The sequence below is a fragment of the Chenopodium quinoa genome, unplaced genomic scaffold (assembly GCF_001683475.1).
Source record: "Chenopodium quinoa cultivar QQ74 unplaced genomic scaffold, ASM168347v1, whole genome shotgun sequence".
NCBI lineage: Eukaryota > Viridiplantae > Streptophyta > Magnoliopsida > Caryophyllales > Amaranthaceae > Chenopodium > Chenopodium quinoa.
The window spans coordinates 16,687-88,775 of NW_018744452.1; the positions used below are offsets into that span (position 1 = coordinate 16,687).

The following is a 72,089-nucleotide window of genomic DNA, read 5'->3' on the forward strand; positions in this document are numbered from 1 at the left end:
CATCCAATTCAATAAGTAAACCTCGGGTGAACTAATAAAAATTATCCTATATTTCCTCATCTCACCATAATTGTGCTCATAAAAGTCACACGTTAAATAATGGGACAACAAAAAGAAATAACTAAAATCTATCATACTTAATGGAACGGGAGTAGGTGAAATCTCTATTTAATCAACCAAATCATAAAAGACTATCTTATTTGATCAAGAAAAGAAAAACACACCAGAGTCCAATATTAAAATAAAATAAAATAAATATAAAAAATAAACACCCTACCAACTCTATGGTCTCTCAGGAAGACCCAGGAGCATTCTATTTCAATGAATACTATTAAAGTATAAAAGCAAAGAGGAAAAAACAAAAGGACAACATGATTAAGCCAGTATGCTGCTACCAGTACATTAAAAATTATAATGTCCTACTAAACACTCTAGTAAGAATGATATAATTAAATACGAGTAAACATCAGCCCTTGCAAATGATCAAAATCCAGGAATTACTCTTACCTGGTGCACAATTCCAGAACCAGGTGGAACAACAAGCATGTTACGGAAAGCAGTTGATCCCCATTTTAAGAAACCAAACCTCTCTCCATTCCTCTTAAACTCAAGTTCCATATTTGCCTGGACTGCGTTTGCAGACCTTGCTACATCAACTTGAACTGAATGATCAATGACAAGATCCACAGGAACCTGCCATGCATAATAAGGAGACTAAAGTTAAGATTACAAGTATATGGTTCTTAAGAAAATGAAATGCGTACAAAGAAAGCAAAAATATTAGTTCAAAGCACGGAACATGGTAACACTCTTCCCTTTTGGCCATTTCTTTGTTGGGTTAGAGACATAATTAAAAAACAAGACTGCTATGATAAAACACAGTGAATGGCTTATAGTAGTATATTATACTGGGTCACAGCCACTGAAGTACTGAACTATAATTTTCAGGTTCATCATAAATACAGAAAAGGAAACGGACCAATGGGTTGATCTTGTTAGGGTCACTGTTAAGGTTCTTCATGGCATCCCTCATAGCAGCCAAATCAACCACAGCTGGCACTCCTGTGAAATCCTAGAAACAAAAACAAAGCTTAATGTATTTGTATATTGGTCACAAGTCTTCATACATACACCAATACAATACCCAGGCTTAGTAACGAAGTAAAAAACCTGTAAAAGGACACGCGCAGGCTTAAAGGGGATTTCAACTAGCTTAGGTGCTGAGTTTTCCCAGTCAATGATTTTCTCAACATCATCCTTTTTTACTTGAAAGCCATCACAGTTGCGAATGGCTGACTCCAAGAGGATCCGAATGGAGAAAGGTAACTTTTCTGCGATATAAAACAACCAAGTCAAAAGAAAATTGTTAATTTAACCAAGTAAGCATTTAGTCAAAGTCATAGACTATACCAACAGAGTTCTAATAACCAAACTTACCAACTCTAGGATCATTAAGACCTGGAAGACTGTAATACTTTCCAAATTCACCACCACCCGATTTGGGTAGACTGGTGAAGATTCCCTTGTAAGGATGCTCAGAAGCTGAAGAATTGTAGAATCAAAAGATTAGAAGGTTATTATTATCAGTACTGTTTAAAGGTTATTCAGTTCAATTTATTTCATTGCTTATATTGCATAACCTTTAATGGTTACTCCGTATTTAGTTTCATTCAGTACTTTTGATTTGAAAAAAATATCAAAATCTTGAAAATCCACAAATTCATTGCAGCAATTCAACAAGTTGATTCCCACATCATATGGTGAGTCAATAATTTAATCAAAATTGAAGTCCAGATACTAAAACGCTGTGAAACCCGCAATTTAAAAGCTACACTCGGTTGTATATTGGGATTAAAAACAACATTGTCTTGGTTATTCAAAAATGACTTTCTTTATAAACAAGTCAAAGATTTGCTATACTTTATGGTTAGAGATTCTTGTTTATTTAGGAATAATACTCCATAGCATAGAAGGCACAAACATTATTCTAAAAGCACATAACTTTTTTTTTTTTTTGACAATAAAAGCACATAACTTTATTATACAAGCAATTTGTGATAAATAAAAGCACTACAATCGGAACTTAATAATAGCATAAAAGGCACAAACATCATTATAAAAGCATGTAACACTATAATATATACATTTTCAAAAAAAAATAAATAAATAAATAAATAAAATAAAATCACTTTATAACATCATTGTCATTGCATCCGATTGCATCTAAATCTACGTACAACCGGGTGTATCATCTACCAATAGGCAAAACCAAAAGGTTTTTGAATCTTTTGATCATTCTTAAAGAGCATATTTCCATCAACATCAACTGATATTATATTATCGATGAATAAAAAGTCAATTACTTCAAATATAAACAATCCATAATTTGTAAAAAATCAATCTTACTTGTTTTTTAATCAACCCATATTATCAATAAATTAAGCTCAATCCATTAAAAATACGAGAAATAAACAACCCACGATTAATTTAATTCAATCTTACTTGTTTTCAGATTAAACCACAAACATTAAGTTAATAATTATAATATAAATAATCCAACAATCACAACATCGATTTAAATTTCCACAAAAATCACATTTAATAATTAAAAATTATACCCATAGTTGCGATCCTTCGTTGGAATCGTTCAATAGGAGTAGAAGAAGATCGCCAGTGAATCTAGCGGGAAGTAGATCGGAGACTCAATGAGAATCGGTAATCGGAAACTGGGTAAGATTAGGAGAAGAGGAGAGAGAAAGAGAATGAAAATGATGAAGCAAAATGAGCAGGTGTTATTCTTAGCAATGGGAAAATGAAAGACGTCTCTGTATCATATCATGACTTAAGTGATTCAATTCCACCTACTACCACTGCATTTATTTTTGAATTTCAACCTTAAATTGTGTATATCCCTTTTTTTTCTTTTCTTTTTTTTGGTGTTAAATGCAATAAACTGTGGCGTATATATCCATATATCGTTTTACTCCTTCGTGTTTTAATAAGTGTTACAGTTTGACCGACACATAGTTTTGTGCAATTTAATTAACTTAAATAAAATAAGAGGTAAATGGGATTGTTGGAGTATTAAAAAATTATAAAAGAAAGATAGTGGGGTTAATAGTTTATTGAAAAGTAATACTCCCTTCATTTTTAAGTACTTGCTATATTTCTCCATCTGCGGAGTTTTAGGAGAAATTGGAGAAACTAATAAAATATGGAGGTAGTGGTGTTAGTGGAAAAATAAAAAATTGTAAAAAAAAAAACAAAAAATAGTGGAGAAATTAGAGAAGAGAGAATATGAAATTAATAAAATATGATATTTGTTGGGTCCACTAGGTGAGAGAAATTAGTTAAATATTATAAAAACTTTCCAAATAAGGAAATGGAACAAGTATTTAAAAATAGTCGAAAAAGAAAAGTGGAGCACGTATTTAAAAACGGAGGGAGTACATGTGAGAGGAAAGATAGAACATAAAAAGTAGTAGTGGTTTTAGGTGGGGACCATGAGAAGAGAGAGATAATATATTTAAATGTAGTTTTTTGCCAATAAAGGAAGTGTAACACTTATTAAAACACGGTCAAATTTAGTAAGTGTAACATGTATTAAAAAACAGAGGGAGTATTACTTATATTTTAAAATATTCCGTTTTTTTTTGTCTCATTTTGACGAACTAGACCTCAACCTTCATGTTTTCTTTTTGTCCCATTTACGGGTGAAGTACTTAAAAGTAAGGGGGGGAGGATATAGGTTCCTCACCTCCAAATTCCACGGTTGGGAGGATTCAACCCAATGTGAATTCCTCACCAACTATATCAAGCCTTGCTCGGTGAGTTGATAAATCACATTTATATAGAGTTTATAGGCACAATTATGCTAGTTTTATAGTTGCTTTTTGAGTCTTTTATCGCTTTTTAGGCCGCAATTGCATAATTTGTCCTTTTTGTGCTCTATTGCGCTTCGTTTGTGTTTTTCTTAATGTTTCAGGTAGTTTCTATAACTATTTGGACGCTTTCAAAGTGGTTTTGGAAAAATCGAACAATGAAAGGATGAAAAGTCGATGGATTGAGGTTGTTCAATGAAGTATATATGTTTGTGCAATATTATTTTGAGATTTATATGCATGAGGAATGAATATAGCATCCATAAGGGTTGCTATGCACTTTTTGGAAATTAATTTAAGCTAGAAACGAAGGAAAACGATGGTCTACAAAGTGGAAAAACAGACCTTTGGTCACTCTTTTGATCATAACTTGAGTTTTACAGATCGGAATGAATCAATTCAAATTGCATTAGAAACTAGACTTGAAGATATTTCCATTTATAGGTCGCACGCCCCTATACAATTCCTAGATCTCAAGATACAAGCCTTTGAAGTTGACCTTGCGAAGCTGCCAATCCATCGCCCAGCCATCGGGCGATGGACGTGCTGTGCGATCGGCCGTGAGCTGCTGGTTGGGGCGATGGAAAACCAGCGGCCACTGGTCGAACTCCCCCTTGTGCAGCTCGTCCAACCATCGGCCACCCATCGCCCGATGGGTGGTGCGCGCATTTGATGATCGAGGAGTCCTATGTGGACTACAACTCTTAAATTCGACCAATCATTAAATTTCTTTTGTTATTTTTATTTTCCTATTTTATTTAGGTTTAGGATAATATAAATACTCAAGGGATATTATTTTTCCCCTATGCCTTTTATATCTTTTATTATTTTACGTTCTTTTAGTTTTCTCTCGAATCCTAGTTTCTCATGGCATTTCCATGGATTCTTCCATGGATGATTCTTGGGTTTATTATTTCAATTCATTGAGGTATTTTATTCTATTTTAATTATGTTTTATTCCTTAGATCTAGTTTTAATTATTTCTTCCACGTTTGAGTAGTTTATTTCTAGGGTTTGGGAATCCATGATTATATGACGAATCTTCATTGGTATTTTTAATATTTTGATTATTCATTTCTCTAATTGATAGTTTTTTATTGTTAATCTTGCAACTTGATCAATTGTTTGATTATTGTTAATAAGAGTTTGAATCGAAAGATCTTACTTTTAGAGACTTGCCTACAATTAGCAATTCTGATTATGTTAGCGACCGAACTACATATGTTGAATTGAGAGCGTTAAGACCTGACCGTAGGCTTAACAATTGCTCTAGATAATTGATTGATTGGATTGTTATTGATATTTGATAGATTTAGAACTATAAACATGGTGAACCATAACCCTAGGTCTTTTTATTAATTATTTTGTCCTTTTTTTAATTCAGAATATATTTTTATCCTAATTTCGTGACGTAGTTTAGTTTCTCCATACCTTAGAAGTTAGATTGAATAACCATCTCTCTGTGGATTCGACCCTACTTACCCTACTATATTGTTAGTTGGTTTTGTTAGGAATTTATTTTTGACAAGTGTACGACAACCTATCATGAGTATAACTTAAGCCTTGCTTGGTGAATTCCATCTTTATTTATTATAAGGTTGCAATTTTGAAACTTAGGGTCTGTTCTCTTCAGATTATTTTCAGTTCAGTTCTTAATTTCCTTTTCTCGTAAAATATTCAATTCAGTCAATTAGAAAAGGCTCTTAGGGTGCATTCTTTACTTAAATTTATTTAAACTAGCTAGCTTAGTTGATTAAAATCTTCAATGGTGATACTTAAGATCAAATCTCGTTTATATCATTACCGTAAATAGAATATATCCTTACTCGATCATCCAACCTAATATACTCAATCCGAAACCCAAACTCTATCCAAAATCACTTCACTTGATTTTGATTTGATTCAACTTAAACCACACTACAAGAAAATTGTCTTTTCGTAGCGATTATTTTGTAGCGATTGTACATTCGCTACAATATGCAAGTATATTTGTGAAATAATTAAGGAAATCGTATCATTTTACAATCGCCGTGGTTTTCCCATATAAAATCGATACGGAAAACTAATAATACATATCCACACTATTTTTTCACATTTATAAAATTATGAGAAATCGTATCATTTACAATCGCCACTAAATCCCAAAAATCGATACAAAAAACCTTTTCTACACTAGATATATAAATATTGTTTGATAAAGAATACATAAAATATATCATAGTTTATTGGTGAAACATTAAATATAAGAGTTTGAGTTGCATGTTTCGAATCTTGTAAAGATCATATGTATGATTTTTTTTGAAGAAAATGAGTTCAACATTTATAGCGATTATAATTGCTACAATAATCACCACGATTGAATGTAGTTTTTCGTATCGATTATTGAGGCCAACTCCAGCGATATTGAAAACCACTACTAAAGGCTAAGGCAACGGGGGATAAAGTATCGAATGACTATTCGTTGGGAAAGCTTTTTGTTGCAATTACAATCGATACTAAAAGTTAAAATAATCGCTACGAAAAAGACAATTTTTCTTGTAGTATCAACTTGATACAATAATAGTATTTCTAATGATTATTTTCTTAAATAAACACACTACGTATTAGTAATAGAAACGAAAATGACTTGATCCAATCCAAACCCAAAGTTAAGTCGAACGAGTCTTACCCAAAAATTGTCCAACTCGAAACCGATTCGAACAATTGAAGTTGGCAAATTTCACAAAAACATTTATTTCCCAAGATCAATTTCTTTTTTCTTTTATTGCATTTTCCCCAAATTGGTTCACAAACCCATGCAGCTAGGGGTGTTCAAAAATACCCGACCCGAGCGACCCGACCCGACGACCCGGTAAATTTCTGGCGGGTATTTTTTTATTTTTTTTTTCAAAATTTTCCAAGTCGGGTACCCGACCCAGTAAAAAAGATTTGTGACGGGTCGGGTCATGGGCCGTCGTATGTGCTAATCGGGTACCCGTTGACCCACTATTTTTTTTTATTTAAAATATATATGTACTGCTAGTAAAACCCTACGCTTTTATGTTCCCACTTCCCCTTTAGCAGCCGCCACACGCACTCTTTCCTCTCTCCGTCCTCCATCCCTTTCATCCCTCTCTCTGTCCTCCAATGCTTTCATAGTTTCATCCGCCCTCTCTCTCTCTCTCTCTCTCTCTCTCTCTCTCTCTCTCTCCTTCATCTTACTCACAGTCTCACATGGTCTTCAGCCACCGCGCGAGAGAATAATACCCTTCATCAACCCAGAAAATTGAAGCAACACAAGATCTCCTGCCGTCCACCGCAACGACAACCAGAAGTACAAGATCTACTGTTGTAAACAACATGATGGGTCCAAGTTCATTCAAATTTGATTTTGAAAGATGTTAATTTATAATTGTTAATGGTGTTTGCCCAAGTATGATAAAGTTTGCAACTTTGCAATTTCTTTAATCTTTTGGATTATAGGCTTGTATGATGTTTAATTTGTTGTAGTTTTTTTTTTAAATATAATTGATTATAAGTTTGTTCAGTATAACGACTATTTATAGTTTATACTATGATAAAGTTTATAAAACTCACTCACTCACATGAAAGTGATGAATGAAACTATCAAATCAAGTTTTTTTTACAGAAAGAATTGGTGGATTAATAATTTCGGGTACCCTATGACCCGACCCGGGAATTTTGGGTACCCGAAATCGGGTACCCAAAATTCCCGGGTCGGGGCATGGGCCGACTTACAAACTACTCGAAGATCCGGGTACCCGCTTTTTCGGGTACCCAAAAACCCGGGTACCCGGATCTGAACACCCCTACATGCAGCTTTATAAACATAGACAAATTTGCTTTCAAAAAAAAAGTATTAAACTTTCTCTTAAACATTTACAAGCAATATAACTGTGCTAATATAAAATATAAATCTGTTGAGAAGATAGGCCAACTCAGCCTGTTCCTTCTCATCACTTTCATCATACTCATCGACTCCAAAACGTGATACACTTGACTTCAAGCAACCTGTCCAAGTGCAAGTGAGTATTGCAGGCTCGCAATTGTCTAATGGCACTGTCACAAATGCGAGCAGTGAGGTATAAGTGCTTGTTCAATCACTAGTGGACCAGCAGCTAGAGCCAAGAAAGTAGCTTGTTCAATCACTGCTGGACCAGCAGAAAGAGCCAAGAAAGCAGAACCAACTTGTAGGGAATATTTCAAGCATTACCCCTAACTTGAACCTCACTGTGATCATACATTAAAGTATGGTGGCGTCCAAAGGGAAGGAAGATAGAGCAAAAGAATTGTCAACAAGTTTTAGGAACTTGTAAACCGTTCACGAGGTGAAGGTTACACCCCTTAACGATCCAGGAGATCGTTAACTCCAATAGGTCTGGAACCATGACTGGTGTTCGGGGATGAAGGTACAAATCCAACCTAAAAGAGTTTGAACCTGCCCTAAAATAGGCCTCTACTTTATTCTTATCGTATTCATGTGCGCTTTCTGATTAACATACAATCAATAGGATTAACTCTAAACCTGTTTAATCTATGTTGGTTGAATATTAATGCACAAATAAAACTATTATTGACGATCACTTGAATGATAATCAAATTAACCCTAAACAAGATTATTAATTATCTTATTAAGCGTGATTATTACAAGTACCAATTCCTTTTAAACATGAATAAAAGGTGTGATTAAGCAATAAAATAATATAGCATCAAGCAACATAATCATCATCATAATAATAAATATCATAATAATCACTACTACAAAAAAGGCCAAAGAGACCAGTTGAAAAAGGCCAAAGAGACTGCTTGACTAGAGGCGGTCTCTAGCTCAGTGGTCTCTTTGGCTAAGAGACTGCTTGACTAGAGGCGGTCTCTAGAATGAGAAAACTAAGACCGCCTATTGAAGATAGGCAGTCTCTTTTTTGTGAAAAACTGAGACCGCCTGTGGAAGATAAGCAGTCTCTTTTTTAAGAAATTTGAGACCGGTTTTTTAACTTAACAGGTCTCTCCAATCTCATTTAAAATAAAAAAAAAATATTGCTTATTTGATACGAATTTTAAAATTATAAATTTATAATCACAATTCATCAATACAACTCATTTAATTTTTTTACATTATTAAATATAGAGTACAAAATAATTCTTGAATGTCATATACCTCAGAGATTACAAACATGATACAAATATACAGTAATTGAAAATCCAATACATAAAAAAAAAATAAAAAAACAAAACGTTGTAAATGATAACTTCCAGTTCCAAAGATCTTCTAGATGATAACTTTAAGAAATCTTTTACCTGTAACCACAAACATACACAAAGTAAAATCGGACAAAAACTAGTATCTAATAAAATAAATCAGAAAAATTAAACCAGCATAATTAAAAAAAAAAAACATTGTTTTCAAAAAAAAAAATCAAAACAAAGATTAATACGGAAACTTAACCAAAAAAGTAAAAAAAAAAATAATAAAAAAAAAAACATATGAAACAAAACAAAGATCTAAAAATTGAAAAGAAAAATTCATAACTGATGAAATACAGGATGTAAACCAAAAATTTGGTTAAATGGCGATTAAACACACAAAAAGAAAAAATAAAAATAAAATTTCATATAAATAATTTTAACCAATTTCAAAAACGAGCTAAAGAGTGAATTGACAGGATAAACTAAAAAGATAAATTTTAAAGACGAAATTTTTTTTCTAGAACTAAAATCTGAAGAACTTAAAAATGATATTGAAAATAAAAATAAAATAAATTCATCAACATATCACATCTGGTTAATATAAAAGAAGAACGAAACGAACAATAACATATATAAAAAAAATAAACGAAAAATCAACTAAACTAGATCTAATACTACAGAAGATCTAAGGGGGAAAATGTTTAAAAAAAACGTAAAAGAAAAAGGGAATAAAGCTAATACATCCATTGAAAAACCCCCAAAACGAAACCGAAAAACACATCATGTTCAAATCTCATAAATTTCATAAAAAATGGCGAAAATTGGTTTTGAAACAAAAACATTAACATGCAAAATAAACAAACTATAATCAATTACCATGGCTAAACGAAAAATCGGACAAAAAAAAAAGCAAAGTTTAAAAGAAATTCAGATTTTTAATTAAGAAAAAATGATAAAAATGAACATCAGATGACTAGAACACAAAGATCTACTCAAATAAAATCATAGATAACTAGAAAGAAAATGAAGGGGAAAAAACCCCTATTTTTTGCGCCACATATAAGAGCAAAATAAAAAAAAATAAAATTGAAAAGGGGGATTGAAGAATTCTCACCGTTGAGAATCGAAGAGCTTAATTTCCATAATTTTGCTCTCTTTCTTTTCTTCGTTAATGGCTGCTCGAATTGAACAGTTGCTAGCTATTTGGCTTGAAGGAAGGAAATAGTTAGGGTTTGAAGGAGGAGAGAGAAAGAGATGAGAGAAGAAGAGAAAGGAAATGAGCGGCGGTAACTATAAGGGAATGAAGAGGTGAGAGAAGTTAAAGAGAAAAGTGAGTGGGGACGTGCGTGGAATTGAACCTCAAAAACCAAGAGACCGGTTTTTAATGTTAACAGGTCTATCTATCAAAAACAAGAGACCGGTTTTCGCAAAAGGCGGTCTCTGGTTTATTTTTGATAAATAATTTTTTCTCAGAAAAAACACAAGAGACCCGTTGTCTTAAATAACCGGTCTCTCGATTAAATTTACCACTCCAACCAATAAAGTTAGAGACCAGTTATTAATAATAAATGGTCTCTTGGATCAAAGAGACCGCTTATGTAGATGACAGGTCTTATATATTGGGTCTCTTTGGCCAATTTTGTAGTAGTGAATCATAATAATAACCATAATCATGTTAAAGCATAATAATAACAAGATCGTAGGCATGATACTAACAAGATTAATAACAACCCCTATCATATCACTAAACAATAAAGATCAAAGTTTTAACCCTAACATGATACTATCATGAATATTAGGAAAGAAAATAGGAAGCATCACAATTGTCATATTTGATATTAGAAATTATAGTTGTTACCCTAAACATGATACTAGGAAGATTAAAACGCCCTAACATGACACTAGGAATCAAAATAACAACCTAGACATGATTTCTATATCATAATATCAATAAATCAATTAAAGCACTTACTTGGATGCCTCGTATCTCTTTCTAATAACAAAATACACGCGTTAGTAACTTCAAGGAAAATAAAAATCAAACAATTAAATTAAATAATTGAAAGAGAAATTTGGGACCAAACCCTCAGAAATTAAAACCTTTCACGTATAGGGCGAAGGCAACTTCGAACAATGCTAGGTGTTTCTAGATCTTATGAATGCGGAATTTTGTATGCAAAAGGGTTGGTTTAGAAAAGAGTGAGAGAATAAGCTTTAGCTTATAGAGAAAAGAGAATTAGAAAACTAGAGAGTTGATCCTTCAAAACGGAGATTTTTGGAGGGTATTTATAGAGAAAATCAGCCGGACGGATAGAAAAACAAATCAGAGTTTCAACGAGAATAAAACACGATTAGCGCCAGACGCTGGACATTAGCGTCATGCGCTGAAGGTTAGCGCCAGACGCTAGACATTAGCGCCAGCTGAAGGTTAGCGCCAAGCCTTAGCGCCAGGCGCTAATTCTTGTCGTCAGGCGCTAATAATCAGTTTCACGCGTTTTCTTAATTTTGATAAAATTTAGCCGTACAGAAAGGCAAAATCGTATTTTCCTTAAAAACACTCTTTTATTCTGATTAAAACTCTAAAAGTCAACCAAAGTCAATTTATCAATGCTAATTGAATTAGGAAGAAAAGAAAACTAAAATCAATTCTAATTGCATTAGGAATGATAAATCAATATTAGGCCCTCCTCTAGTTCATTGGGCCGAACATAAGTATCAAACCGGGCCCAGTTTAGTAATTTGGCCATAACTTCCTCATTATTCATCGGAATTGGGCTTATAGTATATCGTTGGAAAGCTCTTTTCAATCCCCATCCAACTACACTATTATTGGACCCTTTCCATGGACCAAACCAAATTGGATTGGCTGTTTTCTTAAAATAGGCTTTCAAAAATAGAGAGAAAGAAAAGAATTAAAAATTATCCGCAACACTAGACTTTCCACACTTTCACTTCATTTGATTATGATTCAACGTGAAAGGTACTCATCACCGGGTTTAGTTTTGGGGAGACACAAATGGGTGTCTACACAACTCAAACGAGGTCAGATATCTGAATCAGAACCTGTATTTCCATCAAGTCAAAATTAGTATCAGTATGCAGTAGCACAGAAGCAAAAACATACTCTAATGATACTTGTAACATAGGATCAAAGTGTGATCTCCTCTTTTGCATTCTGCAATTCAATAACAAGTTTTTGGTTGAACATCTGTAGCAAAAAAATACAATCAAAATGGCATTTAGAAAGCAGCATAAAGCAGCAAGATCAGTCACCAAAAATCTCCACAGGAACAACAACCATTACTAAAATGGTGAAATCGGTTCAAGTCCCTGACTATGATCTCCTTCTTTGAAATAACTGACGCAAACCTCATAAAATTATGACAATCACCGCAAAATCTCAAGTTCTCAAGATCCTGATAGGTGCGCCAAGGGGCTGACTGATGACCCCAAAAGTGAATGCAAGCTTTTCACTATGATGTCTCAGCAACATCTCTTTGGTGCTATCATCCACATCATGATGGTCATGCACCATCTCAACTTTATAACCCAACTTCTCCATATCCTCCATCAATTTGTCCAACTTTAAATAAATCTCAGTAATTCGAGGATGTTCTCGTTCTCCAAACATAAAACTATGGACCTTATTACCTTTAATCTCGATCCAACTTTTACCTCTATCCTTAACAGCTTCACTCTCCTTCAGTAGCTGCCGCAATTTAGCAAATTTTTCCCAATTCTTGTTTGCTGCATATATGTTAGAAAGCAGTACATGATTCCCAACATTAGTGGGTTCAAGTTCAAACAAATGCTTAGCTGTGATCTCAACCAGCTCAAGATTTTTGAAATTTCTACAAGATGCTAATAGGGAACCCCACATAGATGCAGTGGCTTTAGATGGCTGTAGACACCCATTTGTGTCTCCCCAAAACCAAACCCAGTGATGAGTACCTTTCGCGTCGAATCATAATCGAATGAAACGAAAGTGTGGAAAGGTCTAGTGTTGCGGAAAGTTTTATTTCTTTTCTCTTCTTCCTGTTTTTGAAAACTTTATTTTAAAGAAAGCAGCCAATCCAGTTGGGTTGGTCCATGATATGGGTCCAATAGTGGTGTAGTTGGATGGGGCTTGCAAAGACCTTTCCAACGATATATTATAAGCCCAATTCCGATTAATATTGAGGAAGTTATGGCCAATTTACTAAACTGGGCCCGGTTTGAGCTTTATGTACGGCCCAATGATCTAGGGGAGGGCCTAATATGATTTATCATTCCTAATGCAATTAGGAACGGTTTTAGTCTTCTAGAACATTCTAGAAGGTTCTTTTCATTCCTAATTTAATTAGGACTTTTTAGAGTTTTTAATTGGATCAAATAGCATTTTCGACTGAAATTATATTATTTTATCTTCCCGTACAGAAAATTTATCAGATTTTCGAAAACGCGTTGAAATCCAATTTGGCGTCCAACCCCAGGCCTTGGCGCCTGGAACCAGGATTGGCGCCAAACGCCAGCATTGGCGCCTGGCGCTAGCCACTGGTCCTGGCGCAAATGAGCCAGGGCTGGCGCCAAGGTTAGTTTTCGATTTTCAGGCTCTGTTTTGATAAAATTATCTTTTTTGGCTGATTTTCTCTATAAATATCGTATTAAAAACTCCGGTTTCATACACCAAGATTCATCAATTACCAACTATCTTCATCATTCATCATCTACATCTATCGTTCACCAATTCTCTTTATTCTTAAGTTTTCATCAACTCTCTTCATTCATCTCTTTCAATAATCCTTTTCATTCATCTCTTCATTCATCAACTTTCATCAACATTAATTCTTTCTTCTTTTCTTACTTTGCTTTTTCATACAAAATTCCGCATTCATTAGATCTAGAAACACCTAGCTATATTCGAAGTTGCCTTCGCCCTAGACGTGAAAGGTTTTAATTTCTGAGGGTTTGGTCCCAAATCTCTATTTCAATTATTTGATTTAATTGCTTTGATTATTATTTTCCTTGAAGTTACTAACGTGTGTATTTTGTTATTAGAAAGAGGTACGAGGCATCCAAGTAAGTGCTTTAATTGATTAATTGATATTATGATGTAGATATCATGCTTAGATTGTTATTTTAATTCCTAGTATCATGTGTAGGGTAAATTTAATATCAAGTATGATTACAAGCACGATGCTTCCTATATTCTTCCTAATATTTATGATTGTTAGTATCATGTTAGGGCTAAAGCTTTGATTTTTATTGCTTAGTGACATGCTAGGGTTTGTTATTAATCTTGTTAGTATCATGCTTAGGATCTTGCTATGCTTTAACATGATTATGATTATGATTGATATTATTATTATTAATGATGTTGATTATTTATTATGTTGCTTGATACATTATTTATTCTTTGTTGCTTGATCACCTTTATTGCATGTTTAAAGGGAATTTGGTACTTGTAATCACGCTTAATAAGATAATTAATAATCTTGTTTAGGATTAATTGTGATTATAATTCAAGTGATCGCCAATAATAATTTGTTTGTGCATTAAATTCAACCAACATAGATTAAACAGGTTTAGGGTTAATCCTATTGATTGTATGTTAATCAGAAAGCGCACATGAATACGAGCAGAATAAAGTAGAGGCCTATTATTAGGGCAGGTTCAATCTCTTTTAGGTTGGATTTGTACCTTCATCCCCGAACCCTTATTTGGTTCATGACCTTATGGAGTTGACGATCTCTTGGATCGTTAAGGGGTGTAACCTTCACCTCGTGATGGTTTACAAGTTCCTTAAAAACTTGTTGGCGACTCTTTTGCTCTATCTTCTTCCCTTTTGGACGCCACCGTACTTTAGTGTATGATCACAGTGGGGTTCAAGCTAGTGGGATTTTAAAGGCTTGAAACTATTCCCTACAGTTTTTGGCGACTCCATTGGGGAGGATTTCTATTTTAATTCCTGAATTTGTTTCGGCAATGATTTAGAATGAGTGGATGAGACTCGAAAAGTTCTAAGTGTTTCATGTGCGTAATTTTGATTAACATTGTGGCATATGCATAAAAAGGTTCTCATTGGAAAGACCATCCGTAATGAGTCAAAAACATAGGATTTTTACACGTAGGAAATTTGAGAAATGTCTTTCACAACTAGGACTGAAATAACACCACGCGAAACTGGATGATTTTATTGAGCACAGAAAGCTGCTGAGGCATGTGGGAAGTAGCGTCAGGGGCCAGAGCTTGGCGCCAAACTTTTAGCCGTAGCGCCAGACGCTAGTATTGGCGCCAGGCGCTACAGTTAAAAGTTGGCGCCAGTCTCTGTTTGCTGGCGCCAATTTCCCCCAATACCGAGCCAGAAATATGCGTTCTAATTTCGACCGGTTTTTCGTATTGTTTGCTCGATCCTGCTTCCTGATTGAATTTTTTCTCACTTTTCTGAAACCCATATGTGTTCTACATATGGACATAACCCTCTGGGAATTCATGCTCTATCTACCCGATTGAACGCTCCTGGCAATAAAGGGTACATCTGAGAGGTTGAATTCACCAAACCATGGAAGTGAGTTTTTTCTAAAAACTCGCGGTGTTCTATCCACACGCGTTAACCTTTCACGGTTAGGCTTCTACGCGGTGCATCTGGACAATTAACCATGGACCCTATTTGACTAAACTATATCTCGAACTTTAGAGAACTAGAGTCATGGTTAGGTTGCGAACTCATTGCATCATATTGTGCCTACTTGACTAATTGTGCATTATTTGTTGTGCATATATATCTTATGCTCCTCTTAACCGTTTGTTGATTTGTGTTGAGATTATAATTGATGACTTAAAGAACTTTGCCTAATTAATTAATTAATTAATTCGAGTCAATAAAGTTTTTTATTCTTTTAATCGGAATTGACCTAGTACGACTTTAGGCATACCCCAATTGACTAATAATATCGTAAACAGTCCCAGACCGAGGCTCCAATATTGGTGCCAAAATCTGAGTTGTAGCGCCATTGTATGGTGTGTAGCGCCAGACATTTACTAAAAAGTCTGGCGCCAACCACCATATTGTGACGCCAGTCCTGTCGCTTGGCTGACAGTTCGGATTATTTGTCGAGTCATCACCTAATGTCTAATTAATCAGTTTCCTGTTTAATTCGGTTAATTTTGCTGGCAATAATGCTTAATTGAATCAATATCCGAGTTTAGGCACTAAGTCTCATGGTCTTACACAAGAGTCCAAGCATGTCACTTACACTCAATACACACACCAATACACATGTCTTGACCATGATTAAGGGAGTCTTGTGTGCGCGCGTCATTTTTCGTCATTTTTTTTAGGGGGGTAAGTCGGATATTAATCCTCCAATAAATAATAATACTTAAGTTCCCTAAACACATGTACATTATTGCTCCCTAAAAATATGCATACTTTTTTACATACCCTCTTTCTTTTTTTAAAAAAAATAAAAACCATAAAGTCAAATTGATTCGAGTCAAGTAATTAAAACGCAAACTGGCTTAATTTACAGCGCGTGGTCAAGAAAGGAAGGATGATTAATCAAAGATAACCTCTTCGTACAAGTCCAACTTTTCGACAAACCTATAGCTCGCAAGAGGAAAGCAAGAGTTATAATGGCAACTCAGGAAGAAGTTAACAATCTCAAGAACCAATTGGCTACTGTAACTGAGACACTAAAGCTTCTCACACTTAAGATCGAGGATCCCGCAAAGCAACAACAAATGGACCTCATGCAAGAAAGCCTAAGCAAGTTGTCCAGCGACTACAAGTTTCAAGAACTCACATCCCAAGGGGTCTCGATGGATAAGGATCTTCTTCCGCAGAAGTTCAGTGCCAACGACATCCCAAAGTTTAGGGCAATCGACAACCCCTACTTCCATCTAAGAGCATTTGAAACAATAATGAGTATCAAGGGTATCGATAAGAAGGTCTTCCCTTCTCTGTTCTCGCTATCTCTCGAGACCGTTTGCCAACAATGGTTCTCTTGAAAAAGAAAAGACCTCTACCTAGGAATCCATAGCAAACGCTTTCGTTGATAGGTACAAGTGCAACGTTCAAGTCGAAACCGACCATAGAGAACTTGAAATCCTCAAACAGAAGGAGAATGAAGGCTTCACATCTTTCTTTAACAAGTGGAGAGAAACCTCAGCTAAAATGATTGAGGTACCAAGTGAAAAAGAGTCCGTGAGATTGTTCATTAAAAACCTCCAAGAAAAATATTCAAAACATCTTAAATATCAAAATAACCTTCATACCTTTAAGGCTGTTTATGATATTGGGATTAATATCGAAGATGACTTGGCTAAATCTAAAGTTGCCAACAATAACTCCAACAGTGGCTGGAAAGGAAAGAAGAACGACAATCCTTCTTCCAAAACCGCCCACTCAAATAATGTTAGCACCTTTAATCTAGGAGAAGTCCTCGCCATGAAAAATCAAGGACAAAAGAAACCCTTTATGAGAAACTTCACTCCTATTGGCATGAGTTATGACACCGCATTTGATCGGCTAAATGCAAAAGGTCTTATAACTCCCATTGGACCATTTGGAGATCCACCAGTCGAGAAGAGGTCGCCTAATTGGAACCCCAATGCACATTGCAAATATCATCAAGGTAGGGGCCATTCTACTGAAAGCTGTTGGAAGCTTAAGGAAGCTATTCAAGACCTAATTGACAGTAACAAGCTGCCGTTGCCCCCTGCCAGTAAGAAACCGAGTATTGACAATGCACCTCTAGCTCACACATTGGCTATCTCCGATGAAGAAAGCGAAGTTGACCCCTCATCTCTCATTAAGCCTGTCAAAGCAACCAACGTCGAAGAGGAAGAAGAAGAGACCTTTTTCGATGTCGAAGATAACCTTCCAGAACCAGCAAATGAGGTAGAGATACGAGTACTCACGCTGTATCTGAGGGAGACATCGCAATTGTTACATGAAACTCTCAAAATTTTGAATGAACTTCACAAGGAATACGATGAAGAACCCAAGAGAGAATTCACACTAGTAAAAATGACTTATGAGGCAAAACACTTTCCCTTACAAGTCACCAAAAGACCCAAGAAGAGCAATAAAGTTTATACTCCAATTGGGATCCCGTATGCACAAATGTTTAAAATGCTCTCCGAGAGTGGCAAGGTCAAACCTCTCGAACCGAAACCATTTGAATCATTAAAAAGGACAGATAGATATTACTGTCAATACCATCAGTCAGGAGGACACACCCTAGAAAACTGCTTCAAGTTCAAGGATTTGGTGCAGAAAATGATTGATAGAAAGGAATTAGTCCAAGTTCAACAAGAAGAGGATATAAACGTTAATGGAGTATGGGACAGTGATGAAGAAGATGTCTATCTAAAAGACATATTAGGGCCTTCATCTTCTGTATCATACACCACGGACGACATTTGGGCTGAAGAAGATTCATCAATAGACGTCCTCACAAGATCCGGGAGAATACAACCTCCCGTTTCAACACAACCCATGCCTACTGTACAACAAGTTCCCATACCTATCATCTAAGACAATGACATTGTTAAACAATTCAAGAAGACAAAAGTTGAGATGAATGTATGGAAGCTTTTAGCAACATCTCGAGAACATAGGTTGGTTGTGATGAATGACTTGGATAAAATCGGGATAGATTCTGACACCACTTCTGAGGGAATAGCTAACTTCCTCACGAGTGACCTCCCTAGTCCGATTATTCTAATCACCTTCTCTGATAAAGACTTACCCCCGGAAGGTGACAAACACTACAAGGCGTTATACCTCACGGTAGTCTGCAAAAGGATGAATGTTCCCATGACTCTTGTAGACAATGGATCGGCTATTAATGTCTGTCCACTTAGGACTACAAGGATGCTTGGCATAAGAGATGAGGATTTAACTCCGTCCACACAAGGAATAAGAGCTTACGATAATACTCGACGTCAAGCTCTTGGCAAAATAACCCTAAATGTGACGGCAGGAGCAATAGAACATGCTACTACTTTTCAAGTGGTAGACATCAAAGCCTCATTCAATCTGTTGTTAGGACGCCCTTGGCTCCATGACCTAAAGGCCGTCCCTTCATCTCTCCACCAACAAGTGAAAGCCGTAGTTGGAGGAATCCCCATCACTATTGATGCTTCGCCAATGAGGATCAAATCAATAGAGAATCCAATCATCAACGTGGAGCATGACGAAGATGATGAAGACCTATGGGGCTTTAATGAAGAAGTCTCCTTAATCCAAGAGGATGAAAGGACATCTCTTTGCCACGACCCCCATTCCAACATGATTATCAACACTATACTGAAGAAACAAGGACACTTCCCTGGGATGACATTAGGAAAGAAGAAGGGGATATCAAAATCGATAGAGTCACCTGGCCTCCCTAAACTAGATACTTTCGGACTTGGTTTCGAACCGACTCGGAAAGATCTCAAGCAAGCCCAGGACAAATTGAAAGCACGTAGGGACGCTCGCATTCAAAAGAAAGCAATTCCAATGGATCAGTACCCTCTTACGCTTAATGGAAAATTTATAAAAGAAGGAGAGAACTATCCATGCCATGAATTTCCCGAACCATATGTTGTAAATGGCATACGACAACCAAGATTCGAGATTTTCTTGGATTGCTACTTCATTGACGAAATCTCAGCTCCCGTCCATAAGGAGAAAGCACCTCCATGCTTTGACTTTAACGTCATGGGATTACTGTTTGGGCGAGAAAAGAATGAGCCAGTTTATGAGGAAGATAACTCCTCACTCATTCAAACGGTCCTACAAAGCGAAAACTTCGACCCCTCAAAGCTAATTACTCCAGCTGAAGGATTATTGCAAGGGTGGCGCAAGACTATCAAGATGACCACTCCGAGTGTGAGGAAAATATCAATCACGACAAGACAAGGGCCAATGTTTGAAGAATCGTCAGAGTCAGAGTCTGAGTCAGAGTCTTTCCCCATAGAATCTTCTAAGTCTTTAGCTATAACGCCTCCCCTTCCTATTTCTTCTCCTAGGATAGTTAGTGATCCAGTCCCTGAGGACATATCACTCTTTGATGTAATGATCTCAGAGTATAATAATATCGCTCATTCTCCTTACTTCTCGTGTTTTTCCCTAACCCAAGATGACGAACATTGCTTAGTTAACGATGAAAAAGATAAAGAAATTATTAAAGCAATGTAAACACTTGAAAAGAAAACACCAGTAATTGAAGAGACTGAAACAGTTGACATCTCAAATGATTCAACTCATAAAAGAGAAGTTAAAATCGGACTAACATTGAATAAACAAGAAAGAACCGATTTAATTGATTTGCTTAAAGAATTTATCGATGTATTTTCTTGGTCATATGAAGATATGCCAGGCATTAACAGAGAAATAGCTCAACACACTATACCATTAATACCAGGAATGAAACTTGTAAAACAAAAGTTACGTCGAATGAAACCCGACGTAGCACTTAAGATAAAAGATGAAGTTCAAAAACAAATAACTGCAGGTTTCATCAAGGTATCCAAATACCCCGAATGGGTCGCCAACGTCGTCCCAGTTCCAAAGAAAGACGGAAGGGTAAGGATGTGTGTCGACTATCGAGATCTAAATAGGGCAAGTCCAATGGACGACTTCCCTTTGCCACACATCGATATTCTGGTAGACAACACAGCAAATCACGCACTTCTCTCATTCATGGACGGATACGCAGGGTACAATCAGATTCTCATGGCGGAAGAAGACATGGAGAAGACAACTTTTATCACACCATGGGGCACTTACTGTTACACGGTAATGCCATTTGGGTTGAAAAACGCAGGTGCTACTTACCAACGTGCAACAACTGCCTTGCTTCATGACATGATGCACAAAGAAGTTGAAGTATATATCGACGACATGATTGTGAAATCAAAGGACCGTCCAGGCCATCAAGTAGCCTTAAGGAAATTTTTCGAAAGGTTAAGAAAATACAATATGAGGTTGAATCCATCAAAATGTTCTTTTGGGGTCACCTCAGGCAAGCTCTTGGGGTACGTCATAAGCTCTAGAGGAATAGAGATAGATCCAACCAAGATTAAAGCAATCATGTCAATGCCACCGCCCAAGACCGAGAAACAGATTCGAGGATTCATTGGCCGGTTGCAATACATAAGTAGGTTCATATCAAAACTAACAACGATATGTGAACCAATCTTCAAAAAGCTCAAGAAGAATGTACCAGTAATATGGGATGACGAGTGTCAAAAAGCCTTTGACCGGATCAAAGCCTATCTCGCAAATCCTCCCGTATTAGCGCCAGCACTTCCCGGAATACCTCTTAGGTTATATTTGACGGTTACCAAAGAGACAATGGGAGCCATGCTAGCACAAGAGGTAGAAAACAAAGAGAATGCAATCTATTACTTAAGTAAGAAGATGCTCGAATACGAAACACGCTATACACCACTCGAGAAATTGTGCCTCGCTTTGGTGTGGGCCACGACTAAGTTGAGACATTACATGTTGGTGCATACCGTTTTCATAGAATCTCGATTAGATCCACTCAAATACTTGTTCGAGAAATCAACGCTCAATGGACGTATTTCAAGATGGATAGTCAACTTAGCTCAGTTCGATGTGCGGTTTATGCCACAAAAAGCTATTAAAGGATCTGTGGTGTCAGACTTTCTGGCAGACTTTCCAATAAAAGACTCGACACCAATACAGGACAACGAATTTCCAGATGAAGACTTGATAGTCACCGAAGATGATACTTGGACCCTGTATTTTGACGGAGCCTCAAACCAAAAGGGATGTGGTGTCGGAGTGCTACTAGTATCACCTAAAGAAGAACACGTCCCAATCTCAATAAAACTCGATTTCGACGTTACCAACAATGCTGCTGAATATGAGGCATGTGTGGTAGGCCTTGAAACAGCTCTGGCATTGGAATTAAAGAAGTTAAGGATATTTGGAGATTCCTCTCTAATCATCAATCAAATATCTAAAAGGTGGAAAGTAAGGAGCGAAAGCCTAGCCCCTTACCAAACTTATCTGGAAACTCTTACCGATCAGTTAGAGAAGGTGGAATACACATATCTACCTAGAGAAGAAAATCAATTTGCTGATGCCTTGGCAAGATTAGCCTCAATGGTTAGGATTCCCACGGATATCGAGCAAATGCCTCTAACTATCGAAAAAAGGCACAAACCGGCATATATACAGGCTATAGAAGACGACAACCCAGTCGAAGACGAAGATGAAGAACAAGAAGAAGAACCATGGTACATGATATGTCTATTTTATATAGTATTTTACCCCCGTCCCTCGGTCATAATTAGTAGTGTTTTTGGTCCTTTGGGGCCACTTTTATTACTAATATGTGTTTTCGTAGTTTTGGTTAAGTTTTGCAGGGAATTGCACCTTTGGAGTATTTTCCCGAGATTTTTATGAAGCGACTACGAGCATCGGAGGAGCACGACCATTTTTGAAGCCCGAGGCAATTGGACCATGTATTCGAGACCCGAGAGGAAATATGGATTGGGCCGAGAAATCTAGCCCAAATCGAAGTCCAAACCTCCAAGATGAAGCCGGGCCCGATCGAGCAAGCTTACGCCCGATCGGGCGAGCTGTCGCATGCCAGCTGCCAAGGAGATGCGCGCCCGATCGGGTGAGCGTAGGCTCGATCGGGCGCAGCACTGAAAGATAAGCGTAGAAAAAAAGGGCGGGCCCGATCGGGCGCCCCCTTCGCCCGATCGGGCGCGTGTTTTGTTAGAACCTGATTAAGCTTTGTTTATTTCGTGTTTTAGGGGAGATATTTATTTTGGTTTTGTACGGATAATTAATCACTTCCTTCTCTTAGAATTTATCTCTCTACTTAGTATTTCTCTATCTCTAGAATTCTCTCTAAACTCTGGTACTTAATTCCTTCATTAATTCCAGATTTGTTTTGGTACAATTTCTTCCCTTTCTAATTTCAGCTATTTTAATTGTTTTCTTGTTTATGTTTTTAATTGTTTATTTGATTGGATTAGTTATGATGATTAGTGAGTAGTTTAATTCTAGGGTTTAAGGGGATCCATAATTAATATGAAGGGATAGCTTGTTATTATTGATTGTTGATATTGCATGATAATTTCCTATTGAATTGTTTTAATTCTTTGCAATTAGATTATGAATCGAGCAAATGTAATTTGGTTGTGAATGTTTAGCAATATTGAACTGATGAATCGAGCAAATGTTGATTTAATATTAAAGGCTATTTTTAATAGGAACTTAGGTCTAATAAATTGCGAGAGCCTGTTAGATCCATGTTGGTTAATAAATTGCGGGAGCCTGTTAATTATGTTATTGATGCATTGTTAATTATTAATTGCTTCGTTCTATCCCGGAATATTAATTATTGGTGAACCTGCGACCCTAGGTTTCCTTATTATTGATTCTTTTCTCCCTAAACTCATCCTTCGTAGTATAGAATTCATATTTAAAATATTGGTTACTTAGATAATTTAGATTATAACAATTAATTAGAATTAAAAAGACTTGTTTCCCTGTGGAGTTCGACCCTACTTCCCTATCTACTGTAGTTAGTGATTTAGGTAATTATTTTTTATCAGGGGATACGACTTTACCCTGTCAGTACACTGACATCCTCAACTATGTCACCAATGGAGAATACCCCCCTCATGCTGACAAAAGAGCAAAACGAGCCTTGAGACTTTTGGCTTCTCAATATGTACTCATAGACAACGAGCTACATAAAAGGGTACCTAAAGGTCGAGCTCTCCTATGTGTAGGGAAGGTGGATGCACAAACAATAATGAGAATGGTCCACGAAGGAATCTGTGGAACTCATGTAAATGGCAAAATGTTAGTCCAAAAAATAATGCGAGAAGGGTATTATTGGACTACCATGAATAGGGACTGCCATCAATATGTGAAAAGATTCCCTAAGTGTCAAATTTATGCCAATTTACAACACGTTCCTCCATCTTTTCTCTACACCTACACATCACCATGGTCATTCTCTACATGGGGAATTGACATAATTGGCAAGATCGCTCCTCCAAGGACAGGAGGCCATGAATTTATTCTAGTAGCAATTGATTACTTTACGAAGTGGGTTGAAGCGCAATCATATGCTAAACTCACTGCAAAACATGTAGTACTCTTTATCGAGAGGAATATCATTTGTCGATATGGAGTCCCACATGAAATGATAAGTGACAATGGAACTCATTTTCAAGCCGAATGTGAAGATTTGCTACACAAATATGGTATCCAACATCATCATTCGTCCCCTTATAGACCTCAAGCAAACGGAGCAGTTGAGGCAGCTAATAAGAATTTAAAGACTATCATCGAGAAAATGACAGAAAATTATAAGGATTGGCCTGACAAGCTTCACTTTACATTGTGGGGTTATCGCATGTCAATCCGTACGTCAACAGGAAATACACCATTTTCTTTGGTATATGGAATGGATGTCGTACAACCTGTCGAACTAGAAATACCATCTCTACATATTGCGCTAGAGAGTAAGCTCGATGAAGTCGAATGGACTAGGGCACAATATGAAGAATTTATCCTACTCGACGAAAAACGACTAGAAGCTCTACATCACACTCAGTGCTATCAAACTCGTATGGCTAGACATTTTAATAAGAAGGTCAAGACAAGAAACATCAAAGTAGGAGATTTAGTATTAAAAGCGTTAAGAAAAATGTTTTAGATCCAAGGGGAAAGTTTAGACCTAATTGGTCTGGCCCCTACATTGTCAAAACAATCCTGTCAGGTGGTGCAACAAAATTAACTGACATGGATGGCAATGAATTCTCAAACATGACCAACCTTGACCAACTTAAAAAATACTACCCATAATTACTTGAGTAGGACACTCAAGAGAGCTACGTTCGGCCTGATTCCTTAGGAAAGGATACGTAGGCAACCCATTACGGGTGCGGCCACTTTATTTTTCGACATCTCCGCGTTCCAGGATCAACAAAAGTCAACAAAAAGTCGGAAAATTATTGGTGTCACAGAACAGAGTCTAGCGCCAGCCAAAAGCCTGACGACGGTATTGGCGCCTGGCGCCAGACCTCAATAGCTGGCGCCAATATGCAGATACTGACGCCAATTCAGTCATAAAATCTGGGCGAATTTCGGTGTTTTTTCGGAAAATTTTCGACTTCCGTACTCGAAGAATTTCTGGAAAATTAATTTTTTCGGTTTTTCATTGCTTTAATAAAGTAAATTTAAAGTAACAATTTAATTGAAAGCTGAAATTTCATTAATGAAATAAAATTGCATTGTTAATGGAATTTAAATAAGGCTGAAATAAATTAACTTTAAATAAAAAATTAACAATCTAATAAATCTAAAGCTAAGCAATGTTCTAGTCTTTCTTCTCCTTCTTTGCCCTTTTCCAATTTTTTTCCGTTTCCTCCTCTTCATCCATTACTTTAGCTAGTAGGCATCCTTTAGAGGACCTACATTCAATTTTAGAATAGATTGTTTCTCCTTCAGCTAGCACCCCATGCTTCTTTTCCACCCAAGTCTTCTTGTCTGTAGCTTTCCTTTTCCCCTTGTCTTTAGTAGTATTCTTTTTCTTAGGCATTATAGGTGTTTTGAACTCAATTCTTGCACCTAAGCGTTCCTTGGCCGGTGTCACCCTGTCACCTAGACGATCCTTCACATCGGTTCTACCCTGATCAATTGAAGACTTCTTCAGCAACCACTTCTTTACATCATTAGGTAAAGAAGGGGGAATCTTTTGGGTAATCACTTCCCATAAAGGCCTAGCGCTCCAGTAAGTGTCAAATTTATCTACTTCTTGAGATATGGGATACTCATAGGGAGGACGAAGATCCCCGGAAGGAATATTTTGAAGCAAGCCATATTGTCTCTTTACTCTGCAGGGATAATAATATGTCATGCGAGACAAGCTTGGAAGACGGCAGAAAGGTTGCTTGTTAACACCAACCATCCTTCTTATTTTCCACCATGGGACGACCCACTTGATAGCGAAATCACGTGATTCAAAGACTTTCTTCCACCCATGGCGCCCAATTTTGGGAATGCGCTTCTTTCTTCTCACAAAGCAAGTGGGCGTATAATTTTCAATGTCGTCCGGAGGACTAATTAATCCTAGCCTCTCCATTAGCCACATCTGTAAAAAATCCTAATGCAAATAAATTAATATTACAATACAAAAATATGTTTTTTGATTTCCGTAATTAAAAATATTATTTTTCTACCTGTAATAAAATTGGAGAACCGCAAAGAGGTGCTTTTGGGTCCCTTTTCAATTCATCCAGACTAATCATAGTCTCTCCAACTATCAATGGCATTGGATTTCTCCCTGATTCAATTTGTTCTAGCACAGTGGTTATAATTGATTGTCCCTCATTATTTTTACCACTACTAAGACAATATTGATTAAGCATGCAGAATAAAAACGCCCTTCTTCTATATATGTGAAAAGATTCAGAAAGCGGTTTATCAAAATAATAGCGTGCGTATTCTTTTAAGTTCACTACATTGCCATCTACTATTTTTGATAAATCCCTTTCCTTCAAGTTAAAGAAGCGCTCAAAATCCTTATAGTAATATGCATCTACCCTAGGGATTACTACCAGGTCTATTGCAGGGAAGCCTAAAATAGCACCAAATTCCTCTGGCAAAGGGCTAATTTCATCATACCCTATTCTAAAACAATGTGTATCAATGTTCCAAAATTCTAAAGCGGTATGTATGAAGTCTATGTCTAGATCTACCCCTTTAATGCCATAAATTCCCCCCAAGTGAAATAAATCCAATTCTTTTCTTTCTCTAGCATTAAGAGATTGACACCATTCATGAGAATATTGGGTGAAGGTTTTAGTGGCTAAAGACATGATTATTATTTTTTCTAAAGAGAAGGATAATTTTTTCGCTGGATTTATGTGAAGAATCGGCTGAGCAGGGGGCTATTTATGCACAAATTGAGAGGAATTTCAACCTGACTGGAATACGAAGTCAGCGTCAATTGGCGTCACACACCCGAAATTGGCGTCACCCATCAGCTATTGGCGCCACACGCTAGGTGTAGCGCCTGGCGCCACGCGCTACAGGCTGGCGCCAGCTGGCGCCACATTAGCAAAAAAGCCGCGCGTGCTCAGTTGCGTTTTGATATTAAATTGGAGTCGGTTAATGGCTTTATGACCCCGTTTTAATTTCTTTCTATCCTTTTATTAATTAATTAAATATAGCAAATTATTTTTGAATTTTATATTAATTTTCAAATATCAGCTTTTTTTCCTCCATTTTATTTTTCCTTTTTATTTTTTTTGGGGGAGAGAGTCGGATAATACCCTCCATCAATAATAAAAATGACGGAATTTTTTTTTGCGCAAAATTATTATCACATTTGCACACACTAACATACACTAACATAATAATAGATAATAATGAATTTACAATAACATAACATAAAGTACAAAGTGTCTAAATAAAAAGTGAAAGGCAAAGTTCTATAAAAAGTCAAAATAAAAAACATATACAGAAGCAAACTACGACGCCGGAGGACGTAGGCCCATCACGCCATAAAATTGCGCCGTCCGAGGAGTCACCTCTCCACCAGCTCCGGCCTCAGCACCAGCTCCAGTCTCCGTGGGAGGAGGGAAACTCAAAACAGGACCGCCCCAGCCAAGGTCAACCTGAGGCTGAGACCGCGAAGGCTGCTGCGATGACGAGCCAACCTCGTGCATCCCACCACCTCTGAAAGTCGAGATAGCCTCTCCTACCGGTGCAGCAGGAGCACCCTCAGAAGAAGACCCTGAGCCCTCAGCAACATCGACTCGAGCAGCCTCAGAGCGACCACCTCTACCTCCGGACGAAGTGCGACGACGTCTCGAGCTAGACCTCGCCGGCTCTCTCCGCCCCTCAGGCCTCGTACGGGTGTGAGAAGCAATCGGTTGACCCTGCAAAAAGGATTAAATCAGAAACAAGGTAAATACAAGCGTAGTGTAGAAATAATAAGCAAAGAAAAGTTACCTCTCAAACAGCGTCGTCTCGACGACAGGTAGCTGCATTCCTCATCCGAACGAGTTGGCTCCGGAAGGCATCTATGCATCGTTCCATAGCCGAAACCACCTCGCGTGAGAACTGTCAAGGAAAGTTAAGTCAGTAAAAATGCATGATAACTGAATATAAGATTCTGTATAAAAAACTAGGCTTACCCTAGTCTGGTGACGAGGAATCGACCGCTCCACGAAGCGCTCGCCCTCAAGAGCCGGAGAAATCATCTCCTCGATCGGCCCGTACATCCCCTGGTAGTGGATGGACATACGAGGTGGCACAAACTCAGTGGGACCATCCTGATGAAACAGAAAGAAATCAGCAAGGTATTACTTGGGGGCTACTCAGCGAAAAACAAAAGTTAAGGATCTTACCCTCACATCCTCGGCCGGTACAGGGGCTGGAGCTAACAAAGGAAGTAGCTCCTCAGCATAACTCCGCCCAAGGATCACATGGGACCGCCAGAGGGAACCAGACTCCTCAGCCATGATCGACAACTCCCTCTCGTCAAACATGTGACGTAGTGGAGGAGCAGGAACAACAAAAACATTGGAAGAGTGTTGTCAATCAACTCTCTCTCCTAAGTACACAATCGCTCCGTAGGTCCCCAGAAAGTAGCGGCGCTCAGCAGAGTACTGTGCGGCTAATCCAGGGACTGTCCAACCACCCCATGGTCGGTATACTACCTCAGGTCCCTATAAAGATACCAATCGGGTAAGAACATGTCTAAAACATCGCAGAAGAGCAAGATAAACACTAAAAGTCGTACCGAGATGATCCGACTCCGGACACGTGCATTAGACAGGTCCACATGGTGGCCGCCCCAAGAGGCGCTCACCGGATACCCCCTCGGCGATGGTCTCACCGGCGCAATGGAAGGAAAGTACTCGTAGAACCAGATCTACAAAAAAGCTAAAGCATGAGTAAATGTTGCCTAACATATAGGGCTAAACTTTATAAGGAATAATGTTTACCTCTACGACTTTCCAGAAAGCAGACAAAGCAACGTTCGTCCTAAAGGACCGATGGCGACACGAGTCCCTCAGTGCGCGAACGAAGTCAGTATAGGCTAAGCTGGCCCAGTCATAAGTCCCGATTCGCTGGAGATCGCGAACAGCAGGGAGGTAGTAAAGCAATGCCCTACTACCCCTGTCAGGGGAGAGTGTCCCTGACAACAACATCAGCACAAAGATGCGCACCCGCTGCTCTCGGGTGGTTGCATAGTCATCAAGGGCCGCTGCCAGCGTCGAGCGGCGAATCCCTCTGGCACTGAACTGAGTTGTCTCGACCTCAGCTCGGGCCCGAACAGCAATCGGCCCCAACAACTCCTCGACCTCTGGAGAAAATACATCGATACTGTCGTCGAACGGCAGCGGCACAGAAGTGAACTCCAGTCCTGTGATGAGACTGAAGTCTGTAGGAGTGACCATCATCTCACCCCATGGAAAATGAAAAGTGTTGGTGGTGTCCCAGAAGAACTCCACCAGAGCGCGTACTACGTGGTGACCCCCGCTGGAGGCAACCATAACCTCGGAGGTCTCAAACAGGGCAACCAATCCACAAGACTCCCATAGGAGTCTCGTCTCTCGATCTCTGGCGATATGCATCCTATACAAATCGCCTAGACCATCACAGCCAGAGCCGTGATGCCGTGTCCTCCCAGGCTCGGTTCCCCGTCTCACCCTCTCAGAAATGTGGTGGACAGGGGCAAAGAACAAGGTCTGCTCATCCCACTCTGGGAACCGACCAAGCGAAGTGAACGGTGTAGTGTCGTCCTCCACGGGCTCATGCTCCCGTCTAGTGTTTCGGGACCGTGAACCTGAGCCTCGTTGTCTAGCCATGCTACATTGTGCAGAATCATCATAAATTAAGGTTCTATAGTATCTAAAGGTTTGCCTAGCCGCATGATACTATGTTCGCAAAAACAGAGTACGTAGTACTAAAACAGAGCACAAATTCAAATTAAGTATGACAGTATTTTTTCAAGCAATCAAACAATTTCTTGCAACACTATAGTGATTATTGTGACAAATTGAACAAGAATTGCTAGCAAAAACATCAAGAACGAGCCACATTGTTCTTCACGACCTTAAGAGGTTCAACAATGGTGGATTGCTCATTTCTTCACCAAATTGAGTCAAACAAGTCTCAAATTACTCCCAAGGCAATATACAAACATAAACAAGCAATTTCATGGCATAAAATTTGATAAACAAAGCAAATTGAGCATTATAAGTTTCGAATTTTCATGAAATTCGTGAATGAACATGCCAAGAATTCATAAAAGCCGGTGTGATTTGGAGGAAAACTTAAATAGATCGGGAATATGGATAAGAAGAGCTTTGATTTGCAACAAATTTGAGCGAATTTGGTTGAGAAACGAATGAGCAACGATCAATTGAAGTTTCGACTTCTTTCGAGCAGCGTTCGCAACAAACCAGAGCACGAAATGAACTGAAAACGGGAATTTAAAGTGATTCCCGTGCTGGCGCCAGTCCCTAGGCATTGGCGTCACATTCTGTGCTTGGCGCCAAACGCCAATTTCAGCGCATGGCGCTAATGCAATAAGGCTGGCGCTGATTGATTTTTAGCGATGCCAAAGCAGCCAGCCACCTGTTGGGGTTGTGCTAGCTTTCTGCAACATATTTTGGGTTCCTTGGTACGCCAGTTAGCCCCTTTAAGCAATTTGACATGATTAGGTAATCGGCTTGATTACGTAAAGTGATCGACCTGATGGAAAGATCGTCTCACTAAGCTTAAAGCGCCTAAGCATTGGCTCATTAGCAAAAAGCACCGACATACAGGTTCAAGAGCAAAAAGCACCGACATATAGGTTCAAGAGAAAAAGAGCTCCGACGTACAGGCATAGAAAAGGCAAGTTCAGGCGAACTTTTAAAGATCGACAGGCGTGGATCTTCGGTATTTTCCTTTGGAAAATTATCGCATAAAATGAGGATGACTTCAAGAGAAGATGTCTTCGACATCATTCCCTAGCTTGCGGAAGGTTGTCACAAACAACTGAAGGTAATTTCGGGCGAAATTGTCTTCGATCATAGTTCCTGAGGCATGGAAGATGATCGTAATGCGGATGAGAATTATTTCAAGAGAAATAATTTTCGATGATATTCCCTTGGACGTGGAATATTATCACAGCGGAGAAGGTAGTTTCAAGCGAAGCAATCTTCTAATTGGAAGCAATTACAAGGCGTAGCGGTTTTCAGGCGGGATGGCATTCTCTAGCTTGCAGGAGGTCATCAAAAAAGCAACATACGGCAACATGTGGTTACTTTCAGAGACGTGTGCTCGACGGTGCAAGATACGCGTTTCTTAACTCTTTTATCTGTTTAACTAAATGCTAGTTTTGCAGGTATCGGCGTTACAAGATTGATTTAGGATTGCATAACGTTCTGAATCATTGTCCGTCCCTATCGATACTTTGACTTTCGTTTTCGAAACTTGCGTTTCTCCAAACTCAGTCAAAGTGGGGGCTTCTGTAGACACCCATTTGTGTATCCCCAAAACCAAACCCAGTGATGAGTACCTTTCGCGTCGAATCATAATCGAATGAAACGAAAGTGTGGAAAGGTCTAGTGTTGCGGAAAGTTTTATTTCTTTTCTCTTCTTCCTGTTTTTGAAAACTTTATTTTAAAGAAAACAGCCAATCCAGTTGGGTTAGTCCATGATATGGGTCCAATAGTGGTGTAGTTGGATGGGGCTTGCAAAGACCTTTCCAACGATATATTATAAGCCCAATTCCAATTAATATTGAGGAAGTTATGGCCAATTTACTAAACTGGGCCCGGTTTGAGCTTTATGTACGGCCCAATGATCTAGGGGAGGGCCTAATATGATTTATCATTCCTAATGCAATTAGGAACGGTTTTAGTCTTCTAGAACATTCTAGAAGGTTCTTTTCATTCCTAATTTAATTAGGACTTTTTAGAGTTTTTAATTGGATCAAATAGCATTTTCGACTGAAATTATATTATTTTATCTTCCCGTACAGAAAATTTATCAGATTTTCGAAAACGCGTTGAAATCCAATTTGGCGTCCAACCCCAGGCCTTGGCGCCTGGAACCAGGATTGGCGCCAAACGCCAGCATTGGCGCCTGGCGCTAGCCACTGGTCCTGGCGCAAATGAGCCAGGGCTGGCGCCAAGGTTAGTTTTCGATTTTCAGGCTCTGTTTTGATAAAATTATCTTTTTTGGCTGATTTTCTCTATAAATATCGTATTAAAAACTCCGGTTTCATACACCAAGATTCATCAATTACCAACTATCTTCATCATTCATCATCTACATCTATCGTTCACCAATTCTCTTTATTCTTAAGTTTTCATCAACTCTCTTCATTCATCTCTTTCAATAATCCTTTTCATTCATCTCTTCATTCATCAACTTTCATCAACATTAATTCTTTCTTCTTTTCTTACTTTGCTTTTTCATACAAAATTCCGCATTCATTAGATCTAGAAACACCTAGCTATATTCGAAGTTGCCTTCGCCCTAGACGTGAAAGGTTTTAATTTCTGAGGGTTTGGTCCCAAATCTCTATTTCAATTATTTGATTTAATTGCTTTGATTATTATTTTCCTTGAAGTTACTAACGTGTGTATTTTGTTATTAGAAAGAGGTACGAGGCATCCAAGTAAGTGCTTTAATTGATTAATTGATATTATGATGTAGATATCATGCTTAGATTGTTATTTTAATTCCTAGTATCATGTGTAGGGTAAATTTAATATCAAGTATGATTACAAGCACGATGCTTCCTATATTCTTCCTAATATTTATGATTGTTAGTATCATGTTAGGGCTAAAGCTTTGATTTTTATTGCTTAGTGACATGCTAGGGTTTGTTATTAATCTTGTTAGTATCATGCTTAGGATCTTGCTATTGCTTGATCACACCTTTTATTGCATGCTTAAAGGGAATTGGTACTTGCAACCACGCTTAATAAGATAATTAATAATCTTGTTTAGGGTTAATTGTGATTATAATTCAAGTGATCGCCAATAATAGATTTATTTGTGCATTAATATTCAACCAGCATAGATTAAACAGGTTTAGGGTTGATCCTATTGATTGTATGTTAATCAGAAAGCGCACATGAATACGAGCAGAATAAAGTAGAGGCCTATTATTAGGGCAAGTTCAATCTCTTTTAGGTTGGATTTGTACCTTCATCCCCGAACCCTTATTTGGTTCATGACCTTATGGAGTTGACGATCTCTTGGATCGTTAAAGGGTGTAACCTTCACCTCGTGATGGTTTACAAGTTCCTTAAAAACTTGTTGGCGACTCTTTTGCTCTATCATCTTCCCTTTTGGACGCCACCGTACTTTAGTGTATGATCACAGTGGAGTTCAATCTAGTAGGATTTTTAAAGGCTTGAAACTATTCCCTACAATGGCATAGTTTTATCACATCATATGCATCTTGAATAAATCCAGCACGACCAAAGATGTCCACCAAGAAAGAATAATGGAGAACACTTTGTGATATGTTGTGTTCTCTCACCATAAGATCAAAGTATTTATGCCCTTCTTTAACTAGCCCCATATGGCCACAAGCAGATAGAACTGAAAGATAAGTCACTTCATTTGGGTACAAACCCGTTTGCTGCATCTTCTCAAAAAGAATCATCGCTTCCAAGCACCGACCATGACTAGAGAAACCTGAAATCATTGCATTCCATGAAACAACATTCTTGCTATCTTGATCAGAAAATACAGTGAAGGCTTCTTTAATGGCTCCACATTTCGCGTACATATCAACAAGAGAAGAAGCCACAAAAACGCTAGCACCAAAATCGGACTTAAACAAAGTGGCATTCACTTGGTTCCCTTCAGTCAAAGCGCCTAACCCTACACAAGCAGAAAAAACAGAAGAAAGGGTAAACTGGTTTTACTCTATCCCAACAGCTTGACCTCTATGATACAACCTCAAAGCCTCTTCATAAAGCTCATTTCGAACATAACCTGCCACCATCGAGCTCCATGTAACATCGCTCTTCTCCTCTAAGCTCTCGAAAACCCACGAGGCCTCCCCCATAAAATTTCATTTCGAGTAAACATCAATCAAAGCAGTCCTAACATACACATTAGACTCTATCCCCTTCTTAACAGCAAAAGCATGCAGTTGTCTGCACTCAAAAACGGCAGATTTTGCTGCACAAGCACAAAGCACACTCGAGACAGTAAACTCACTCAAAGGGGATTCCTCTCTTTGCATTCCTACAAAGAGGGATAAAGCATAATCTGCCCTTCCATTCTGGGTATATGCCCCAATCATAGTGTTCCAAGAAACCAAACTTCTTTTAGGCATTTTATCGAACAATTGACGAGCAGGGTGAAGAAGGCTGCATTTGCAGTACAAATTGATAAGCATATTTGATGTTAAAGTATCAACACCTAAACTAGCTCGAATGATTTGAGCATGGCAAGCTTTTCCTTCAACAATTAAACAGTTTCTTGCACAATATTGCAAGAGATTCTGCAAATACGTTATCGCCGCCATTGAAGATGAATTTCGATGCTTGATTGCACGATCTATAAGTGTTGCTCAGACGTTGTTTGCAACATTACAGATAACCAACTCATATTTAGTACGCCGTTTCTTCTTCTCAGATAACCAACTCATATTTAGTGCTAAAATATCAAGTGAGATTAAGAAACTAACAGAAAAGATGGATTGTGCAACTAAAAACCATAATGATTTTGGGTTTAGTAAGTTGTATAAACCTGTTAAGATTAGAGAGAAAACATGTTCTTATGTGTTTGAAAATGATATTATTGGGAGAGATGCTGACAAGAAGATCATTGTGGATGTGTTGTTAAAAGATGACTTGGAGGAAAATATTTCTTTTGCGACTATTGTGGGGACTAGGGGGCTGGGTAAACTTCTCTTGCACAACTTGTGTATAATCAGTGGCAGATTCAAGATTCCAAACTAGGGGTAGCACTGAACCAAAGGATCAGAAAAAAAAAATTTATACACCTATTACCCTGAAACTCAAACTAATTTTAAGCTGATAATAGCACATCAGGTTAATTTTTTGCATATTGTATTGTGATTGTGTCTAAAAAGTTACCATCAAAATTTTGAATAACTATAGATTTTATGCCGAGTTATTATCACAGATAAATTATACATGTACACGAAATATTTTGTATTACAATCATATAAAATTATTAACTTTTTGTACAGACAAATTATCCATACTATTAATGTTCTTAATCAATTTTTTATGGGAGTTACTTTTATCTAATTGAAATTAAATATCAAAAAAGTGGAAATTAATAATTTGAGAAGTATCAATATTGTATGGAAGTCATTTTTATCTAAATCTATTTGAATATAAATGTCAAGAAAGAAAAAAAAAAGTGTCAAGAAAAAGGGAAGTAATTTTGGGATTGAAAAACAATGAAGCAATCTTTAAAAAAATAGAATTGATAGTTTTCGGGAAAAAAAAAAATGAACCCAAAAAACGCATAGGAGCAGATTTGAACCCCAGCCCAGCTGGCCAAGAAAGTTTTAGTCATCCCCTAAGTTACCACTGAAGCAACTCCAATTCTCTCATAAGGCATGCATTATTTAATCTATATTTGTATTTCAGGCATTTTTGTAAAACAGTTATTTTTTTCGGGGGTAGCACGTGCCCCCCGGGTCACAACGTGGATCCGCCAGTGTGTATAATGATTGTAGAATCAAAGAGGCATTTCAAGGAAATATGTACTGGGTTTGTGTGTCTGAGAATTTTAGCATGAAAGATACCTTAGGTAAGATGATTAGTAGGGAGGTACTTGAATTCGAGGATCTATATTTGAAACTTCGAAATAAGATAGAAGGGAAAAGGTACTTTCTTGTTTTAGATGACGTATGGTCTGAGAATGGTAGAAAGGGGGAAGGGGAAGTAGGATCTTGGTGATTAGCCACTCCAAAAAGGTAGCAGAATGTATTGGAAACTATCTAATTCATGCGTTACCTAGTCTTGCAGAAAAGGACTCTTGGGAACTGTTCAAGAAAATATCACTTAGAGAAAGGGAAGACGTTGCAGTCATTGATCTAGTTGAGATAGGAAAAGAAATTACGAAAAATTGTGTCAATGTGCCTCTCTCCATAAGGGTGGTTGCAAGTTTGTTGTATAATCAAGATATAGCAATTTGGCAGTCATTCGGAAGTATTGATTTGGCTAAATTAGGTAATGATGACGACGACATAATGCCAACATTGATGTTTAGCTATTATCATCTTGCTCCAGAGCTAAAGAGTTGCTTTAGCTATTGCTCACTCTTCCCCGAGGACTAAGTCATTTGGAAATCGGAGTTAATTTGTCACTGGATGGCACAAGGATATCTTGTTCCAAGCTCTAAAAATGAGAGCATGGAAGATGTCGGTGAAAAATATGTATCAATTCTATTACATAAATGTTTTTTCCAAGACATTAAGTGTAATGAAGTTGATGAAAATTATTCATTTAAAATGCATTATCTCATACATGACCTTGCTAGAAAAGTAGCAAAAGAGTCTGCAATGTTCACAGAATGTAGGAATGATTTAGAAGAGAAAGTTTGCCATCTAGTAATTGATAGTAATGAAGGCCTGACTACCTGGTTTCGCTCAAGCAATTATCCAGGTAAAAGTTTGCGTACCTGCTTGAGCTTTCGTGATTTGACAAATAGTGATGTAAATGATATAGTTTCAAATTGTAATCAATTAAGGGTTCTTGCCTTGATTTATTTTACCACTAAAACAATACCAGATAAATTTTGTAAATTATTACACCTGAGGTACCTTGATCTGTCAAATAATGATAACTTAGAGGTGCTCCCTAAATCGATCACTAAGCTTCACAATCTACAAACTTTAAAAACTATCAAGTTGTCTATCTCTAAAGGAGTTGCCTGAGGACATAAAAAAACTAGTAAATCTTAGAGTGTTGGACATAGAAGAGTGTTATGGGTTGACTCATATGCTGGCAAGGATGGATAAATTAATATATCTTCACAAACTACCGTTATTTATAATTGTATATGGATGATGGACTAAGGCGTCTTAAAATAGGCAATCTCATAGACTTGATTGCTCTTTTTAATAGCCTCGCAGGTTTTTATCGCTGTTTGTCATGAAATTCATGATGGAAACAGAACCAATGTGTCAAACTCAGATTATATGGCTGCCAACCTAAAGTCTTTAAAATTGAAATGTTATTTAGTTTTTTATGACAAAGGAGGTCAGGAGTCATTGCTGGAGAGCCTTTTATTCAATAACCAATTTCACGAGATTAGGGTTGAGAATTATGATGGTACCCTATTACCAAGTTGGGCCCCATCCAAATACACTATTATTGGACCCATATCATGGACCAACCAATCTGGATTGGCTGTTTTCTTAAAATAAGTTTTCAAAAATAGAGAGAAGAGAAAAGAATTAAAAATTTCCACACTTTCACTTCATTCGATTATGATTCGACATAAAAGGTACTCATCACTGGGTTTGGTTTTGGGGAGACACAATTGTGTGTCTACAAGTTGCAATGCTTCCCAACATCACTAAGACAACTTTGTCAACTCAAATATCTTAAACTTGGGTTTATGAAGAATAAAGAGTACATAGAGAGTGATGCACCATCTTCATCATCTATATTCTTCCCCTATCTTGTGGAGTTACTGTTGGAAAAAAAAACCTTTTGGTTCCATGAATAATAATTGACAAATTAAGAACTTCCTTGGAACAAATTCGATCGCCATACTCGAACCAAATACTTGTTCTCCTTCAATTGTGCTGTGGTTTAGAACCCACTGACTAAGAAGCGAAATACGCTACCACCGGTACAAGTATCCTAGTGACGCACGCCCCCCAAGTTTTACACTGAAGAATATTATTATTATTATTATTATTATTATTATTATTATTATTATTATTATTGTTATTATTATTATGGGGATTTATAAATAATTATAATGAGTAGTTTTAATTATATAAAATCATATTTTTAATGATGTTTATGAGAAATTAATTTAAAAGGTTCATGTACATATAGTTGGGGGTTTTTAATTATTTGTTAACCTTATATTGATTAAGGTTATTTTTATTTGTAGGGCGCGTTCGATCAAGATTCTTGAGGTTTTTTTGGTGTGTTTTGCTAAGCAAGAATCAAGGTACGTTAGGTGGCTAGATACCTTAAAAGTGATTGGTTTGAATAAGCCTGTTTGAATGATTTTATGATGATTGAATTAAAGTAATTTAATTCAATTATGATTTATGAAATAAAAGTATGTTTAAATAATTAGTTTTAATAATTAAACTTGAGTATTGATTTCATATCATGTTTTACATAATTAAAATTATTATTCATGTTTAAAAGGTTTGATTTTGAAAACATGTGGAATTAAATAAAAAGGAGTTTGAATGATTATTATTATTATTAAAAGTTTTTTTATTGGATTTAAAGAGGATCGATTTATTGAATTATTATTATTAAAGTTTTATAAGCATGTTAGTAATCCCACTATGCGGATTTGGTTTATTTGATAAGAGTTTGGACTTTGTATGACCGAGTCTTTCCTCAAGCATAGCCTTGTAACATAAGGAGACTAGCTTGGGAGTGTGCACACTTGGGTGAGGAATTGGTTTTAAAGAAATTGATTTAAATGAGGAATTGGTTTTCTTAAATTTGACTATGGATTATTATTATTGAAATTGGTTTTGGAATTATTGGTTTAATTATTGGAATGGATGAAATTGATTTCAAAAGCATGTTTGCAAATAAATTGAGTTTACATTATCTTGCACTTAGCATACTTAGCATATTTTACTAACTAGTATTTCTTATTTTGTTTTGGTACGCCTTGTTTACCGTAACGGTAAGCAGTGTTGACTAATTTTAGGTGGAGTCAGTGATTGAGCATTTGGAGTCCCGGGAATAGTTTCACCTAGATTAGAAAATGTTGGTCTTTATGTTTATTTTGAGTACTCATGATTATAGTTACTATTTATGGTTTATTATTAATAAAAGAAGAGTATTGAAGTGTTCCGCTGTAAAGTATTGGTTTTGTTTAGTAAGTTTTGAGTAGCCTTGCGTAATCACGCGGCGGTAATACGCCCAAGTCTATCTCTATGGTATAATTATACGTATTATACTGGTATTTCGGCAGAGGGAGATTTGGGGTATTAAACCCTTTCCTTTGCCCTCAATAATTGCGATCCCCCTCTTGGATTTAGAATAATTTCGGAGTTAGGGTTTTAGGTGAGGGTTGGAGTTTCAGGCTAACAGGGGATTTATGTGGAGGGTGGCTTAGGGTTTTGGTTTCAAGAGAGGGTGGGAATACAAGTTTCAATCGAGGGATCAGGGATGGGTTACGGGTTTCAAGTGAGTGTCTGGGGATAGCGATTAGTGCTTCTTCGGGTGTTCAACAAGCCTAATGCGAGTTTCAAGTGGTGGTCAGGCTGGAGGGTTTTAAGCGATTTTGTTTGCTGGCGGTTGGGGGAAGATTGGGCGCCGACAAGGAGGCTGTGTTGGACGCTTGTAGTGAAAGGGGAAGGGGAGAGGGAAACACTAGTTGATGTGGGTGGTCTGGTAGGAGGTTGACTGTCTCGGTGGCAGGAGAAGGGGAAGTGATGGTTGCTTTTTTATTTCTCTTTAAAAAGTTGATTTGATTTGATTTTTTTTATACTTTGTTATTTAAGACCAATAGGGTGGTGTCAAGTGGGCCCTCAATTGGAAAACTGGCCGGAATATTAGAGGGTTGGTGAAACCTACCGATTTTTTAAATTATGGGTAATATTTTTTATTTTTTTAAAAAAGGATGGTTAATTAAACATCTAATGTATAATTTAAGAGTCATTTTCACAACTTCTCACCACATCACTCCAAAACCCAATTCCTCAATTCTCATTCAATCCTTTTTTTTTCTTTTTTTTTTTTTTTTTTTTGCTCTTCAAATAACTTTCAACCTGTCATTTTTTTAAAAATAAATAAAAATACCCTCCTAAAAAAACTTCCACTGTTATTTTTCCTAATAACACACACTACCCCAAAATACTACCAACGTAATATCTTATTATATTACCCAATTTCTTTTTAAAAACACCAATATTACAATAATTGCACATGTTTTTCCAAAATTATGTGTACTCTTTTTTTTAGTAATATCGCTACAATAAGTTCCACTATTTACCTCTTTAGAAATTCTTCCAATTGTTTATTTATATTTTTTAAAATCAGTTAACTATCTTATTATTAATTCAATAATCATCGAAATAAAAGATACATACATAATGTTTTTTTTATGTGACAACATGGTTTTTTTTTTTTTTTTTTTTTTTACGACAAATAGACTGGAGTAACCCCTATAATATTGACGGAGTAACCCTCTATAACACAAAACACATAACCCTTATAACATTGGCGGGATAACAACAATAACTCAACGGGAAACTCCTATAACATTGACAGAGTAACCTCTATAACACTGATAAAGTAACTTCTATAATATCTAGCTACACGGACTATCCAGACACATAAAAGAGTCAGTTGTTATAGCACAAACAACTTCACGTATTTAAAATATATTTTTGTTATTGGATTTTTGTATTGTCTTTCTATAAAATATATATTCCGTGCATTTTGCACGGGTGCACTCTAGTAAGGTATATTTAGGGGTGGTTAATTACAAAAAATCTTACAATTTACCATCCTTAAACTACATATTGATTAAACCGATACATTTAAAAAAATTAAAAGAAAGAGGGCTATCAATTTATGATCCCATCCTACTAGGGATTTCTACTACTCTCCCTCTCAACTATTCAACTCATGAGAGAACAATTTAGAATTTTCATTTGACCCTTGACAATTACAAATCCCATCAACCATCACATAGTACAAATTCTATCGTCATGGGGCAACTCTCAAAATAAAAACATTTTTCTTTTTTCTTAATTGATGAATTGTCAAAAATCCAATTTAAAAATATTTCTCCACCCTAACTTGTGCAAACCACGCGCCCCTTTTACTGGCTTGCCCCACCTTTACAACCTAAAAAAAACAACACCGCCTACAATAATATTCTCAATTCCATTTTTAAAAAAAAGTCAAACTTTCTCATTAAATCACATCCGTTCATTTCATCCTTCTTCAACCATCAACGGCAGAAACCTCTTCATTCTACCACATCTAAACTACCCGCGTCACACCAGATAACTCCTCGAAAAGCTGAAAAAATATTCCCCAAAAATAACAAAAACAGACATAAATACCACCATTTTCCTTCTTCTTCTTCCCCATTTTTTCTCTGAAAAAATTAATTTCATTTCCCAAAAAAATCGTCATGAGTGGAACGACGTCGTCTCTATCTCCATTGCTAAGAGCAGCACGTTTACTTTCTCTCTCCTCTGCTTCTTCATCATCGTATTATTCTCCTTCTTCTAGAATCTTCTCGGCCGTTCAATCTCAGCCGGTTTCCGGTTACCGATTTTCATCGGGTCTCCGATCTATTGCTTCCTCCACTTCCCGGTGGAGTCACGGCACTGACTGGCGATCTCCGGTCACTATTAGGTCTCAGATTGCTTCTTCTCCTCCTACTCCTCTTGAACGATTTCAACGCAGAATCGCAACTATGGGTATAATTTTATAATTTATTTTCGTAATTTAATTTAATTTCATTATTTTTTTGTAATTATTTGCTAAAAAAAGTTGTAATTATTGGATTATGTTATATATAATAATTGATGTGTATGATTTGATCTAAAAGTGAGTATAATTAATAATTAAATCGTGGATAGCTTGTTTTTTAAGTAATTGACTTTAATTTATTGACTATATTATTTATTTTGATGTTGATGGAAAGGTAGATGCTCTATTTAAGGATTGTAAAAGATAAACAAATTTAGGTTTTCGCGGTGTTTTTAGTTTTCGGAATTGAATTTTGATTCATTTTTTACGGCATGATGTTTATAATGGTATAAATGAGCAACGATGGCATTGCAAATTACAAATGGGGAGGAGGATTTGAACTTTTCACCTGTTGTATATCGTCGCTTAATCTTTGCCACTAGGTCAAAACTTCAGCGGTACCTCACAATATAATGTGGGAATCCGCTTGTTGTTGAATTGCTGCTGTGAATTTGTGGAATTTTGAATTTTCGGTATATGTTGAATATTCTAGTTGAAAGTGAAATGAAACTGAAACACTATTGAAGGTTATGCAATATAGACAAAACAAATACTAGTAAAATGAAATTGAATCACCTTTAAATAAAACTCATTCATAATCAATAATCATCTAATGTTTTGATTCTTCAATTGTTCAGCTGCTGAACATCCTTACAAGGAAATCTTCACCAGTCTGCCCAAACCGGGTGGTGGTGAATTTGGAAAGTATTACAGTCTTCCAGGTCTAAATGATCCAAGAGTTGGTAAGTTTGGTTTTAGAGCTCTGTTACGTCTATAACTTTGACCTATTGCTTACTTCGTTACACTAACATTTTTCTTTTGACTCGATTGTTTGATTTCCTAGAGAAGTTGCCTTACTCTATTCGGATCCTCTTGGAGTCTGCCATTCGTAACTGTGATGGCTTTCAAGTTACAAAGGAGGATGTTGAGAAAATCATTGACTGGGAAAACTCAGCACCTAAGCTAGTTGAAATCCCCTTTAAACCCGCTCGTGTCCTTTTACAGGTTTGTTACAAAATTTAGGTATTATATTGACACATATATGCAGAATGTGTATTCAACCTTCGGAAACATCAGCTTTGTTTTTATTTTCCAGGATTTTACTGGTGTGCCAGCTGTGGTTGATTTGGCTGCAATGAGAGATGCCATGAAGAACCTTAACAATGACCCTAACAAGATCAATCCATTGGTTCGTTTCTTATTCTATGTTTTTGACGATCCTGAAAATCATTTTTCAGTGTCTGTGGAAAAGAATATTATATAAACCATTCTCTGTGATCTCTAATATCAGTCATGGTTTTTATTTATGCCCTTAATCCAACAAAGAAATGTTGTGCCTTAGACTGGTATTTGTGCTTTTCATGCACAAATTTTATTTCTTGAGTAGCATATAACACTAGTAATTCCATTTAAAAAAAATTGTCCTGTATTCTTAAATTTACTTCCCTTGCTTTGCATGACAGGTTCCTGTGGATCTTGTCATTGATCATTCAGTTCAAGTTGATGTAGCAAGGTCTGAGAACGCAGTTCAGGCCAATATGGAACTCGAGTTCAAGAGGAATGGAGAGAGGTTTGGTTTCCTAAAATGGGGATCAACTGCTTTCCGTAACATGCTTGTTGTTCCACCTGGTTCTGGAATTGTGCACCAGGTACGAGTAATCCTTGATTTTGATTACCTGCAAGGCCTATTTTATGTTACTGGAGTGTTTTTTATGACGTTAGGGTGAGTTTATCCCCAATCTACTCTAGACTCTGCCACATCACTTTTCTACTTACTTTTAAATGTTTTTTTTATTACTCAGAGTCATATAAGAGTTTCTCCAAATTCACACATTATCCCAAGACTCACTTCAGACTCATTTATCCTTTCAAAAATATAATTTTTTTTTAAAAATATAAAACAACAATCATGATTTTTTTAATACGAAGTATATAGAAATTACACTAGCCATTGTGAAGTTTGGATTGAATTGCATGTTAGGTGATGAGGTGGCAATAATTGGATGGCTAATGAGAAGATGTTGCAGTAATCTGGTGACATGCAAAGTCTGGAGGAGAGTTTTAATTTTACAAACTCACTCCAAGACTCACATGAGTCTTTTACTATATTAACGCTTGAGTCTTGAGTGAGACTCATCTCAAGACTCACCTCAAGACCTCCGATAAACTCACCCTTATGATTTTTTAATGTATTGTTTAGTTTATTTACTGTCACGCAACATACTGGCCTCATCATCTTGTCCTTTTGTTCTTTGCTCTTTTGTCCGTTTGTTCTTTGCTTTTCTTCTTAAGTTACTTGAAATCTTGATTTGGACTTGATGGTTTTCAGCAAACTATGTTAATTATACAGGCTGTGTTGTTTCATGAAAATACAGGTCAATTTGGAGTATCTTGGACGGGTGGTTTTCAACAACGAGGGACTTCTTTATCCAGATAGTGTTGTTGGTACCGATTCACACACAACCATGATTGACGGGCTAGGTGTTGCTGGTTGGGGTGTTGGAGGAATCGAAGCTGAGGCAACTATGCTTGGTCAGGTAGCTGGTGCTTAAAAGTTTTTGTTGCTTTCCAATTTCCATTTGTAATAAATATTTATTATCAGTAAATGTTGTCATAAGAAATAAGTGGTAAAAAGTTTTTGTTTAGTTGATTTATATAGGAGTGGCTTTGTATAACATGAGATGCTTAATCATGTGTTATACTCTTATTAACTAATATATATATGTACCCTTTTGCAGCTGGTTTGTGTATTAGTTGTAATATGTAGTATTAAAGAAGTTAACAGGATTTACATGTAATTTTATAAATATATTCTATTCCCTGTGTTTAATACTAAAATATGCAAAAAGTACCTAACTCTACAGGCTGTCTCCCCACCCCCCCCCCCCCTCCTCTATTTATTTTAAATTTAGAAGTCCTTTGAAAGAGGGTTTGAATTTTACCCCCTAACATTGTGTGGATTTGAGTGTGCAGCCTATGAGCATGGTTTTACCTGGTGTTGTTGGATTCAAGATGACTGGTAAACTACGTGATGGTGTCACAGCCACAGATCTGGTTTTGACTGCAACACAAATGTTGAGGAAGCATGGTGTTGTTGGCAAGTTTGTCGAGTTTCATGGTAAGTTATTGGACGGTTACACAAAAAGATTTAGAGGGTGGTTATTACTTATTAAGTTGGCAGGGGGTCATTATGGAAGTTTATGTTTCTTCTTGCACATACAGGTCAGGGAGTGGGTCAATTGTCACTTGCTGATAGGGCTACTATTGCCAACATGTCTCCTGAATATGGAGCAACTATGGGTTTCTTCCCTGTGGATCATGTTACTTTGGATTACTTAAAATTGACCGGAAGAAGTGATGAGACTGTTAGTTACATCACATACCTTATTCTCTCTCTTTTATCATTGTATATTTTTAAAACCATATTAGTTTTCACAACAGGTAGACGATCACTAAAATTTGTGTTTCTTTTGATTACAGGTTTCTATGATTGAGCAATATCTACGGGCAAATAAGATGTTTGTTGACTACAGTGAGGTTGAAACTCGTCATTTTTGTCATTCCATTTACCTATAATATTGGCATTTACATTCTGATATAAATACAATTTTGTTTGCATCAGCCTCAACAAGATAGAGTTTATTCATCATATCTTGAGCTGGATTTAGCAGAAGTTGAGCCATGCATATCAGGACCAAAACGGTATGCTTCTCATAGTTTAAACTTGTTATATTCCATTTTATATCTGATTTGATGCTGATGTAACCTTTTACCGATAGGCCACATGACCGCGTTCCCCTGAAGGAAATGAAGGCTGATTGGAATTCGTGTCTTAACAACAAAGTTGGTTTCAAGGTAAAACCATCCACAAATATTGTTAACTTGTTTTTCTAATGTGTTGTACTATTCATTTCACTACTCCACTCTGATTTACACAATACATATTGATTGTTATGGACATTATTTTGGTGTTCAAGTATTCCTAATTACATTGTTATTTTGTAGGGTTTTGCTATTCCCAAAGAAGAGCAGGATAAAGTTGCTAAATTTTCATTCCATGGCCAGCCTGCTGAATTGAAGCATGGTAGTGTTGTCATAGCAGCTATAACAAGTTGCACTAACACATCAAACCCAAGTGTTATGTTGGGTGCTGCTTTGGTCGCAAAGAAAGCTACTGAGTTGGGTTTGGAGGTCAGTAGATTTGACTTTAAAGATGATGCTTTACCTCTGTGTGACAGGGATTGGCTATGTACCTTTATTATCCTAATGATGATGTATCCACATATTTGTGATAGGTTTGTTTATATTCCTTGGTTCAATGGCATTTGAAAGATGGTCATTTATATTAATTGAACAAGTTCTTTGAGTGATACTTCTTTTATTAAATAAAACTTGTTTATTTTTGTATGACATTAGATTACACAAGTACTTGTTTAATGTTTACCAATGCAGTAAGTATAAACTGTTGTGAACAGGATTGGTGGTTCTAGTATTGTTTTTTTTTTTTCACCAATTCTGATTTCTTGCACTTACTATTCTGCTTGTATATGGCTTTTGTTTTTTTAGAATTAAAAACAAGTGTACAACTAGGTTCTGCATGATGGTTTGTTTTAGTTGGTTAAGTAAATTAAATTTATTAGAGGGCCTAGTAATAAGCTTTGTATCCGATGTTTTCTTGTTTGCAGCTATAACTTATCACATAAATTATTCTGATAGGGAAAAGTAATTGACTTATGGTGATAAGTAGTAAAACCATTTATCTAGTTTATTTATGGCCAAAACCTTGATTTATTTTGTTGGATGTTTGTGTTGTCCGGTTTTTGTTTCTGAATTTGTTACTAATCTTTCTATTCAAGTTAAAGTTCCTCATTCAGTTCCTCCTCTAGAGAGGGTGGGGGATAATGTACATTATTTTGCTTTGTTTGGCAATTTTTTTTGATACTATTTGGCTTTTTTTTTTTTCATTTATCCAAAAGCCAATTATTTGATGGTTTTTTTAACAGGTCAAGCCCTGGGTTAAAACCAGTCTTGCTCCTGGATCTGGTGTAGTTACAAAATATCTGAAAAAGAGGTAATGGTTTTTGTTATTTATTGATGACATAAATTTTTAATTAAGTTAATCAAAATGGATGTTTATGGGTCATTATTATTTTTTGGTTTGTGTTTTATATAGTGGTCTGCAGAAGTACTTGGATCAACAGGGCTTCAACATTGTCGGTTATGGTTGCACAACTTGTATTGGAAACTCTGGTGATCTAGATGAATCTGTTTCTGCCGCTATTTCTGAAAATGGTACGTTCTTGGTTTAAATGTAAATTTATGCTTTAGCTTTGTCTGTAATGCTACATTTTAGTGTAAACCTTTTTGATGAAATTTTCCAAATGTAGTTCAGTCTCTGTATCGTGGTTCATATCACAGTTGATTTTATATTTCCTGAATTTTGCTACAAGTCTGCTTGTGTGGTTACCCTGAAATGCGCAGAGCCACATAAGACTAGCTCTTTAAAATGTAAAAATGTGTAAAACTTGAAATTCAGTGACTGACATTTATTTAACCTGGGTTGTAACATGAATGCTCATATTAGGTGTACTTTTGTGCTAAGACATTCTTATAATCTAATGTGGTATGCCTGGTTTCTTTATGCAGATATTGTTGCAGCAGCTGTGCTTTCTGGTAACCGTAATTTTGAAGGTCGTGTTCACCCTCTGACACGAGCCAACTATCTTGCTTCTCCTCCATTGGTTGTTGCTTATGCATTGGCTGGAACTGTAAGTACACATAATTACCTACTGATTTCTGATAAGCACAGTATAATATATTTAATGGTGTATATGATACTCAAAATATAGACCTTGATACAGATGCAGGTTTGAGCTCTGATTGTTTATGGTATCTAAAGGTTGTCTAATTATCAGTTGTGTATTTGATAATGCAATAATACCTCGAGGAAGTTTGATAGATCATGGAACTGCATCATTTAGATAATTCTAGCTCTGTTGGAGTTTTAATATCGAGTCTGTAAGTATTTAAAAGAAACTGTTTTGATAGGCCATGAGGATTCAAACTTTAGTATTAATGAACAAGGGTAGGATGCTATGTTTGTTCTAAGTTGTTCTGTTAGCGGACTCGATCTGTTACAAATGGGTGAATGCGAGGAACAACCCTAGAACCCTGAAGGAATATATATATATATATATATATATATATATAATATATATATATATATAATATATATATATATATATATATATAGAGAGAGAGAGAGAGAGAGAGAGAGAGAGAGAGAGAGAGAGAGAGAGAGAGAACATTTTACTTGTAATCTGGATACAACCTTGGGTGAATCAGATTGTAATGATGCGTCTGGAATGGTGAATGTGATGAACAACCCTAGAACTCTGTAGGGTTTAGAGCTAAATAAAGTTTGACTTGTTTTGCAATCTGGATACATCCTTGGGTGAATTGAATTAAAATGATGTGTCCAGAATTTTTTGTGGAAGGATATTGCTCCTATGAGTGTTTTAGTGCCTTGATTCTAGGGGTTTTGTGGGCAACTGATGTAGAATTGGTATGAATCTAGCTGTCACTGTTGTCAGGGGTTTGCACTTCGTAAGGCAACCTTGTCTGGTGCTTGTGTATACTAGTAACCCATGCATCTTTACTGTCCTGCCTGGGTCATGTGTTACATAATACATATCCTGGAAAAATGAGCTTAGCTACATGCTTTTTAATTTTTTTTAAAAAAAAGTTATCATTATAATTTTTATCTTCTGGATGTCTTCCACATATCTGTGCCATGTGTGGTCTATGCACAGTGAAATAAATTATGATCAATAATTCATTTTATCAGGGGCTGAGCCAATAAACACAGAATTCACTATTTTTCTCAGTACCATTTTCTTTTGGTCTTTTCTTTCATCTTCAGATGTTTATTTTATTGAAGGGGATAGCAGTTGAAAGTATTGATTGACCCAATCAATCTTGCATTTTATAGGTTGATATTGACTTTGATAAAGATCCTATTGGTACTGGAAAGGATGGAAAGAGTGTTTACTTCAGAGACATTTGGCCTAGCAATGATGAGATAGCTCAGGTATATATGACCTTTGTAATAGGCTCTCTGTATGCATTCTTTTTGTGATGGGCAATGAATTTTAATGCTCTATATGCTGATTTAGGTTGTGCAATCAAGTGTATTGCCCGACATGTTCAAAAGTACCTATGAAGCTATCACTAAGGGGAACCCAATGTGGAATTCTCTTGAAGTTCCTGCTGGCACCCTCTACAAGTGGGACCCAAACTCCACATATATACATGAACCCCCATATTTCAAGAATATGAGCTTGAATCCACCTGGACCTTTTGGAGTAAAGGATGCCTATTGTCTTCTTAATTTCGGCGACAGTATCACTACCGATCATATCTCACCAGCAGGGAGCATCCACAAGGATAGTCCTGCAGCCAAGTTTTTACTAGAACGTGGGGTTGATCGCAAAGATTTCAACTCATATGGTAGCCGTAGAGGCAATGACGAAGTGATGGCAAGGGGTACCTTCGCAAACATTCGCATTGTAAACAAGCTTTTGAATGGAGAAGTGGGTCCAAAAACAATTCACATTCCAACTGGGGAGAAGTTGTATGTTTTTGATGCTGCAATGGTAAAAACTAACTCTTTATTTTTTGCTTTTGACATTTATGGTGAATCTTCCATTTTGCTAGTGCCTAGTAATTGAAGCTAATTGCATGAGATGTGTAAAGTTAATCTCAATCTCAATTGCAGAGGTACAAGGAGGCTGGTCATGACACCATTGTCCTAGCTGGTGCTGAGTATGGAAGTGGTAGTTCAAGGGATTGGGCTGCTAAAGGTCCAATGTTGCAGGTAAGTGTTAAATGGTGTATGAATTCTTTTGCTCGTGTTTTTATGAAATTGTTGCTTAATAATGGAAATAAATTATTTGATGTGACAGGGCGTGAAAGCTGTGATCTCTAAGAGTTTTGAGAGGATCCACCGTAGTAATCTTGTAGGTATGGGAGTTATCCCGCTATGCTTCAAGGCTGGCGAGGATGCCGAAACATTAGGGCTAACTGGTCATGAGAGATACACAATTGACCTTCCTTCTAAAGTTAGCGAGATTAGACCAGGACAAGATGTCACAGTTAAAACTGACAATGGAAAGTCGTTTGTTTGCACCCTCCGCTTCGACACAGAGGTGCTTAATAACATCTATTCATTTTGATTTGCTTGTTATAATTTTGCTTGGGTACTTGAGCGGGAAATTATGGAATACTAATCGTATGTAATTGTTTTGTAGGTTGAGCTGGCCTATTTCGACCATGGTGGAATCCTTCCATACGTCATTCGTCAATTGATGAAGCAACAATAATCATTCTTGGATTGAAATCAGTTTTGTCCTTTCTTGCTCTCCTCTACCTCTTTCAGACAGCGAAGAGTTCTCAATTGAGAGTTTTTGTTAATAATTGAGCACCTTGTTTTTGGCTAATAATTGAGCACCGTGTGATTTGAAATTTCATGAACTCGTGTGCTTTAGGCTATAAAATTTTCAACCATTAAATCTCTAAGTGGTTTAATTTATTTTAATTCATAGTGGTTTAATTAATTTCCTTAACGAGTGTTTATTGAATTGTCTTCCATCTATTTTATGCTTAGTTTTGTTTGAAAATTATGATAAGAGTCATTTATACTCCATATTGAATAGTATCAAGTAGCGGCATCACTGGCATGTACTTTGTGAATCTCCAATGTAACTTGTTACTTTTTCAGTTTCTTAATACATGCAAGTTGATTTTATTTTTAATGAATGTATAATAAAGTCAACTTGTTGAATATGTTAAACCAACGGAGTATTATTTTGTATTTTTAAGTGAATTGCTATTTGCAACCAAAGCATTACTCTTAACGCCATATTTAGTTGCCTCTGTCATGCCAAATGCCAACATAATTTCCTGCAAACAACCCAACTTTTCAGTTGGTACTATGGATGCAATTTTGGTGATGACGATTTGTGTACATCTCAGGGAGGCTATGCTGTGGGTCTGGGTGATGATGAACATTTGTCGTTGGCACGACAGGTAATATATATGTAGTATGTTTTTAACGTTGAGGCACTTGCTTTACATGCCTAAACTATGGCATAGGCGCTTGCTTTACACACCTATAACATGGCACAGGTGCCTGTGGTGTTTTGCAGATTGCATCTTGCCCATGGTATAGGCCATGGGTGTGGAACATATTACACGTGATTACGTGTGCAATAATATTTGTATATGGCTTATATGCAATAGGGATAATTTCACAATAGTCTGTGGTAAGTTGCTCACAAATTAATACGCAGTTTACTCCTTATTTAAGGCAAAAGTATTGTTTCCTACAAAACTATGCATCATTTTACATTTGATCATGGTAACATGCATAACACACTTACACCTTATGTGATGCAGTAATTTGTTTTAGAAAGAAACTCATAGGGTTTATGATCAACACACTTAACACCTTAATTAGCTATAAAATTGTGTACACTCTTCTTCTTTCTTTTACAAGCTTACAACCTTTAATTAACCCCTTCTTTTAGATTTTATTACTTGCCTACTTGTAACTCTTTAAGTCCTTTTTTTCTCTTCATGATACTTTCTAAATGTGTAATAAGTTAGCCCTTTTTTCAAGTGTTCATTTACTTTGATAGACTGCATGCAACTTTATACATGTCTACTTGTAGAATTGTAACAAAACTCGGATCTAATAATAACAATGTTTTTCGTACAAAAGAATTATTATTAAGTAGGAGTAAATGATACAAGAAGTATATGATTATACAAAAGTAATCATCTATGGAGTATAATGTTATAGATCAAATGAACATATTGATCAAAACCGAAACCTTTCAATATCTTTAGCATTATGGAGTATTCTTATTTCAAACTGCAATGATAGCAGAAACGCTTGAAGTAATGAAGAGAAGGAAGAGGGTGAAATGAAATGAAAATTTGGTCTTGTTCCCGTTTGATGTACTTCCTGTAGTTGATTTCGATCCAGCTCCTGCAATCATATATCAATTATTAAAGGATATTTTCATTAACTTAGCAAGAAATAAAATGTGAAGATGCACATAAATAAGCTTTGGAGTACCAGCTGAAGGAGTGCTAGAGACTGTTGGCGATGTTGGAGAGTCATCAGGATTGACTGAACCCTCTGGTGTCGAGGCATCAGCAGGCGAAGCTGTTGGGGAACCAACAGGGGATGCTGCAGAGGTTCCTCCTGATGATGGCTGGTTTGCAGCTGCAACATATATCATACAATATCTTTGTTAATATTCATAATACATAAAGTTTAATCATATATTATGCACACTTATAAGTTAAGACCCTTAATTTCGGGTGCAAACTTTTATCAACTTCACCAGCAGAAAAGGAAGAGATGATGCTTACCATTGCACTTGCTAACAGGAGGAGTTTGAACGTTGCAGGCGGTTGGGAGGGCTAGAGCCTGGGTCTGATTGATGGTGACTCCAAAGTTGGAGGCACCGCCATTAAGCACTTGACAAAGGCACTGAGGTTGTGATTTAACAACACTAGATAGTTGCGAACAGCATGAAGAGGATGGGGTAGAAGAGCTTCCTGAGATATAATTAAGACATGGGGCTAATCCCACTATTGCAGATGTGCACCCTGACTGAGCCAAAGCTCCACCCGATAACATGCTCATGACTAGCACCATCGCGACTAGTGAAGAAGCCATTTTTGTGTGTATAAAACTACTGAAACAAAGTTTTTTTTTTTTTTCCTTTGTTGTATGTTTTTATCCTTAAGAGTAGGAGTAGATTGAATGCCAGATAATAATATTGGAGTTGAGTTTTATAGTGAGGTTACTTACAAAGAGAAGTCAAAATAATTATGTTGGTCACCTAAAATTTCTAATTTAGGCATGTAAGTGAACTAACTTCCAGGTGTGTATTATTATGAGAGTATAATTAAGAAGGCAACAGGAAAAAGACAGTTCTGTTATTGTTATATTCAACAGCAAATAAATATTTGTCAATGTTATATACTTAAGTACTAATAAGGAGATTACATTGTTTAATAATTAAAGTTAGGTACTCATGATGCAAATTTTATTAATTACTTGGACAATATTAGTTCTTTAATTAATGTCGAAACATCATTTATTAGAATAGTAAACATTAAATTGCCTACCGTTCAAGTATGTTACAATAAAAAGTGACTGAAAATGAAATGTAAAGTTATGAACTCTCTACAGGAGTACATGCAGGATATTTGACTAAGGTGAAGGTAGTAGATTCTTTTTTTTTTTTTTTTTTTGGTTGTTGTTGTTGTAAGAGCTACAAAAGTAGTGATGTAGCCATGTAAGTGGGGTTTAAAATCAAATTTTAAGTATGAACCAAAACTTAAACCAACTAAACAATGTCATCCACAAAATCATGGTTACACTAGTTATTACTCCTACATTTTATTAAGGATTGTTAGGAGGAAATTTTGTATTTTCCCACCCACCAAATACACACATTTTGAAATGACCATCCAAAAATAATTTATTTTAAATTACCACTTATTAATTTAAATAAATATTTAAATCATCACCTTTTACCTCTTTTCAGTTATTTTTCCAATTTATGTACCTATGTTACTTCTTAAGATCTTATGGAAATGCTCTTTGTCTATAGAAACTCAGTTTTTGTGGGATTTTTTTATTTTTTTTTTGTAGATTTGTTTGTTTCATAATATCTAGCAAGTTGGAAAGTTTACAATTTTAAAATCTTATATACTATTGGGTTTTGATAGCTCTGCTATTTGTTTGACCATATATCCAGCAATAAATAAATCTCTTAAAATAATGTTTTTTTTTTTTGAAGACCAAAATAATGGTAATTAGTTTTTGCTTTGTTTAGTGTTAGATATGCTGTTTGTTGTATAAAATGTTGTAATGAAATCAGTGTTATTGCCTAGAGTCGATAGATGTAGGATGGGATTAATCCTTTTACAATAATTTGATTTGTTCTTAATAATGATTTTTTTTTTTTTGGAGTTTTTAGGATTTATTTTTGCTTTGTTTATTTAACCATTTCATCTGTACTAATTTTGTTTGTTTAAAAAGGATATTTCCTATTTCATGACAACACTTCGATGTGATTCTTTTGCAGATGAAGGAAAATATTTTAATACGTTTTCTATGCATCATATTAGATCTTGGCCATAGACGGTTGAAATAAAAGAAATTTTCAATATCCATTAATTTGAATATGAAATGCGTACACTGAAATCATCTTATAGGAAACTTGGTATCTCATACAGAAGACGGGACAACATATGATATTTTATAGACGTCATATATACTAAAATAACTCAGGGCATGTACTGTGTGAGAAGTGTTGAGAGAAATTGGAATTATTACTATCAATTTTTCTTAATTATATATAAAGTATATGTCAACAATGTGCGTGAAATAAATAATATATGTGTAATATACGTTATTTGTTAATTTATGAATTTTTTTATATAATTTGTTTATGTTGTGGATAAGTATCCTTCCAATTTTATAGTTAGTATAGAAATTACAGTCATGCTATTTATAGGGGTGTTATGATAACTTAATTACTATAATCCATAAAAAATTGATTGCCGCAGAATATTTGTTGATCCGAATTAAATCTGTTAATACTTTGTTAGATTATCTGCGGGATACAAACAAGTCGTGACACTGTTAACCCATGTCGTGTGTGATTGAAGGAAATTTTATCCTAATCACGACATCAAATCTGAGAATTGTGGCATCACATGTCACCCAACGTCTTACCACACGTCTTACAAATGTGAATATTATAATCAAACACCACGTATACTACTTAAATTTCGCATCAAGTACAAAATTCATTCTCGTTGCCTTTCGAGTACAAGCTCCGTGCGTGCATTTTTATCTAATCATGTAGAGTAGGATTTCCTTAATAATTTTATCATATTTATGTTTTTTTTTTTTTAAATAATTAATGTGTTATGAAATATCTAAATATGAATAACTATTATCCTATATACAATTTGAACATTTTAAAGTTGGGTATTTAACCTTATCCGATGATGGAACCCTAAATAATATACATGTATATAAATCACGTACTAGATGAAATGATATATAGAACGTAACAAAATTTCTATCTATAATTCTCTTTTATATTTAACACGGTATGAGCACCATAGCCAAATAACCAAACGAACGAAGGACTTTAACCATATTAATATTAGCAATTTTACAATTCTCCCGCTAAAAAAGGTACCCGATATTTCTGTTTTATTTCTCCTAAATTATGATTTTTGAATCTATAATTAAAAACATGGTTGATGATATATACTTCACAATACGAGTTCTCCAATTTAAGCTTTTAAGGACACCATTGAATTATCTATTTAAGGTGTAATCATATTTTTAATATTATATGCTTTAATGGATTACTTTTGATGCATACAATTATAGTTTACTGTAAATTGCCAATGAATTATTTAAAGTAGTACTGCTTGGGTATTTGTATTGACGTAGGCTTTATTTTGTTTTATCAGGGATCGTTTCTGTAGAATAATTAACAACTAATTCAGAGTTAAGCAATGAATTCTTCTTAGACATAGTCACATGTTTCATATCCTCTAATGCTATAGAATAATTAACCATTATTTGTGATTGTTTCTAATTCCATCATAATAGTCTGAAACACTTACATATGATTGCTTAAATTTATAATGCCTTGTCTATTATGCATGGGGTTATGTATTGGAATATCTATATATTATTCATAATTGTATTATATAACAAACTAATTAGATCATCTAGAATTTAATGATTATAACGATTAAAATTTATTAGCTAGGTAATACTTCACGTAACGTCACGTTGTCGCGATTAATGAATTTTGGTAGTGTGATATAGCAAACTAATTAATTAGATCTTCTAGCATCAAATTGTTTTTTTTAGTTATAAGTTTAATAATCCATAATTGTAACTTTAAGGGTATGCGATTAAGCGGTTTCTCCGTTTTATATGGAGTACTAATCCCTACAAGTAAAACAAGGCATACAACTCTAATTATGGTACGACTCAGATGAGATTTTTCAGTAGGTTGCAAATACTTATAGACTAGTTTGGCATATGATAATTATGTAGGAGTTTATAGGTATTACGTAGCGGAAAAACATGAATCATATTCAATCAAGTACCAATCCCAAGAATCACATGCATAACACACAAGACACATAATCATACCTTTGACGCGTGAATTCCACGAAGCTATTCGACAGGCAAATCAGGGAGAGAATAGAGCCCCAAGCGTTGCTCCTCTACTTAGTCCACGAGATTCGAACAAGCCGTCCACCAATACTAGATTGGTCGAGTGATTGAGGAAAACCGCGATCACCACCTTTATGGACAACCGACCACCGCACGAACCACCACCACCACGACACACCACCGGCGCCTAGGAGGAGGAAAGAGCCGTGTATGAGAGAGGACTATGAGAGGGGTTAGGTTTCGTGTTTTTTTTTTTCTAATTAGGGTTTGATCACACTGATCAGTTAATTGCTTCCTTGCTGCAAACCTAGGCACCTAGTCTATTTATAATCTCATTATAATTAGACTAGGGCACGAAGCCCAAAACTTCTTTGTCCACTCCATATGGCCGTCCACCTAGAGAGATGAGGCCCGTGATGGGCCTCGTCCTCTAATGCTCGATCTAGCCCCTTTGTGTGACCTTATAGGATCCTTCCAATTGGGCTTTGGGCTATTTTACTAGTCCAAAAATCGTTAGTACCTCTAGCTATGGCAAAATGACGACCCAAATGTACGAACTTAATTATCTCCATAATTTGATCCATTTATATATCTAGTAATTGTACACGACGAAGACATAACTCCTTCAATCTCCCACTTGTCTGAGACAAGGGTGCAATATTCAAATTCCTTAAGTCAATATATGTGTCGATTTGATAATATGATTGCATCACATGTCGAGATCATATTAATCTACAAATCGTTTCTTGAAATCTGAGTTAGAATTATAAAACCAAATGATTACTGTGTAATGCATTTGAACGCGGCCACGTATTTTCTGAATTCTCCCTCTTCAAGCGGCCATGACACATTTCCTAATTTAATAGGTAGACTCTATCCAATCTTGTGGTAACATGACTCCCACTCAACTTCTGAAATAACCGGGAAACACCCTTTATAATCTCCAGTTACGGCTAGACGTTTGAGTGTACCACAGTCACAACATCCATTGAATGAAATCAATGTTCCACTCATGTCAAAGGAATCCACTAATATATACGGAAGCTCTATACTTGAACTTCAAAGTAGGTCAATAGCTCGATCATGCATCATTCATGCATATCCAAGTGATTGACTGAGCATCACTATGCCCCTATAGCCCATGAAACTGCGCTATCCAATCAATCTTACATGCTAGTTCTTTTATTGAAATCATTTATGTCCACGTTAATGATCTCGAACTAGGAACTTTAAATAATGTATGAATTTTGTTCACCTGTGGGGTTTCAATTCACCAGGTCATCAACCTGATGAGCCCATCAATTCATAATTATTTTGGACATTTTATTTAATTTCCAAAACCATAATTAAATAAGAGAAATAATAATTTCTATTTTAAACATAATTCTGCAAATTGATGCATTTCTCATGTAATATGCTTTCTCAAAACATATACAACTTAAATTACATAACTTGCTTCAATCCAAGACTTTAATATGACTCTCATATCTTAGTCCATGGAAGGGGTTTTAGTGATTTCTCACTCATAATAAAACTTTGCAAAACACGACCTTCCGCTGGTCAATGATCTCATAATTGAGGTGATATCTCATATCCTTTTGTTTGGATTTGTGATGTGACTCTGGCTCCTTTGTTCTTGGGCAAAGGTGACATGTTAGTCACATGACATTTTAATCCAAACTTCCTCTGTAACTATCCGACTATAGTTTAATACACATATTCTGACATTGAGTATGCAACAGTGCTCTGCTTTGAACTCTTCAAGCTCACTGTCCTTTTCCATCCAGACACAAATATGCATTTAGATCACTATCTAGAATCATATTGCCTGTTTGAAAAAACTTGCATTTGTATAACCTTTTGACAACTTGCTTAAATTACTAGAATTCCTTTTAGTGCTTCTTGTTTCGGGGTTTTCTGATGTCCTGCGGGAGAGTTACAATTCCGAGACTGGAACCGGACGTCTGTACCTGCAAAATAACGGAGACTCCTGTGAGCTCCGCCTCCAACGGTCAAGTTAGTACCTGATTAAGGAGTAATTAATGCGGAAACTAAAGTAATAAGGTCTCTCTAGGTGAGAGTGTTTAATGTAGGTAATCTGCTTTGTTAGCGAGATCAGCCGGTTATTAGTGTGTTCCGTAATGTTTTTCGCGTGTTGTTTCTGTAATCCCCCTTAATGAGGATTAAGGGAGGTATTTATAACCTTGGGAAACGTGCCCATCCTAGGTTTAGGTAAACCTAGGGCCGATTGGGCTTCCCTCGGAAGTTGGGCCTGGGTGGCCGGTTTCTCCATTAGGCATGGAGTATGCCACATGTCGTGACATAACAGGTCCAAGGTGGACGAATAAGCGCGTGCCACGTGGCAAGCCCTGACAGTTCCAACTAGGGGACACTTGGCAGGTCCTGATTGGCCCACGTGGCGCATTCCGATTGGTGAGAGCAAAATCCCCTAATCACTTCTCAAGCACTCAAGGACTTTTCTTGGTAATTCTCCGTATGCTTGTTCTGAATTTGCTTGAATTCTGCTACACATGCACAAGTCATATGCAACATCTTGTTTTGTATATTTTATGGCATAAGTAATGGACCCTTTTGCAAAAGCATGAGGTACATTATCCATACAACTCAACTCTATTAGCTTTTGAAGGCACTAAGTCTTACTGAGTGTATTACCATGAAACATGGGAAGATATCCTATCTTAGAGTCTTGCTTCATGAACTTGTCAAGATCCTCATCAACATAAGTCTCTTGATTCATTCTAATCATTCTTCAAGATTCACTTCAAGGATCTTAATTCCCAATATGTACTCAACAATTCCCAATATGTACTCAACATCTTCTAAGTCTATCATATTGAAACAATCTTTCTAATCACTGCTTGACTTATTCAAGCATTGATATATCATTTCATATGAACTGTATGTCAACTACATACTAGACTAAAAGACCAATTGCTCCCACTAAACTTCTTGTTTCTACAAGAATTCTTTCGTTCTACTAAGGAAATAAAACTGTTTGATTGCCTAATCAAAACGAATGTTCCAACTCCCTGATCCTCACTTCAATCCATAAATGAATTTCTGAAGTTTGCAAAACTTTCTAGGAATTTCTGAAATAAACCTAGGGCCGATTGGGCTTCCCTCGGAAGTTGGGCCTGGGTGGCCGGTTTCTCCATTAGGCATGGAGTATGCCACATGTCGTGACATAACAGGTCCAAGGTGGACGAATAAGCGCGTGCCACGTGGCAAGCCCTGACAGTTCCAACTAGGGGACACTTGGCAGGTCCTGATTGGCCCACGTGGCGCATTCCGATTGGTGAGAGCAAAATCCCCTAATAATTTGCCCCTCACAGGTGGCACGTGATTGGTCACGTGTTACCTATGACAGGTGTCGCACTGTAACGGGCGACGGCCTGCTACAGGTGTCAGTCGGCGAAAGGACGAGAGATTTTCCCGCCCAAATTTTGAATTCTGAAAGTGACCCTTCGCCTTCTCACTTCGCCTATATAAGGGAGAGTTGTCTTGAGTCATTTTCACACTTTGAGAACTATTTGAGAACATTCGGACCCCTGAACTTGCTCTGACATTTTGGACTTTTTCTGCCTACCGCCTGTTCTAACAAGCCGACTACACAGGATTTTCAGAACTTCATCAACCGTCACTCGTTCAGGTAACTCAGTTCTCTTACTCTTAATTTTCTTTTTATTTTCTGAAATGGCACCACGGAAGCTCACGACACGACCTAGGTTAGTGATCAGCCGATCACCGGGGACGGCTGAATCTAGGACTAGGAGTGCCGCCTGCCCTTTTCCGGACCCATCTTTGCCCTTTATACAAAGTCCGACTGTATCTGTGTCTTTGCAGAGCAGGATGGCCAGAACGAAAAAGACAGCTAGGATCTCAAATTCAGACGGCTCCTCCCACAGGGTGCCGATTAGTGAAACATCTGACCAGGCGCCAGATGTTGAAGTGAGACAAGGCGGCCTGGATGCCGGCAATTCTGTGGGGGGAGTCATAGTGACCCCTTCCCATTTAACAATTAACAAATCTGCTCCTTTTCAAAGAGAGGAGGCGGGCCCCTCCGGGAGAGGGGAGGAGTCGTCCTCTTCAGACTCGTCGGAGGACGATTCCGAGTCAAGCTCTTCTGGCCATGCTTCTTTGGGTACAGAAGAGAAAAACAGCCGCCTGCAAGAGGCGAGACTTTCTCACGCAGTTGAGAAGGGGGACAATTGGGCGGAACCATCCGCCTCTTACCGAGAGCTAAATACCCCCTACTACTGCACGGTACCTCGGGGCCGAATCACAGCCATGCAAGAAAAAGTGGAGAGCTTTATTTCAAACCACACCATGGGCCCCGACTTTCTAGTGTTTGTGCCGGATCCAGAAGACACAGTCGTCTGGCCGGCTGGTTCCAGTTATGAAAGCTCCTGCTTTGGCTGCTACGAGGCGGCCATCAAGGCAGGGCTTCGCTTCCCATTACATCCGGCTGTTCAGCGGATTTTGGATGGGTATGAGTTGGGGTTATGGCAGTTAGCCCCAAACTCTTGGGTCAACGTACTCGGCTATGTGGCCGGGTGCAAACTGCACGGGGTGGAGCCGAGCTTCGAGGCTTTCGCCCATATGAACTATCTCAGCCGGACCCCTAAGACAGGCGGTACCGGCTGGTATCAATTGACAAGCCACAGGGGCTACCTCATGACAAGAGGTAAAGCAAACAAGTGGAAGGACTGGCGGAGCACCTTCCTCATCATTGAGAGTTCTGACATTGAGCAGAACAAGCGCTTCAATAGGTGGAACAGGAATCCGCCTCTTCTTGCAGGCGGCCGTAGCATGCCGCCTGTTCCCCCCAAGGCTAAGAAAGAGATCCTTGACAAAGGACTCTTTAAAGTAGAGTCGAGGGCCGACTCTACTTCAGGGGTACGAGAGCAAGTACCCCTGCACTGCGTCCCGAGCTTCAAGTGGCTCTATGACTAGTACTTTTTGGCCGCCTGTGGCCTCAGCAGTCGGTGCTCAAGAGGTAGTCGGCCTGTCGAATACTCTGTTGTTTCATACATTTGTTGTTTATCTTTTATTAACTTTGCCGTTTGTTTTTGCAGCTGACGCCATGAGCAAAATCACCGCCTCCAAGACTGCGGCGGCCATGTTGCGGGCCTCTATTATGCAACAAGCTTCAACCGACTCCCCCAAGAAGGGGGCACCCTTGGTGAGCTCCGAACCTTTCACCCTCTTTTTGGAGTGTTTATGCATATACTGACTTTTTTCTTCTTTTTTAGACGGGTGCTCCAAGAGCTTCATCTTCCCAACAGCCGGACCCCAAGGCCCGGAAGACGACTGTTGGGAGCTCTCCTGGTTCTGCCAGGAAACAGGTGGCGGCTGAGAAACAGCCGGCCACCTCTTCTAAAGCTCCAACTGGGCCGCCTAGAGGTATGAAGTTGTCCTTGTAAATTTTAGACTTGCTCCTTTTTTACTAAGTCTAATCCGTTTGTTTATGCTTGATGCAGCCGGCCCCCAGGGGCCTGACTTGGTAGAGATGGCCAAGTCTATGATCAGGGCAGTTCCTCCGGATGAAAGGGAGGCGGTCAGGGGTGTCGGCACCCTTGACCTTGACGGGATTGCAGGGGTCCTTGCTGAGGTATACTTAGCATATTTTTGAGTATTTGAATTTTCTGGACGCCTGTTTTCTTTATTGTTTGGAAACTGACGCCTGTTTTTTTTTTTTTTACTTAGGCCCTGCTCCGAGTTAACGGCCTTCGCAAGCCGCTTGATCGGAAAAACAAAGAGGTAAAGGCTGCAAAAGCTATGGCCGCCTCTGACTGTGATAAGGCAATGTTTCAAATTGCCCAAAATGAAGTACTGACCATTGATATTCTTTATTATCAGGCGCAGGCTACCGCCGCTGTTCGGGCTCAGTTAGAGGCGGCCCAGAAGAAGAATGACGAGCTGGAGGAGACCATCACAAATCTTAAGGCCGAGCTGAAACCTCTTCGCCTAAAAATGTACTCTTACGAAGCCATGGAGAAATCCTTGGCCAGCGTAAAAGAACGCCTGGTGAGCCAAGAGAAGAGTCTTACCCAAGAGCTCTCGGAAAAGGCCGAGCAAGAGAAGAAAGAGCTGGTCCGGGAGATGATGGAAGACTCCGCTCAAATCCAGTGCATGACCTGGGGCCGCCTCTTCCCCAGTGCCGACTTTGCCTCTTGGGAAAGAACGTACCGCCAGTGTTCGGAAACATATAATCAAGAGATCTTGGCGGCTGCTGAAGAAGAGGCGTTGGGAGAAGCGTTGGAGGAGGAGGAGGAGCCGGTAGTGGCGCTTGTGCCGCTTGGGAGTAAGGCATCAAAAAAGGATGCAGCTGAAGCCGAGTCCAGCAAGAAGAGTGCTGACCAGGCGGCAGCTGCTAATACTGAACTGCCCCCTTCTTAAGCTTTATGTATTCTTTCCACGGCCTGCGTGCCGTTTGCTTTGTATTTACCCGGCCAGGGGGCCGGGGCTTTGAATATTTTGCTGGTCTTCAATGACCGACTTATTTTTAATGAATTTTTGTTTTGCTTCAAATTTGTCTAAGTATACCATATCTAATATCCAATTGTTTACTAGACCGACTGTTTTTCATGGCCGAACGTTGCAGACAGGTACAGATAGTTAGTACGCCGCCTATGCCCCTGGACGACTGGTTGTCTGTTTCCAGGCTAGACGATCAGTCGGCCATTTATCCAATCGGTATTCGAACCATTTTAAAGACTGGATCCCCTTTAGGCAGGCGGTCCTGTCATTTGTAAAATTTACCAAGTAGGAAAGTGGTCTGACCAAGTAAACATGATTGTTACCTAGTTGCCAAATAACTGAGTAGTAGAGGTATCAAGCGGTGGGTACCGGTTGTTCCCCTTTATTCGCCAATGTTTGTTGGCTTTTAACTCATTTGTTAACCTAGCAGGAGTAGTGGTTGAGAGCCCCTGTTTTCTAAAAACAGGCGGACGACTCATACCTTTTAGGCTCCATATTAAGTTTGAGAGAGTGACTATGAGTTAACTTTGGAGTTACTCAGTCGCCGTCACTCCTGCTTGAGGAGTAAAGGTACCAGGCGGCGGAGGCCGGCTGATCCTTTTGATTCGCCAATGTTTGTTGGCTATTAACTCAAGAGGTTGTTAACCTAGCAGGAGTAGTGGTTGAGAGCCCCTGTTTGCTAAAAACAGGCGGACGACTCATACCTTTTAGGCTCCATACTAAGTTTGAGAGAGTGACTATGAGTTAACTTTGGAGTTACTCAGTCGTCGTCACTCCTGCTTGAGTAGTAAAGGTACCAGGCGGCGGAGGCCGGCTGATCCTTTTGATTCGCCAATGTTTGTTGGCTATTAACTCAAGAGTTACCCCCTGCATTTATCCCAAGTAATACAGGCGGTCATCTGACTCAGATGTCAACTGCTACCACTGGTTTGGTTAGTGATAGAGTTATCCTTGTCTCAAAAACGGCTACGTGGTTGCCCTTGGGGGCAGTCGTATAGGTGTCGTGTAATTAGTTTATAGAGCAATGTTCCACCCAAAAGGGAGCTGCTCTCTGCGACGAATTTCATCCGGAGGGATGCCGCCGGACGCCTGCTATGATGTTGGGACAGGTCGTATTAGTTTTGAAGATTGGATCAGTTGGCTTGGCGCCTGGTCTGATCATTCGGCCTGTGGCCTTGGTTAGTTCTTGGTGAACGTAGGTGCTAAGTAAAAGGAGGGTAGCCGCCTGTTAGGCACAGGGTCGGCCAGGCCCTAATCTTTTTTAGCTAAGTATAAGGGGGGTGGCTGTGTGTTTGGAACCAGTCGGCCCTCTTCTATGGAGAGTAGCCGACTATATGTCCAGACGGCATGCCCCTATTGTGATAGAGTAAAATATTCAATGTAGAGTAGCCGACTGTAAAGGTACAGGAGGCATGCCCCTCTGAAGATAGAGTGAAATACTCAATGGAGAGTAGCCGACTGTAAAGGTACAGACGGCATGCCCCTCTGAAGATAGAGTAAAATACCCAATGGAGAGTAGCCGACTGTAAGGTACAGGCGGCATGCCCCTCTGAAGATAGAGTGAAATACTCAATGGAGAGTAGCCGACTGTAAAGGTACAGACGGCATGCCCCTCTGAAAATAGAGTAAAATACTCAATGGAGAGTAGCCGACTGTAAAGGTACAGACGGCATGCCCCTCTGAAGAGAGTAAAACACTCAATGGAGAGTAGCCGACTCTAAAGGTACAGACGGCATGCCCCTCTGAAGATAGAGTGAAATACTCAATGGAGAGTAGCCGACTGTAAAGGTACAGACGGCATGCCCCTCTGAAGATAGAGTAAAATACTCAATGGAGAGTAGCCGACTGTTTGTTAGTAGGCGTGCCCCTCTTAGTACAAAATTGAATATCAAGTATGCAAACTTTTATTAAGTAGCCCTTGACTATTTACATCATTCAAAAGAAATATGATCATCCGGCAGGGTACCGTTTGTCAGATATGCCCTGATTGGATCCATCCAGGTTGAGCTTCTGTCTAGGATGCCTTTCTCTTTTTGCCGCCTGCTTCTTGAACAGGCGCACTCTCCTTGACATTGTCAAGGTCTGTTTTTCCACCACTTGACCCAGTAGCCATAACAGTGGGTTTGACATCTGAGAGATAGCACTCTCGGGCCATCCTCTGATCTCCCCTTAGGGAGCCGACTGTTCCATTATCCCTCTCAAACTTGAGCAACATAAGAGACGGGATTATAACAGCCTTGGAATTATTCAGGGTTGGTCGACCCAGAATCATGTTGTAGGCCGAGAGTTCCTCTACTACTAGGAACCGGACTACCATGTGTCGTCCTTCCCCTTTTTCGCCCAGGCGAATGGGTAAATCTACTCGTCCCAGTGGGTGGACGACTCCTCCTCCAAACCCTACTAAATGGTGGGAGGCCGGATGTATGCAGTCAGTCTGATATTTCAGTTTCGACAGACATTTGCTGCTGATGAGATCTGAGGAGCTCCCGGTATCTATGAGGATTCGGCCAACTCTCTGGTTGGCCACTTTACATTCAATAACGAGAGGGTCGTCATGCGGCCCCCTTACCCCTCCTAGATCCTCTTCAGTGATGACAATCTCAAGAAATGTATATTTGGACGGCCGTTCTTAGTGAACGGAATTTACATCTAACCGCCTTATATTATCTTTGTTGCCCCTAATAGTGGGGCTGCCTCCTGAGAAGCCGCCTGCAATGGTGTAGACGACTGCATCATCTGTATCGGAGCTGTCGGCCTGTTGATTCTTTTTGGCCGACAGCTTTTTTGAGGAAATGTTCCCCGTAGATTTCTTGACATAAGTGTCAAGATCACCTTGCTCAGCCAGGCGGTCTAGGTACCGCATAAGACTGATGCAGTCATTGGTGTGATGACCAACGTCATCATGATAAGCACAGATTTTATCTTGGTTCCGGTTGTTTGCAGAACCCTTCATGGGGACCGGCTTCTCAATTGAGATCCGTCCCTTGATTTCTTTTAGGATAAACTGGTTATCCTTGTTAAACGCATACTTTGGGGAGTATGGTTTGAATTCTTTTTTCTTTTTCTAGGCCGGCTGTTTAGAGGAATCAGCCGCCCAGACCTCTTTTCTTTTCTCATATTTGTTTGACGACTGTTTCTGTCGTCCTTCTCTTTTGTCGAACCTTTTCCCGTCCGACTGTTTTATCGTACAAAGATCAGTCGCCTGTATATAGGCTTCTGCTTCAATCAAGGCCTCTTGAAGAGTCGCCACCCTTTTTCGAACCAAATCAAATTTGAAGGTAGACCCATCTTTGAGACCTCTAAAAAAGTCGGTATAAGCTACCTCATCCGGTAACCCTTGAATCTGTATTCTCATCAGGTTAAACCGCCTAATGTAAGAACGAAGCCCCTCCTTCTCGCCCTGCTGAATTGTTCCCAAATCAAGGGTCGTTTTCTTCGCAGGGATGTTCATGGCGAAGTTGGAGGCAAAAAAGTAAGCAAGCGTCCTGAAGCTATTAACACAACCAGTCGGCAGGTTGCCGAACCATCGCTGTGCAATTCCTTTGAGAGTCGCTGGGAAACACTTGCACCAGGTGGGATCATCCAACCCTTGAAGGTACATCAGGTTGGTGAATGCCATCAGATGGTCTTCTGGGTTAGTAGTGCCGTCATAGGCGCCTACTAGTACATTTTTCACTTTGGCCGGCTGAGCGGCTTCAGTAATTTCCTTGGAGAAGGCCAACGGCTGTTCACCAAGTCTAAGCAACCGTAGCTGCCAGTCCATAGGTTGGACGTTTTTTGCTGTAGGTCCACCAAATGGAGGTGGCTGCATAAAATACTGTTGTTGCGGCACAAATGGTAAGTTTGGTACCGCCTGGGCACTATGAAAGCCGGACTGACGGGAGGTGCCGCCTGACTGACTCTCATGGTACGACTGAGTACGCCTCATCGAGGCATTTCACAAACTGTCTTGAAAGTTTGAAGTAGAAGCCGACTCTGACAATCGGTCACTCTTCTTCTGCTCTAGCAGTAGCCGAGCATCTGTGAATGTTTGCTTCGACCCGTCCGCCTGAATATGACGAACCGGTTTCCTATTTCCTGTAAGATAACGGAATTTTGTGAAATCAAGGGCAGGTGGCTCCCGCTTCCTAGATTTAGGATGAGGAGTCGCCTCTCGCCCTTGAACTGGTTTCCTCTTCAGTGAAGTGGAGGGTTTCTTGGCCGACTGCTCCTTGACTGGAGCAGTCGACTTCTTGTTGATCAACTCTTGAATCTCTCCCTTGAAGTCCCTCATGAAGGTCATGAGTTCGTTCCTTGTGATGGGAGCAGACCCATCAGTCGGCTGTTGCCGAACAAGCGGTGCGCCTGCTGGCTCGCTTCCTTTTTGAAGATGCTCCCGTTCCCTCCTTTCGGTATGACGGGTACGTCGGGCCCTTAGGGTCCCGTCTGAAGCTGTATGAGTTTCAACTTCAAATTCACTTTCGGTGTCATGGTCCGACTGAACTTGAGGGTCGTCTAGGGAACGCCTCTCTTCAAGAGTCGATACAGACTTGGATGCCATCTCTGAAGTACTCTCCCCACAGACGGCGCCAAATGTTTCGGGGTTTTCTGATGTCCTGCGGGAGAGTTACAATTCCGAGACTGGAACCGGACGCCTGTACCTGCAAAATAACGGAGACTCCTGTGAGCTCCGCCTCCAACGGTCAAGTTAGTACCTGATTAAGGAGTAATTAATGCGGAAATTAAAGTAATAAGGTCTCTCTAGGTGAGAGTGTTTAATGTAGGTAATCTGCTTTGTTAGCGAGATCAGCCGGTTATTAGTGTGTTCCGTAATGTTTTTCGCGTGTTGTTTCTGTAATCCCCCTTAATGAGGATTAAGGGAGGTATTTATAACCTTGGGAAACGTGCCCATCCTAGGTTTAGGTAAACCTAGGGCCGATTGGGCTTCCCTCGGAAGTTGGGCCTGGGTGGCCGGTTTCTCCATTAGGCATGGAGTATGCCACATGTCGTGACATAACAGGTCCAAGGTGGACGAATAAGCGCGTGCCACGTGGCAAGCCCTGACAGTTCCAACTAGGGGACACTTGGCAGGTCCTGATTGGCCCACGTGGCGCATTCCGATTGGTGAGAGCAAAATCCCCTAATCACTTCTCAAGCACTCAAGGACTTTTCTTGGTAATTCTCCGTATGCTTGTTCTGAATTTGCTTGAATTCTGCTACACATGCACAAGTCATATGCAACATCTTGTTTTGTATATTTTATGGCATAAGTAATGGACCCTTTTGCAAAAGCATGAGGTACATTATCCATACAACTCAACTCTATTAGCTTTTGAAGGCACTAAGTCTTACTGAGTGTATTACCATGAAACATGGGAAGATATCCTATCTTAGAGTCTTGCTTCATGAACTTGTCAAGATCCTCATCAACATAAGTCTCTTGATTCATTCTAATCATTCTTCAAGATTCACTTCAAGGATCTTAATTCCCAATATGTACTCAACAATTCCCAATATGTACTCAACATCTTCTAAGTCTATCATATTGAAACAATCTTTCTAATCACTGCTTGACTTATTCAAGCATTGATATATCATTTCATATGAACTGTATGTCAACTACATACTAGACTAAAAGACCAATTGCTCCCACTAAACTTCTTGTTTCTACAAGAATTCTTTCGTTCTACTAAGGAAATAAAACTGTTTGATTGCCTAATCAAAACGAATGTTCCAACTCCCTGATCCTCACTTCAATCCATAAATGAATTTCTGAAGTTTGCAAAACTTTCTAGGAATTTCTGGATTTCAAAACTCTTAGGATGTATCATATACATTCTCACCATCAAGAACATTTCATGAAAGTGATTTTGATATCCATAACTAGAATAATCCGAATAGGCTTACCCAACTAATAGGTTTGACCCTGTTTGTAAGACTACTACGAACTAACACATTTTTACAAACATGGAGTCCATACTGGATTTCATAGCTTTAAGCCATTTCCTGAGTTGGCATTTTTCCAAAGCTTGCTTGTAGGCCATGGATTCTAACCGTTCTAATAAGAAAATTTTAGAATCCACCTTTTCTCAGAATTTCAACAAACTGTTTGTTTTGATCCCAAGTAACTTACGATAGGTATGAGCGACAATAGAATTATTCTCTTCAACTCTTTGAAGTCTTTCATTCTAGTGGAACGATAGAAGCCTCGCTAGTGGAATTAGCTTGCTTCGACACATGATTTATCAAATTAGTTGATTTCATATGCCTTCGTCTTTGATGTAGTGTTATCCACATCCATTTGTTGCTCGTCTCAAATCTCATTGAGATCTAAATTTACTCCCACTTGGCTTTGTAGGAAGACATTCTTTCTATAAAGACACTATCGCGAGCAACAAACACTTTGTTTCTACGCGATTGTAGGAATAATACCTCTTAGTTTCCATGAGAAAAACCCATGAAGAACTAATTTTCTGATTTAGGGTGTATTATGTTATCTTTGTAAACATTTTACATTGATTTCATAACCCTTAATCCTGTTTAGAAAAGATAACTTTTGGAACATTTCCAAATCATAACTCTTATGACATCTTTTCTACTGCTTTGGTTAAGTTTCCTGTTTAGTATATTCGCAATTGTTGTTGTTCTAATGCATATCCTCAAAACGATATTTGTAAATCATTAATTTTGGATCGAACAATGGCAAGCAAGGTTTGATTCATTTCTTCATAAACATACAATTTAATTGTAATGTTTCTGGATTGTGAATTAATTCAACAATTCCCTTTAGATTATCATTCCTTTTTGAGCTAAATATTTATCACAACAATCATATTGTGGTGTTAAATTGTCTATCTCAAACTGATTTTACATTTCATTTTTGGAATTTTGAACTTTTCAATGTTTCCAACCTTTACTTCATTAAGTAATTATCGATATATTTACTTAAATCGTTAGTAAAAGCAATGAAATTGTTAATCTCTTTGCTAATTTTGAACTTATTGGTTCACATGCATCATATGTATGAGTACCAAAAGGACATTTTAGCTTTCTTTACTCTTTCTACCAAAAGGCAACTTGGTCATCTTAACTTTTATCAAGCATGACTTCTAATTCTCAAGTGATTCATAATCAACTAAGAATAAGAGTCCATCCATTAATTTGGATGTGCAAATGGTTAATGTGACCTATCCTTACTTTGTTGTAAATAAGTGTACTTTAAATCATCTAAATTTACTTTTGTGATCTACTTATATCAATGTCATAAAACAAAATTAACTCATATCTAGCAAAATAAAACAATTTATTACCTTGGTCATGGATCAACACTTGTCCAAGCCAAGTAAACCAAATTCAGTATTCGAAACAAGAAAACCGAAATATTGTCTCATCAAAACTGGAAATTGTTCTAAAATCATGATAAACTAATCAAAATTTAAAACTATGAAGCTATCTCTGGCCACTCAAATACTTCTAGTGAACCTTCAAGCTCCATTTCCATGCTAGCTTCACTTATTTGCAGTTCCTGCGCAACATCACTATGTTTAGCACTGCAACTTGGTATCATATACCTAAGTGAAAGTTAAAATGTTTATAACATTATACCTGAGGTTGATGCTCCATTCTTCTTGAGGAAGTCATGGTATTTCTGGCAATTTCGCTTCCAATGGCCCTTCTTTTTGCAGTAAAAGCATTCACTTTCACTTGCAGCCTTGGGCTTTGTAGTCGTCTTAGGCTTCTCAGGAGCCTTGGCAACTTGCTTGCCCTTGCTCTTGGCACTAGCCTTTTTCCCCTTCTTCTTGAACCCCTTTCCCTTTTGAATCATAAGAACTTCCTTCTTAGGTTCCTTAGGGATTTGTTTCTCAGCACTAACCAACATTGCATGCAATTGATTCATAGTCTTTGCAGTGGCAGTCATGTTAAAATTCATGATAAATTGGTTAAAACTTTCTGGTAGTGAATGGAGAATGATGTCTGTTGCCAAATCATCACTGTATGGGTGCCCCAGTTTTTCCATACTTTGAATTAGGCCAATCATTTTGAAAACATGATCATGAACTGTGGCTCCCTTCTCCATCCTACAATCCAGAATATCATGATGGAGCTCATACCTTTCAAATCTAGCTTGTTTCTTAAACAAAGCTTTGAGTTCTTGCATGATTGAGTAGGCATCCTGGTCCTCAAAACGCTTTTGAAGACTAGGCTCCATGGTAGCAATCATTAAGCAAGTGATAGGTATAGCTCTGTCATGAGCATCCTTGTGCTTCTTGATCTCTGCCGCAGTTGGATTTTCTGGCAGAGGTCCTGGTAATGGGGTATCAATGATATCCTCTTTACCCTCAGATTTCAAAACAAGTCTTAGCATTCTTTCCCAAGTGGAAAAGTTCTCCCCTGTCAACCTATCCTTCTCAAGGAATGGTCGAAGGTTGTAAACGTTGTTGTCATTGTGGTTACGGCTACCCATCTATGTCAAAATAAGGAAAAGTTTAATAATTATGTTTAATTTAAAATTTAAAGTACCATAAACACATTCATTTGGTAACTTTAAAACACTTTATTCAATAATTAATTGATCCCAATTGAATTTAAGTGATTCCAAGATCCTTTATTTGTGTAATAATTGGCCGGACTGAGGCCCTACCATCAACCATTACATTTTCAAGGTGAGTAAACTCTTTACTGATTACAACTCTTGTAACTCTTGGTTGAATAATTAATCATCACATGCTTAATTATTACCCTTAGCTTCAAGGTTCTAAACTCTTTAGGTAACCTTGTTGAGTACAACCAATTAAAAGTGTAAAACGTGATTTACCCCCACTCCCCTAAGATATAATATGACACCCAGCTGAGGCATGACCCATCATAAAATATCAAAGGTTTCATCGGGTTTTTAATTGGAAAAGCTATCTCAATATTACTAGTACCTAGATTTATTATGTTGTGATTATTTAGTGAACTCTAGCGCATCATCAATCAACATAAATAAAATCTAACATGCATAATCTACTAATGCAATAAATCATGACATAGTATGGCCCCTTAGTCCTAAGAAAACTAGAAATGAAAAAGCTCCCACTTGAATCATCATGGATCTCCATCCACCTTGCTCCTTTGGGCCTTCACTTCATGGGCTTCTTTGGACCAACACTATTTAAATAACTATTCTATTTACTTTAATTAAAAGTTACAAAAATACTTAACGGTATGCAGACCGTATTTAGATTACAAAAATACATCACGATGCGCAGATCGTATTTAAGAATCTATGGGTCATACTAGTCTATATATAGCAACATAATATCATATATTATAAAAGTACCATATAATAAATCACTCAACATGCTTGTCTAAATTACAACATCGAATGTTCATAATAAAGTCAACGCAATTCCTAAAATATCTCATATTTTAATCATAATTAGATAATATCATATATTATTCATGACCGTTTATTAAATATCATATATTTAATTTAGTCATGAGATAGAATCAAATCATATTTTAATCTAGAAAGATAAATCATATTTAATCTTTCATGATTATCC

At 37.7% G+C, this 72,089-nt stretch overlaps 3 protein-coding genes and 2 pseudogenes across 3 annotated transcripts; 2 read left to right on the plus strand and 3 right to left on the minus strand.

The window, feature by feature from the left end:
* The window catches only part of LOC110697000, a 9,711-nt pseudogene extending 6,817 nt beyond the window's left edge, over positions 1 to 2,894 (minus strand).
* Positions 2,895 to 12,337: 9,443 nt separating this feature from the next.
* On the minus strand, positions 12,338 to 34,905 carry LOC110697017 (annotated as a pseudogene).
* Positions 34,773 to 36,394, plus strand: LOC110696996 (putative disease resistance protein RGA3). The gene is made up of 2 exons (XM_021874331.1): positions 34,773 to 34,980; positions 36,084 to 36,394. Exons 1-2 carry the CDS (start codon positions 34,773 to 34,775, stop codon positions 36,392 to 36,394), a joined length of 519 nt encoding a protein of 172 aa, XP_021730023.1.
* A 4,956-nt stretch (positions 36,395 to 41,350) lies between these two features.
* On the plus strand, positions 41,351 to 50,466 carry LOC110697002 (putative aconitate hydratase, cytoplasmic). The gene is made up of 20 exons (XM_021874336.1): positions 41,351 to 41,710; positions 42,401 to 42,505; positions 42,607 to 42,767; positions 42,859 to 42,951; positions 43,226 to 43,411; positions 44,138 to 44,299; positions 44,736 to 44,880; positions 44,985 to 45,127; positions 45,243 to 45,299; positions 45,385 to 45,464; positions 45,542 to 45,617; positions 45,768 to 45,953; positions 46,766 to 46,833; positions 46,936 to 47,054; positions 47,409 to 47,530; positions 48,754 to 48,852; positions 48,938 to 49,417; positions 49,540 to 49,638; positions 49,727 to 49,969; positions 50,072 to 50,466. The coding sequence occupies exons 1-20, from the start codon at positions 41,419 to 41,421 to the stop codon at positions 50,141 to 50,143; spliced, it is 2,988 nt and encodes a 995-aa protein (XP_021730028.1). The 5' UTR covers positions 41,351 to 41,418; the 3' UTR covers positions 50,144 to 50,466.
* A 208-nt stretch (positions 50,467 to 50,674) lies between these two features.
* On the minus strand, positions 50,675 to 52,840 carry LOC110697005 (non-specific lipid-transfer protein-like protein At2g13820). Its single transcript, XM_021874337.1, has 3 exons — positions 52,203 to 52,840; positions 51,904 to 52,053; positions 50,675 to 51,813 (listed from the first exon to the last, which is right to left on the minus strand). Exons 1-3 carry the CDS (start codon positions 52,510 to 52,512, stop codon positions 51,692 to 51,694), a joined length of 582 nt encoding a protein of 193 aa, XP_021730029.1. The 5' UTR covers positions 52,513 to 52,840; the 3' UTR covers positions 50,675 to 51,691.
* Positions 52,841 to 72,089: the final 19,249 nt, after the last annotated feature.

Bases quoted from the DNA above. Each gene is read 5' to 3' on its own strand.
- LOC110696996 (XM_021874331.1), top strand. From the start codon at position 34,773: ATGGATTGTGCAACTAAAAACCATAATGATTTTGGGTTTAGTAAGTTG. The intron at 34,981-36,083 runs GTAAACTTCTCT...CTAGTCTTGCAG, and splicing joins TGTGGGGACTAGGGGGCTGG to AAAAGGACTCTTGGGAACTG.
- LOC110697002 (XM_021874336.1), top strand. From the start codon at position 41,419: ATGAGTGGAACGACGTCGTCTCTATCTCCATTGCTAAGAGCAGCACGT. The intron at 44,300-44,735 runs GTAGCTGGTGCT...TTGAGTGTGCAG, and splicing joins AGGCAACTATGCTTGGTCAG to CCTATGAGCATGGTTTTACC. The intron at 45,618-45,767 runs GTAAAACCATCC...GTTATTTTGTAG, and splicing joins ACAACAAAGTTGGTTTCAAG to GGTTTTGCTATTCCCAAAGA.
- LOC110697005 (XM_021874337.1), bottom strand. From the start codon at position 52,512: ATGGCTTCTTCACTAGTCGCGATGGTGCTAGTCATGAGCATGTTATCG. The intron at 52,054-52,202 runs GTAAGCATCATC...TATATGTTGCAG, and splicing joins TCCTGTTAGCAAGTGCAATG to CTGCAAACCAGCCATCATCA. The intron at 51,814-51,903 runs GTACTCCAAAGC...ATATGATTGCAG, and splicing joins CTCTAGCACTCCTTCAGCTG to GAGCTGGATCGAAATCAACT.